Source organism: Uloborus diversus, chromosome 5, assembly GCF_026930045.1.
Source record: "Uloborus diversus isolate 005 chromosome 5, Udiv.v.3.1, whole genome shotgun sequence".
NCBI classification, from domain to species: domain Eukaryota; kingdom Metazoa; phylum Arthropoda; class Arachnida; order Araneae; family Uloboridae; genus Uloborus; species Uloborus diversus.
The window spans coordinates 109360281-109432369 of record NC_072735.1 but is presented as its reverse complement, the minus strand read 5'-3'; the positions used below and the strand labels follow the sequence as shown (position 1 = coordinate 109432369).

The 72089-nt window shown below is 32.9% G+C and overlaps 2 protein-coding genes across 2 annotated transcripts in view; one reads left to right on the top strand and one right to left on the bottom strand.

Moving 5' to 3' along the window:
* The window catches only part of LOC129222876 (cytochrome P450 3A2-like), a 45132-nt gene extending 28330 nt beyond the window's left edge, over positions 1-16802 (bottom strand). Inside the window, exons 1-4 of the mRNA XM_054857435.1 lie at positions 16652-16802; positions 8960-9056; positions 5745-5797; positions 3068-3164 (exon numbers count right to left, since the gene is read on the bottom strand). Of these exons, the coding sequence (XP_054713410.1) occupies positions 3068-3164; positions 5745-5797; positions 8960-9056; positions 16652-16731 (327 nt within the window). The 5' untranslated portion in view covers positions 16732-16802. The remainder of the gene's footprint in view (positions 1-3067; positions 3165-5744; positions 5798-8959; positions 9057-16651) is intronic.
* Positions 16803-35246: 18444 nt separating this feature from the next.
* Positions 35247-63936, top strand: LOC129221951 (probable splicing factor, arginine/serine-rich 5). Its single transcript, XM_054856345.1, has 7 exons — positions 35247-35451; positions 46048-46100; positions 47651-47749; positions 49726-49850; positions 50511-50660; positions 61622-61955; positions 63598-63936. The coding sequence occupies exons 1-7, from the start codon at positions 35334-35336 to the stop codon at positions 63766-63768; spliced, it is 1050 nt and encodes a 349-aa protein (XP_054712320.1). The 5' UTR covers positions 35247-35333; the 3' UTR covers positions 63769-63936.
* Positions 63937-72089: the final 8153 nt, after the last annotated feature.

Here is a 72089-nt window from a genome sequence, read left to right as displayed (position 1 = left end):
CTTTCCATATACTAAGCTATTTTCACCGTAAGTGACAATTACTAGGCATTTTTAGTGGTATCTGCACAGATACGACAAAAGTAGCTTGGAAAAACGTGCTCAATTTATCATAAAATAATACTGAAAACATCTGCTTTCTTTGAACTTAGCTGGTTCGCTTTATTTTGTTAATACAAATCTAACAGATTCTACCTTCTGAACGATACCATTTTCAAAACTCCGGACAGTTAAAACTGTAATCCATAAGAATTTTCTGTTTTTTATATTCAAAGAATGTTCTTTTTACAATGTTTTATTTTCTAGATTCATTTTTACCGAGCATGAAGATAATTTTGGCGGCAGACGATACTTAAATAAAAATATTACGGACCGTAGAATGAAATGCGTTTTTTTGCATGAAAGAATTAGATAGGAATATTTTACATGCATTTCGTTTTTAGTATTTACATTTTAAATAAACATTTAAATGGAAAAAGCTGAATATTTACTTTAACAATTATGCAAAGTTGCATTAGTTTTTATTATCAACCTGTATTCAACGGTAAACTACTTTTAATATTCTGTGTTACAATAAACTGCTACATTATCAAATATGCTGCTTTACTAAGGTATAAAAGTCGTATCTACAAATTACTAAGGAAAAAAGTGGTAACTGCGCAGATACCACTTTAAAGGTTTAGTATTTGTCACTTACGTTCAAATTGCCTTAGCAAACTAAGCAAATTTGCAGTTACGACTTTTTTCTTAGAGCTTTTTTTAATATTTCGCGTTCACAAATTGCCAAAAAACTTGACATTTAGGTAAATTAAATTACTAACGACCACCTGGTGACAATAACTCAATTTTGATAAAATGTGCAGATACCACATCTGTGCTTAGCACGGCAGTGTATGTCACTTGACATAATTTTTATTCCCAAGGTAGACCGGGCAAAGCCGGGCAATACAGCTCTTAATATTGTATAAAGATTTGAAAGCTACTGTTAATGTGCTTTTATACTTTTTGTTTGTTTGGTGAAACATTTATTATTTCCAAAGAAAAAACATTCGCTTCACTCGCAAAAGGGCTTGGTTCCGGTAGCGTGGTCGCTTGGCGCTTCAGGCGCTGAGCAGTTCAGTCTAGGATTATTGTTTTAAAGCAACCGTAAATGTAATTCATTGTTCTGGTGATTTGTTTTGAAAGAAAAGAAACTTTTGGTTTGTTTTTATCCAAGTGAAATATACGGCATTTTCCTCTTTTTTTCTGACGATAAATTTTGAATGTTCCACTGGATTTTTTTTTTTTTTTTCGTTAGAAGGATGGATTATGATAGCATGTTTGCTTGGCGAGTTTGGCGATAAACAATAGAGTTGCTGAACTATTTTTACATTTGAAAGATATTATTTGATGTCTTTGTTTATTTGGCGAAATATTTTAAATTGCAGTAAAAACCGCTTCACTCGCTAAATGAGTTTTAAACAACCGTAAATCTAATTTAATGATTTGACAAAAAGTTTTAAATTAAAAAAAACCTTTAATCGTTTTTTTTTTTTTTTTTGAAAAGGTGTGTATGCATTTTATACAAAGAAAAATTATCATTTCACATAAGAGGGGGAGGGGGCGTCAATTTTTTTATTAGACGGACTTTCATTAAATTTTTAACACGGGCATCGCTGTGCGGATACTGCTAGTATATTATAAACAACGAGATCCCTAAACACCACTCGGAGTGCGGTGGCTATACACACGTATTTCAACAAATGCTCTGTTGATAACCAACTGCTGTACTACTCACTGATCACCACGCCGCCTGAACGAAGTACAGTCCACTCCCGCTACAACGCGATCCGACTTACGCGAAATGACCATAACGCGAGTTTTTCCGGAGCAACGAATTTTAGAGCTAAAGAGAATTTTTCGCTCTTAACACGAAAATATTTGGAAAGGAATTGTGATGTTAAGTTTCGGTTTTGTTATTGACTACTAAACACTAATTCGTGAATGCACTTTCATCCTTTCAGCATCACTGATTGCGCAAGTTCCCATATACCGCACTATAAACATAGCATTCTTAGTGTGTATGTATCACCATTCCTCATTTTACATTTATTTACTCTAAATATGAAAAGTGATGAAATATTGTGGCACCTAGGCACACTGTTTCATGTTAAGTTTGAAGACGGAAACAAAAACCAAAAGTTTGAGAACATTTAAGAAAAGGTAAAGACTCTTGTTAAGCTTGAACAACTAGAAAGTGGGTCGAAGGTAGCACGACAATTAGGTAAATGGGTGAATCTTTCACACGTATAATTAAAAGTCAAAAGAAGGCAATCTGTATAAGTCCAGGGGGTCCCAGAGGGATATTACCATGTATGTAAGTAATATAAAAGCAATTGTGAAGCTACTGTATTTAAAAATATATTGGAATGACGATCAGATTGCGCAGGATAAATCATCATCTTCAATTTTTAAGTTATAAATGTAACTTATTGTATATACTATTGCAGTGCAGTGCTTTTTTATTACTACATACTATACGGATAATTCCGTACTGTTCTATTTTTATGTATCTGTCTCCTATTGATCATTAATTTTGTGCATTGTAAGAGTATTTTATGTTGAATAATGCAACTTTTAAAAAATACGGTAAAAATTCAGCTCTTTATGTAAGAAACGGTAATATATAGTTAACAAATGGTCAAAAACAGTTTAAAACGTGTTTGAATGTCTAAAATGATTGGGTATGTTAATAAAAAAATCATATGACACAACATTTTTCCACAACGCGAAATTTCGATTTACGCGAGGAGTCTTGGAACGCATCCCTCGCGTAAGTCGGGATTCGACTGTACAACGCGCAACCACGGACAACGAAAAAAAAAAAGAAAGTGAGAAGAGCGCATGTGCGACTTTTCATCACACAAAAAGTTTGCGGATTAGAATTTCAAAGCCTTCGCATAAGCAGTTTCATTATTTAGCGTATTCATAGCTTCTAAATGTTTAATTGTATACGATTTTAGTCCTTTTGAGCAATTCCTCTCCAGATGGCATGCAGTTATGTGATCCATTTTACATTACAATTACTTACTCTTCGGGACGAAAAAGAAGGGAAGTCCTTGACCAAAATGTTCTTCAAGAGGGCTGGATCTCCTATTGAGATGACGGGACGAGATCCTTCAAAATGCCTAAACAGAAACAAAAGTCACTTCTTACTATTTTAATGTTTCAAATGTTTTTAAAAAACTTTGAACAATATATCTTTTGCGTTTTCGGGAGAGCTCGTCATAATGTATGGTACTACAATGAATTTATTCAGCTTACTTAATCTATAAAGAGAATGTGTGCGTGTGAGAGAGAGAGAGACTAAAAATTTAAAAAACATACATTTTTCGCATTTTATTTCAATTCGAAAATGAATAAAATATAACAGTTTTTACAGGACGTTGTTGATAATTGTGTTATTTGTAAAGATGAAAACAGTCGGAAAAAACCGGAAAATTTCCGAAAAAAACGGAAAAAAAACCCGTTTTTTTCCGAAGTGGTTTATTTCCACTCCGGAAAAATTGAATTTTTTTCAACTTTTCAGGAAATTTTAATTGAAATTTTCAGCAAAAAGTGATAAAATTAGAAATTTTTCGTACTTAAATTCTGATGCTGTATCCTGCCCCCCCCCCCTTCTTGAATGTTAAAATACTGTCTAGCTTTGGTAATGCAAGTTGTTGTATGACAATACAATTTGCAAATGGATCAAAAAACATTTAATACTTTTTGCATAAAAAATTAAACCGATATCTTTAGTGAAGTATTTGTTTTTCTTCTTCATGAAACAGACAACCATAACTGTAATCACAGAACTATGTTTCTGCTGACTATGTGAATCAAATGTACAGGGTGCGACAAACAAACCCGGACAAGCAATTTTCTATGTAACTTCATTAAAAATAAATAAGGTAACAAAATACTAAAATAATAACCTGAGTAGATCTTTAGCAATCGATAAATTTAATTAGTTTCAAACTGGCAGCCTTTTGCAGTAATACAGAGGTGCAATTACTTACTGAAATTTTTATTCAACGGCCGCAAGTCATTTAGTCTATCCTATTCCCTATAATAGCAATTGGTTTAGAGAGTTCAAACTTATGTGTAGTTCAGGGTAGACCTTTGACTCTAAAATAGGTCTTACCATGTAATAAATGGGATTGAGGTCTAGCTAGTAGATCGTCCACTTAAAGATGATATCTCAAAAACAATGCGCCTTTGCACCACTTGTCTTTTTGGCCATATGAACTGGTGTGGAGTTGAATCGAAAGGTCCGGTCTACATTGTTGCAACAACTTCTAAAATGTCCTTCTGGTACACTTTTTGATTCATTTTATGGCAATTTTTGAAAGCACATGGAAGAATGAGAGAAAGAGTTTTGAGAGGAAAAAAAACTTTTTTGATAAGTCAAAAAACTTTTCTTGAGAGGGGTGATCCCCCCCCCTCCCTCCCCGGGTAAGCGCCCATCTGAAGGATGACACCTCAAATTAATTTCAGAATTTATAAAAATTGAAATAATTTAATTCTGAAAACTTCTCCCTACAATAAATCTTTTATTTCATCTTAAAAAATTTAACAAAAATATTGCACTACATTGCGGAGAGACGTCGGATTGTCGGGTACATGTACGTCTGGAGTAAATTTTACATAAATGCGGTGGTATGCAGCTTTGTACGAATAGCTTTTACTATACCTACATTTCTTGGCTCAATTTTTAATTTTAATTTTATTGGCAGCTTCAAAATTAACTTTAATAGGAAGATTTTAGGATTAATTACAATTAAATGTTGTGACCAATAAATCATGTATTTGTTTTATTTTGTACTTTTCATTGATAACCAAGCGTTCTTGGATAAAGTCTTTAGATTAAAAAAAAAAAAAAAACATTTATATTTTATCGGATCTTTTGGATTTGCGCTTTCATATCAACACTTATTTGAATTTACCAAACACCCTCAGAAATTTCTCGGCTAGTTCAAGCGCAATTTTACTACTTCATAACTGGGATCGAGGAAAAAAATATATTATTATTTTTATTTAAAAGTGATCAGGTGACAAAACTGTTTTCTGATAGTTGCTATCAGTTATAAATAAAGTTAGAAAATAAGCCAACTAGGAGACGGCTTTGGTAGCTGTTACAGAAAGTTCCATAAACAATCAAGCCAGCTGGTTGCCACAATGACAGTTAATTTCTTATTAGTAGGTCTTCGTTTATACATGTAATAAAATTTATTGGTAGTCAATCTTTTTTTATTCAAGGAGAGTCAGTGAAAATTAAGAAAAAAAGAAACCCGGAGTCGGAGTCGGCATGTTTTCGAACGACTCCGACTCCTTTACCCCAAAATCAGTCCGACTCCGACTCCACAGCCCTGGTTCCAACGACGGAAATTGGCAGGATGCTAGCGTGGTTTTGTTCTGAACGGTAGAAACGTCTTTGAGAATTGAAGTCTCAGTGAATGTTTCCGCTAATTATAGTCGTACAATTATGTTGCCTAGCTAAACATCATGCCTAAAAAATTACGAATCTATCGATACCTGATTCGATTGTCAGTTTTTTTTGTCACTCACGAGAAGTTAGGGTGACAAAAATACAGACTTGGGTAGATAAACTCGGAATTAGTATTTAAAATTCCTTTTTTTTTATGCAATCACGTACAATATGTGTACATGTTTGTATGTATAAATAATTTTTTTCAGAACCTACTTTTATACAACAAATAACTTACCCATAAATTTTTCCATACTTATTATATCTTTCAATTTCAACGTCTTGAGCAGGCTGGAAAAAGGAGCAAGTAATTATGCCATGCGACTGATCGACACAATTTTAATATAAATAACAGAATTTTTAGAAAATACTAAGCACTTTTCGTAATGCACTCAAAAGGACTAAATAACTTTTCTGTGTCAGAAAGGAAAATTTAATTCTTCCTGTAGTTTTCAAAAATTCCAAGAAAATGAAACCGCAAACGGAGAGAAGTGCGGCTCAAGTCATGAAGAGAATTTCTTATGATTATCTAGCTTTCAATCACAACTTTGAGTGTTGAAACATGCATATTTTTCTTATTGGGAATGTTTGGTTTGAAAAGACTAGAACCGCACTTTTTTTCGTTTATGGTGTCATTTTCTTGGAGTTTTTTAAAACTACAGGAATACTTAAATTTTCCTTTTTGACCCAGAAAAGTTATTTTGTCCTTTTTGAGTGCATTATGAAAAGTGCTTAGTAATTTTGAAAAATTCTGTTATTTTATTCTTTTTAGTGTAAATGTATTTCAGAAATAGAATAATGTTACTATCACGAAAGCTAGTCAGGTAGAGAATTTCTTATCTTTTCCTTTTTTTAAAAAGTGTGTTTGTATGAGCAAAAAAGGAAAATTCTCCATTTTGTAATGTTAACTAAATTCAATTTACGAATCTTCGAACATATCGAAGCGTGATTTGATTAAAATCAAAGCAGTGGATAAAAATTTCAGCAACATATCAAATACTGGAGATCATAAGGTACCGTTCATTGCGCAAAACTTTACTTCTGTAAAATAAGGCATGATGAAAAGCAATAAATACAATCTCGTATAAGATTTGTAGAGAGAAATTTTTGCTAATTGAAAAAAAATCTAAGGACTCAATCAATTATTAGCTGCTGAAAAATTAGCTTGATAGTTTTTGTTTCACTTAACGTGTTTCATCTCAAACTATTAGTAAATTTTCTAAATATCACACTGTTTGTTCGCAGAAATTAACCCTGTTTCCTTTACTTGATCAGTAAGTTATAAAGCTATATGATCAAGACATAAAATTTTAAAAGCTTGTTTCATTTTTACAAGCCTTTCACAGCAGTTGCAGTGTAACACACGTTTCAAAATAGGGTCAGGTGAGGTAAAATGGGTAGTGGGGTAAAATGGGTAGTCAGAATATATGGTTTTAAAAACAAATTATTGTAAATTAAATTTGCATTTTTTGAGTGGGACATTATACTTATGTTCTAAATTCTGTTTCACAAAATATATTTTTCCAATAGATTATTTTTTAGTGAGAGGTAACACTTTAAATTGAAGTAGATAAATTCAAGCCGCATGTTGTCTACTTAAACTTCTATCTCCAGCTCCTGATTTTTGAGAAATTTTTATTAATGTGTCATAATATCTTTAGTTGGACATTTTTTGTTGCTGCTTCAACTTACAGGGAAGAAAAAAAAAATTCTATTTTTAATCTCATATTTTGAAAATGGGGTAAAATAGGTATATGGTTAGGCTTATCATTCCAGCAATTTGTTTTAAAAGATACAACAGCATATTTTCGTTTAAATGAATATTAATTCATTTGTGGTTAATTTAAAATGATTGAAACATAAAAGTATGCAATGCCATGACTTTATAAAATAAACTTCGCTCCATCATAACAAATAATAAGAAGCTAGTGGTATACTTATTTTAAAGTTTTTGTGCACTTGCGCACAAAATAACAATTTCCTCAGAATATGCTGGGCTCAGCCTGTTGCTGGTCGTCACATTTGTATTTGATTGCAATCAGATGCTACCAATTTCTCTAATGTACCTTTAAATTCTCAGAACACATTCTCATTTCAATCCGAAAATTATACGTCACAAAGCACGATTTAGTCACCTTATAAAGATTTGAAAAGAACAATATTGTCTGCAATTTCAACAAGAGCTTCAGATTTGACAACTACCTGCATGAGTTATTTAAAACAACTTAAATGCATGCTGGCAAATACAGGAAGTATTGACAAAGATGTTTCAGGAAGGCTAAGAGTTGAAAGTGAAAAAAATAATGAATTAAAAAACAAGAGAAAAAAATAGTGGAAAAAGAAAGTTTCCATTCAGAGGAGGTATCTGGAATAGAAACTGCTAAAAATATGCTTATGAAGCAAAGTTTAACCACAGGTGCCTGGGTATAAATATTATACTTAGAGGAAACAAGCAAGAAAGAATTTATTGGCAAATATATGGCTGTTGAGGGAAATATGAGATGAAAAAATCCGATTTAAAAAATCCGAAATGGGGGATTTTTATTTTTCCTCGTGTAGACGACATGGAGTTCATTGAAAAACATCAAATAATAAACAAAATTAATGAGCCACAATTTAACAATAGAGGCCATTACTTTTTTTAAAGAATGACAAGTATGGATATCATGCATTGAAAGAAACCTCATTAATATTTTCTCAAATTTACTGTTTCCACTATTCCACTATTTTTTTTAAATTAAAATGTAAAATTTAGTTAACTGACTCTTAAGTCTATATTATCACACTGTATTGGACAAATAGTATGCTTTTTTATCACTTCTTAGACTTCAATACCCATTTTACCCCACAGGCTACCCATTTTCACCTGCGTGGGGTAAAATGGGTATAGAAAACATATAGTCATAAACACTCCTCTCAACAATAAATTTGTATCAAATTATGTGTGAAAAGTAGGCTATTTTATACCCATTTTACCCCACCTGACCATATCCAATTTTCATTTATCCAAATAAATTTTTTAACTACAAATTTCTGAGGATTTGACGAAAAACTGGTGAGCGTACTCTGTTTATAATTTGAGCTTGATAGCATTATTTCCCCACTAGAAAATCGCCCGTCAAGGTATGATGGGTGAAAATTGCTTCTACATTTGAACGAAGCAATTTCCTGTTTGGTGATATTTTGATAGTTGAAATGACAGTCTTAGCAGTAAAACAGTTGAGTTACCAGAACCACAGTTTAGTCTTTTCAAAATAAAGCATTTCCCTGCATGTCAATCATTGCCAGAAAATATTATCAAATTATCATGCTATGGCGCAAGTTTCATTGTTGGTGACGTCAGCGTTACTCAATCAGTGAATTGGCTATTACATATATAGTATTACATATAGTTTCACCACTGAAGTGTTCGAATGAAATACAAGTATGTATTGAGGTTTTGAAATGCTCTACCTTGGTAAATGCTCGCAGGAGGGATCCAAAGAAAGGCAGGGGCTTATCGTATATGACTCCTCTTTCTTTCCAATAACCATGCCTCCGCGTAGCAAACCTGTAAAACAATCAAAAAAGTTACAATGAGCAGGGCCGATCCTAGCAGGTGTGCAGAGTGTGCTCCGCACAAGGGCGGCCAACGCAAGGGGCGGCCGCAGGCCGCATCATATAATTCTTATAATCAAGCAAAATTCCTCAAGAATTTCTCACAAGATAACTTATAATAAGTAGAATAAATAGGCTGATTTTTAAATGTTCAATTGTCAAAGTATGTGTCGATTTCCCGACAGCATAGCATAGTTTAAGAAAAACAGTAAGAAAGGGGGGGGGAAATGTTAGGGAATATTGTGTTGGTTTATTGTCCATTAATATCTACTCTTAACACACATGCTTCATTTGGTTGCAAAGTTTGTGACAGAACCGGTAATCAGGCATAGATACAGGGGAGGGGAAAGGCCCCCTTCTGAAGCATGAAATGGTGCCGTCTAAAAGGAGCACCGAGGGCGGCCACTAATGTTTACCCCCCCAAGCTTTCATAGACCTAAACAATGAAGACATATTTTATTTATTAAAAAAAAAGCTATACTGGTTAGATACTCTCGCAAGCATTTCAAACAACAAACTATGTAACAAACTCTGTGTTTAACAATCGTGGATGCGTGGAGAGAAAGTGGAAAATTACGACTCCCTTGAGAGTAACATATATGAATGACGAACTAAAATGTTGTACTTTTTCCCTTTTACGACAGTTTTTCTGATTAAAATCTTGAATGAACTGCTCGGTTTCAGATCAGGTAGGAGGGCAGGGCCCTTGCGCTGGGAAGCAAATTTAAATGTAGCTCCAAAACGAAGATCCAAAAGGATGCCATGACCTCCTTGAAGAAAATAAGGAAGGCTTAAAATTGCGTTTCTAGGACTTTACTTTCGGAAAATTTTGCTGGTTGAACCATCGATCTTAAGGACCCAATTAAGTCTCTGATTCACCTCTTCCACCTTAACTTAATCAAACATAGCCTAAAAATGTTGGTTCCGAAATCCAAAACGTGTTTTCAGACGACAGCTCTTCCTATCATCAAACGTCATATAAAATTTCTTTCGCATTTTTTGAAATTTTTGCAGTGGAGGACTCCGAAATCCATTCGCAAACATTACTACCAAAGACAGTCTCAATTAGCATCTTTAGAGAAGCCCCTAATTCCACCCCTTCTCACTTAACGTATTGAAAAACAAACTAAAATTGCGTTTTTCAAACAGCAGTTTCAAGAATTTTTGGGGAAAGACCTCGGATCCCCTTTTCTCCAACGCAATCACTATGCCTGAAAATTTCGTTTTTTTAGACGGTTCCGTGGAGCCACAGCTTCCTACCTAAACTAGCCTGAAATTGACTTCAGTTTCAAAAACAGTTTGTGAGGACACACTGAACCCCCGCCCGCTCTTAGTCCCATCGTTATCAAACAATGCTTAAAATACGATTTTGGGACTTATATTTCTAAAGAATTCCGGAGGAGAACTGCCAGGCTTATGTAACTTTTTACGGCGCTAGGGCATATCCATCAATCGTCGAGGTGAGGTGGGCAAAAGTCTATAGTTATATTTTTCAGATATTAATGTTGAAAAATATCCGAAACATCCGTAGAAGCTTCCCAGTTTTGTTAACGTTACCAAAGATAATATAAAATTGCGATTTTAGAAATATCCGCTCAAGAGCTCCAAAATTCTTCCTTCCCAAAAATAGCCTATAATGGATTTCAGTTCCGAAAAATATTTTGGTTCGGAATACTTTCACGTTTCCCCTATTGTTTTCAAATCTAGCCAAAAACGGGTTTTTGAAAAAATAGTGCCGAGAAATTACCGGATCTCATACCGCCAGATCTCCTACCGTCACCAAAGACGGCCTAAATTTGCGTTTTAAACTTATATTTCGAAAACTTTCGATGGGAGAAGATTGAATCTCCCTCCTTCTTGCAACGTCAACAAAGGTACTCTAAAATTGCGGGTTTAAAATTTCAGTTTTTCGGGAAGAACGCCGATCCTTCCTAAGCTACGGTCTTAAACGAGCTGATGCCTGCATCGCATGACTTCCTTTTACGCCAATTTAATGATAATAGCGCCTTGGAGTAAGCAAGGAAACACTAAATATTTTCACCTCTAGTTTCTTGCGAACTGAGTCAAAGAAACGTTTTACACAGATTTATTTCCTCATTATTTGCAATTTTAAAGTGATTCAGTGGTTAACTCTTAAAGTATCACCAACATTGTCCGAATTAAAACCAGACTTAAAAATTTAAAAAAAAAAATCCAAATTTTTTGCTAACTTGGTGACTAAACTTGGCGGCCCAAAGCTTGGCGATATATAGCCAACTGCTTGACAAATTATAACACCACTTGAGTTAGCATTGCAATTAACAATGATTTCCCCCAAAAAGGTGTAAAAGACCCCATTGAGAAGACCCAAATGCAACCAAAAGGGAAGATGCGCAACTAGGCCCCAGTAGGAATCTATGTACCAAATTTCACCTTTCTAGGACATACCGTTCTTGAGTTATGCGAGATACATACGTACATACACACATACGCACATACATACATACGTACATACGGACGTCACGAGAAAACTCGTTGTAATTAACTCGGGGATCGTCAAAATGGATATTTCGGGTGTCTGTACGTTCCTAGGCATATATCCACGTGTGATCGGGTCGAAAAAAAATCTCAACATTCATTCGGGGGTGAGCAAAATGGAAATTAAGGCCGAATTTTGAGTGAAAATTTTTTCGCGAATACAGTACTTCCTTTTTCGGAAAAAGAAGTAAAAATAGCTTCAAATTGATTTGAATTTTGAAAGAATTTTAGGAAAGAACTGCAACATTACTTTCACCTGAAGTCTCGAAAAAGTTCCTAAAATTGCGATATTTGACGTCATTTTCGAAAATTTCTCCATGCACCTTGAATATACTTGACTCTTTTGTCCTTGCAACCAAACACAACTAAAGATTAACTAAAAATATTTTTCATACGCCAATTTCGATAATTTTCTTGGAGCAATCCTCCTCCCCTGAATCCATGACACCTCCCCCAACGCTTCCCCTTCCTCCGTCCCTTCTCTGATGTCATCGAAGAAAGACTATAAAATGCGTTTTTACGACTAGTAAATGTTAGTATCTATCACTTTCTTCAAAGATATAAATTGTACCTAAGAAGTTTCTTACTATAAAAAATTTCTTCCTTTTTTATAAGATCATTCTTTTGTTCCTCGCCCCCCTTTTTTTAAATTCGAACTTGGCATAGAAATTTAAAGAAAGATTTATATAGACGTTAAAGATTAGTCAAAATATGCAAATTACTCTTGAGGGGCGGCACATTAGGTCTTTGCACACGGGCGGCCCACACCCTAGGATCGGCCCTGACAATGAGAACAAGTAAAGCTTTCAAGTGAAACGGAAGTACACTTTATTTAAGCAGGAACTCAAGTATTTTTTATAAGCAGATTACACAATTTAAAAAACAATTCCGAAACGTTCCTGGAAAATAATGGGCAGCTAATGTGCCTAATTTCTGCCAGAAACATATCGGGGAAAAAAACAGGAGAGTTTCCAGCTAAAAGTCGGCAACTTTTCAAAATGAACCTGGAATCTTTCTGGAGCATTCAGAACTCTTCCCAAAAAAAAAGCCAGCCAAAATTTCTCGAATAAATCAACAACTTTCATGAACCTTCAGATTGCCAAGCGTTCGATCTACACATCGAGTAACTTAGTTGAGTCAACTTGGTTCAGTTTTAACAGCGTTGTGGAGTAGCTGCCCGAATAAATTTGGCTTATTAGAAGAAAAGTTAATTCTAGTAAACGCGTCACTCACCAATTGGAATAAAACTTTTCACATGCAATATATTATTTTATTTTAAAATTAATTACAAAAATACAAGTAATGATTGAAAATTCAAAATAAACTAAAACAAACTAAAGTTGACTTGTTTCAGGATTTTTCTGAAAATACTATTAATAGCGGTAAAGCATACTTCGCAATCTTACCCTGCCGCGGGGCTAGTTGCCAATGAGCAATTTCATGTTAGCTCAATGACCTTCTTGACCTCATCATTTCCGATTTTAATAAAATTGGGCATGAAGGACCAATATGACAAAATAAGTAATTCTGCTAATTACTTCCTTTTACAAAAAAGGAAGTATTGTATTCGCGAAAAAATTTTCACCCAAAAATCGGCCTTAATTTCCATTTTGCTCACCCCCAAATAAATGTTGAGTTTTTTTTTTTTTTTTTTAACCTGACCACACGTGGATATGTGCCTAGGAACGTACAGACACCCGAAATATCCATTTTGACGATCTCCGAGTTAATTACAACGAGCTTTCTCGTGACGTCTGTATGTACGTATGTATGTGCGAATGTGCGTATGTATGTTGCATAACTCAAGAACGGAACATCCTAGAAAGTTGAAATTTGGTACATAGACTCCTAGTGGAGTCTAGTTGTGCACCTTGTCCTTTTGGTTGCATTCGGGTGTTTCTAAAGGGGTCTTTTGTCCCTTTTTGAGGGGAAATCATTGTTAATTTCGATGTAAAACTCAAGTGGTGTTATAATTTGTCGGACACTTGGCGATATATCGCCAGTCTTTTGGTCGCCAAGTTTTGTCGTCAACTTGGCGACAAATTTGGCGATTTTTTTTAGCAATCACGATTGCTTATTGCTTTTATTTGACTGTCCTTGACGTTACGGTTCCTTTTTCAGCTTGGACCAGGGCTGCAGCACCACCGTCCACCAGCGGCGGCGCGGCTGGTCCTGAGCACTGTCCACCGGAATCCACTTTTGCTGGGCGGTGGCATCCATATCCTACACACGCATGCTCATATACACTCCCCTACGTGCGCACGCCTTTACACACATACACACGCCTACGTGCACACACATAAGCCTACACACACAACTATACACACGTAACCACCCAGGAGAAGGGACATGCTTGGGGGGGGAGCCGTTTCACAATAACTCTAATCAGTAGGGTGTTGTCGCAACTCGTGATTGCGAAAAACATAATTTGAATTCAAAGTTTCAGAATTCAAATTAGAATTAATTGGGGGAAGTAGTTCACAGATTTTACTTTTTTTATATTTGGTTTCAAATTGACCACTGTTGGTGATATATAGAGAGTAAACTATTGAATCACATTAAAATTGCCAATAATGGGGAAACATGGAGTAAAAGGAAGTCATGTGATGCACACATCAGCTCGTTTTATTTTAAAATTAATTACAAAAATACAAGTAATGATTAAAAATTCAAAAAAAAACTAAACGAACTAAAGTTGACTTGTTTCAGGATTTTTCTGAAAATATTGTAAATAGCGGTAAACCATCCTTCGCAATCTTACCCTGCCGCGGGGATAGTTGCCAATGAGCAATTCCATGTCAGATCAATGACCTTCTTGACCTCAGCATCTCCAATTTCAATAAAATTGGGCATGACGGACCAATATGACAAAATAAGTAATTCTGCTAATTTTTAGATTTCTATTTTAAAAATTGTTTAATATATAGGCCTGTAAATAAACTCCAAAATGTGCGCAAAATAAAAAGTGTGTTCTTAGAAATGACTGTAACTACTATCCTAATTATAGTAGAATGAAAATTCAAAAACCATTGCAAGGCTAAAAAAATGAGCTGTCTATTTATATATTACAGAACTGTTTTACGATAGATTTTAGTTTGCACTTCATTCACCTTGGCGGGGTAAGATTGCGAAGGATGGTTGACACATATTAAAATTATTTTCAGAAAAATCCTAAAACGCGTCCAATTTACTTTGTTTAGTTCTTTAAATATTCAATCATTATTTGAATTTTTGGTAGTTAAAATTTAAAATGAAAGAATATTGTATCTCCTAAACTAACTCCTAGCCATATTTAGGGGTAAATTTCACCCCGTCAAAAGTGTTTATTGTCAATTGAAAAAAGTTTACATGCTCGGTATTTTTAAGTGTTCTATCGATGAGCAAGTTTTATTCCAAGTAGCGCTGGGTATGTTTACTTGTAAGTTGCCTCTGCGTGAAACGCAACGAAAAATGCCCGTCAACTAGTTGATTGGCAGTTTTTTTCGAAAGGTTGATTCAACTAACCGCCTCGTGTATTGCAGGTCTAAATGTAATCACTTTATACTTTAAAAAAAAGTTGAAAATTTTTAAAATGTTAAAAAACAATGCTTGTGATACAGTTGCCCAATAAAAAAAATAGGTTATAACTGACAGCAATACATTTTGCAGTTAATGTTTTTTTCTCGACTATTTATTTTACTTAGTGAATAGTCGAGAACTGTGACACTTGGGTATGTTTACTTGTAAGTTGCCTCTGCGTGAAACGCAACGAAAAATGCCAGTCAACTAGTTGATCGGAGTTTTTTTCGAAAGGTTGATTCAACTAACCGCCTCGTTTATTGCAGGTCTAAATGTAATCACTTTATACTTTAAAAAAAAGTTGAAAATTTTTAAAATGTTAAAAAACAATGCTTGTGATACAGTTGCCCAATAAAAAAATTAGGTTACAACTGATAGCAATACATTTTGCAGTTAATGTTTTTTTCTCGACTATTTATTTTACCATTGAACTTATGTTGCACATAGATATGCAAATAAAGTTAAATGTTTTAAGGGTTACAATCTTATTTATTGAGCAGTTTATTGTTTAAATTAACTTTATCGACTGAATAAGTTTACCGTTCTTCGTTATCGTGAATTTAACCGTCTCTGTCATAGCCTGATCGAAGTAGTTAAAATCGATCGAAACATTTCAGACACACAATACTAAAACGGAGAAACTAATTAATGAAATTAAAAAAAAATTAATATACCATTATTTTAAAGTGCACTAAAAATTATAAAATAATATGTCTAAGTTTATTGTATATTTAAAGCCCCATACAGTTTCAAAATTTCTTACAGATTGTCTGGAAAATTTATAATTGTGTTTTTAATAGCTATCAAAATACTTGCAAGCTTTAAAAGGAAAAACATTGGGCGCATGTACTATATAACTATAAATGCAAAGGCTAGCTGTCAATAAGAAAACTTACAACTCAGTTGAAAATATTTGTAGAGCGATAAAAATGTTAATTAAATTATAATTGCATGAATTGTCAGCTGCGTGAGTTCCAATTTTTCTTTTTAAAGCTCAGAAGTATTTTGATAGCTATTAAAAACTCACAATCACAAATAATGAAGACAATCTGCAAGAAATTATGAATCTGTATGGGACTTTAAATCTACATGAAGGAGAAATTATTTTATACATTTTAGTTCATTTTAAAAACATGGTGTGCTAAAAAAATTTTATTTCATCAATTATTTTCAAATAGTAACAGATATCCATTAAAATCTCTTTTCTGACATGTGTCATATGCTACAGTTTGAAACGATGTCATGAACTTTTAAAAATTAAACACCGCTCAAGTGTTCATTCACTGATGTGTCTACCCTGTTGAGTATCGAAAGAACATTGACAGAAAAATAAAGCGTCGTTTTCAGGATGATTTTAAAAAGCTTAATCATTACAATTCTTGCAAAATGATAAATAACAACAACGAAACCAAAAGTAAAGTTAAATCCTCGGCAAAGAAACATTAAAATAGAAAAGAAAAAAGAAGGAATTACCAGTACAGTAAAACGATTGTTGTTAGTCCCAAGATGAAGGGGGCGAGGATTGGCCCCAATAGGAGTTGAGTAACTTCCATGGTGCTTAGGGCATGAATTTTGTGAACAAGCAAAAGAGCCAACAAATGTGGAGCTTGTCTACACAGTTACTCCCATTTTAAGAGAATAATGAAAGCGAAAAACTGAGCGTTATCTGTCCCGTGATAAAACAGAAGGTCAAACAAATTACATTGTTAACTGAAATCTATTTCCTGAAGCAGATATAAGCACTGCTAGATTTTTTTTAAAAACTATTCTGTCATTGCTATATATAAATCTGGCAGCTATAAAACAATCACTTAACTGCATTCTTTAAAACCTACTTCAAAATGATTGCCTTTTAATTTTGACGTTAGATCTCAATGAATTATGATAAATCAGATATTAAAAGCTTGATTTAGGAATCCTTTCATTTCCAAACTTAATGAAAGAAACGTCGCACGCAATTCATAAGAAGCTATTTAGCATAAAAAGAAAAATAAACACAGGAAAAATATTCCCTATCGTGTGCCAAAAAAATTTGACCTGTCCTCAAAAAAAAAAGAATCTTACGCATCCAATAATAATTATAATATTTTATCCTGTACGACATTTTTTCGTGAACTTGGGTTAATATTTTCATATTTTTTTTATAATTTTCGCAAATGTTTGTTTATTATGGTGTTTTCATAACAATAATTGTCTTCACATTAAATGTTATTGGATCAACTTTCACGAAGTACAGTTTAATTAATTAATCAGTTAATTAATTTTAGAAAAAATGACTAGTCCGCAAACTTTGTTTACAAATTTTTAACTGTTTGCGAGTCGGATTGTTTTTTTTTTTTTTTTTTTTTTTTTTTTTGATAAAAGAGGTAAGAAAAAGGTAAAACTGCACCCGCGTCCGTGATTTTTTTTTTTTTTTTTTTTTCAAAGTCTTCTGCCGTTCCGTGGGTGAAAAAAGATTGAGAAACGCTCTTATTGTCTAAAAGGAAGACGAAATAAATCATTAGAAAGCACAAAGCAGTTACCCCACTAATCACTGATTTAACCAGGGACGGATACAGACTAGCATTTTAGGGGGATGGTCACTTTGAGAAATATGAAGTTGTGAGTACGAAAAGTTGCATGAAAATTAAACATTGAATTTTTATTTCAAAGTTTAACAAGCAATTTTGTTTCGGTTTGTTTGGCGAAACATTTTGAACCCGCTGCGCAAAGTGTGATGCTCATAAAAAATGCTGTAGTTCTTTTGTAAATTAGTGGAGTTTTATGACTTTTTAGATTTTTTCTCTTATATGTGCATGTGAAAAAACTATCTCGATACCGTGAGTCACTTGGAAGTACGTTACCATTTTGATGAGTAAGTGTTGATACAAAATGACTTTTCAGATTTTAATAATTCCGAAACTAAAAGATGTATGTTCATGAAATTCAGGATTATATTTGCTCTATGGAGCTCTATTAGACGTACAAAATTTCAAGCACGTAATCGAAATTTTTTTTAGAAATGAGGGGATCGAAAATAGCTTAATATAGTATGTGTAAGATACACACTGCCAGATGCGTCGCCCCTTTATTCTTGAATAGCTGTACCTGCACGGCAATGACCATGCTAAGAGTTTATGGAAGTTCCCTTGAATGCGTGAAAATCCCCTCTTCCCGCACACACCATTAAAAAAAGCACAAATTCCATTGCAATTTAAAATACTCCTCCAAAGAAATAAAAAGCATTAAATTACATTAACAGTTGCTTGAAAGTGTCAAATAATACACCAACGCCATTTTTTACCGCCTATCTCACCAAACTACCGAAGCCCAGCCGATTAGCAAGCGCAGCGAACTCCAATCAATTAGCGATCCGATCTTTTTAATTAATTCGTTTTCATAAAAACCCCGCTCTCTCGCCCTTTCGTTCGAAGAAAAAGAACGTAACTAAAACCACATTATATCTAAAGCAAGTGGAAAATACTGCGCCCTTCCTAGAAAAAGAATTTAACACAAATACGCAGCGCAATTAACATAAAAATGATCATTCCGCTTCACCCAGAAAAAAAAATGTTTTAAATTAAAATCCTCATTGCAAATACAAAAAAAAAAAACCTCCTTCTCGGCAGAAAAAAAGAATTTAACTCAATTAAGCAAAGCAATTTATATAAAACCAAAAGCAATAAAAGTATTTATTTTGATGTCAGGATCACTCACGCCTGAAAACGAATGTGGTTCCAAATTGGTACTGAAGTCATACCATTAATTAAAATAAGTTTATTAATGAAGTCTATAGCTAATTAATATCGAAACATATCAAAACAAAAAGGATTAGACGCATGCCTTAACGAATACAGACGATATTCTCACTACCAAAGCAAACATACAACTGAACCCAAAGGGGAGTGGCTTAAAAATGACGAAATACAAAAAATAAAAGGGAAGCGAATCAAATCATTCAAAAAAAAAAAAAAGAAAGAAACCATAAGTTTCGCTTCACACTCCTCACCTGAACTCTTTAACGAGTTCACTAACAAAATTTACTAATTATATCATTTGCTATACAAGACATTACTAAATTGATATACCAATTAAAGTATATCTTTACCAAATATGTACTAATATTTACCACTCATCTTTTACAGTAATAATGCGAAGTTATGACATTTAAAAATTCAATGAAGTCATGTGATCAGTAATTATCATGTTAACACAAGATGTCAAATCAAAAATCTGCATGATGAACTAAATTAAAAATTAAAGGAATCATGAAAAATAAAATACAAAAGTTTAAGAAGTTCTCAGTTAAAAAAGCAATCCTAAAATAATTATTAAAGTTCAAATTTTAAAGTGCAATTTGAATAATCACAGATCAGTTCTTGAAAGATCTGAAAAGAGTTTATAGTTCAAAAAGATACAAAGACTGAACAGCATCTTCACTGTTCCATTGCTATTTTTCAGTTCATAACAAAGTAATTTTGAGCAATCACATTGCTTATTGTTCTCATTTGAATGTTTTGAATTCCTATAATTTTATTTTACCTCTTCTACCTCTACAGCACCACCGTCGACCGGCCTCACGATGCTGCTCCTCTAGCGAAAACAGTCTTCAGGTTGCGTCCATGTCCTACAGACACGCACATACATACACCCACCTACACACACGCGCATACATACACCCACCTACACACACGCGCATACATACACCCACCTACACACACGCGCAAACATACACCCACCTACACACACGCGCATTCATACACCCACCTACACACACGCGCATACATACACCCACCTATACACAAACACACACACACACATACATACACACACTCCTACACATACACACCTACACATAATTTTAAGTGTTAATGTGCTGGCACTCTAGCCGTAACGGTTAAAGCAGCCGGCTATGCGAAATTGTATCAATTTTCAAATAAAAAAATTATTTTCAACCTAATGTATTATTTCTTCAGAATGTTTGTTTAAATCGCTACGCGAGATCTTTCTCATTCCTTAATAAAAATCAATGTTTTGCGAATAATTTTTAAGCGTATCATGCTGGCTAATGACAAAACATAGACACATGGTTTTTTTCTTTTTTTTTTGCGAAAAGCTTTTTTGCTGTTTTTCATTAGACATTGCTTCAATGAATAGCATTCGAAAGGGAAAGCGCAATTGCTCGGTTGGTTGGAGTGTCGTGCTGATAATCATAATGGAGCCAGTTCGAATCCGTACCGTAAAGTGGGGCTACTTGGACCCGAAATGTCATACTTTTTGCGAGTTTTAAACTGAATGCTTTGTTATACCCATAATGTAAACTGATAACCTTGTTTTTACAATTTTCCAGATCATCCACTACCATCTAAAGCCTTTTTTGAACAACAATTTTAACTATTTATATTTTTTTTTCTATTTTTAAAAATTGGGTTCAAGTAGTCCCGCGCTAGGACTACTTGGTCCCACTCAGCAAATCCGTTACAAAAAACTATAAAACAGGTGGTGGTATCAAGAAGGACCAATGATTTTGAAAACAAAACTGAAAACGTTCATTCTAGTGAGCAAACTATTTATATAAATTGCAATTTTTTATGTAAATTAATGTAAAATCAACATATACATAAAACATATTTTTAAACAAACATAATTTCTCAAATAGAAATATAATCTACGTACAGCTGCTAAAAACCAATTGAAATGCTCATTATTTAAACATTAGAAAGAATAAAAACTCCTCAGTTTATTGGCTTGGGTGGATTTTTGCTCTACCTCGCTTCTAAATACTACAGGATACCCATGCTTGTTGTTTTGTTAACGATCTTTTAATTTCCTTTTTAGAGTTGATATACTTTAGTCAAAATGGGCTGATGCCACTCTCTAAGGCATTTTTCCGGAATTAATTGAATGTGGACACAATTGAAATTTTTCCTCTTAATAATCCGCATTATTTCCTACTTCAATAGTTCCTCTTTTACTTTCGGATTCTTTTTATCCCCAGATCTGTGCAAATAAACGAGTATAAATAGTAACTAAACTCCTTACTTAACATAATTTAGTGATGAAATGTGGTTTGGGGGTGTTTGAACGCTGGGTTCAAGTAGCCCCATTTTAAGGCAACCAGTGCACTTTTACTAACTTATATTAGTTACTGTGTCCATTATATAGCTATAACCTTAAAATACGGTTACTTAATTAAGAAATCGAATGCAAACATAAAATGATCTTGACCTTGATAATATCAGCTGTTTCTATGAACTTACAAGTGAAAGTTTGCAGACACTGAAAACAACTGTTCAGACAACTTGCAGTCATAACCTCAATCAGAAAAAGGCGGGAATAGCACGAACTTTGTTTCATGCTCCAGCCTCTACCTAGTACTGCTACCTGTCATGGAGAAAGCTTTTTAAGTCTATACATTGAGTTTTTTAGAATCAAGACAGATTTTAAACACTTTTTTCTCATGGGTTCAAGTAGCCCCTGGAGGCTCAAGTAGCCCCACTTTACGGTACCAATAAATATCTCTTTAATGTCTCTTTTTTTTTTCCGTCAGAGACTCACATAGGCAGAACTGTATTTGCCAGAACCCGTTTTTTCACATGCACAATTACTGCTTTTTCACGAATCATTCAGTCACACTTTTAATGATATCTATGTTTGCATTGAAAATACGTATAACCAAAAAGTTAGCGATGATCACATTATCACAACATTGTATTTAACGAAGTTTTGTTGCTGATGTTTTCAAATTACATGCCTTCTTTTGTGCGTTTATTTTACTTTTTTTTTATTCTTCTTCATAATTTTCTTTCTTTGAAATTTTTAAAGAGTGAAATGCCTTATGAAACAATTAGAAGCACAGTGCGGAGTTCCGCACGGGTCGACTAGTTTGTTTCTATTTCATTATGCAGTTTTCTTGATTTGAAAATGTCATTCAGTTTATACAAAGGAATCAAATTCAACAGTTTGTTAAAATGTCCTTGAATTATAAGATACTTCGATCCAAAACGCTCTTCGAGGAGTTTAAATGCTGCGTCATAATTGTCATCGGTAATCTCAAATCCTTCTATTGCCATAGTGGCTGGTCCCCCTAAATAACTTCGAAAATAATTAAATTTCTGAATTTTTAAAAGACCAGGATTATCATGAATTCAAAAAATTAAAATACTATTTACCGTTTTTTTTTTTTTTTACATTGCTCATTGTTCTCACTTGACCGTCTTTGATGTCCGGTTCCTTTTTCAGCTTGGACCAGGGCCCTCTGCAGCACCACCGCCCACCGTCCTCTGCAGGCGCGGCTCCTCCCGTCCTGAGCACTGTCCCTCGGAACCCGTTTCTCCTGGTCGGTGGCGTCCATGTCCTACACACATGCACGCTCGCAGACTCACACACATCTTCACACACATACACACACACTTACGAGCGTACACACAGGTCTATACGCACACACAACTATACACACGTAACTGTCCAGGAGGAGGGGCAGGCTTGGGGGGACGGAGCCGTTTCTGAAAACAATAACTCCTATGAGTAGGGTCCTGTTGAAACTCGTGATTGCGAAACACATAATATGAATTCAAAATTTCAGAATTCGAATTAATTTTTTTTTTTTTTACCTTGTATAACAATCTGTGCGATTTGTTCCCATCTGTTTAGTTTTAATGGTTGAAATACTTTCCATCCTTATCGTTCTGCCCTCAAAGTTCTATGAAATGTTATATTTGCCTTGTTATTGAATGATCCAACACCAACACAAAAGCACATTTGGTGATTTTCACTTTTCCCGATTTTATTTCATGTTTTATATTTTCGGCTATTTTAGCTCACTTTTCATTGTTTGTCATTAAACCTAAAATTTGGCATAAAATTCGGATGTATGTACCTCACTGCGACTTTTATAAAACTCGATTTTGTTCTTAGATTTCATTTGTAAGCAAAACTTTTGCAGAAATTCCCAATTTTAGGGACGGCGAATCTCTTCACCCTTTACAATTGTACGTTACTTGAAATACAAATTTAAAAGTAAGCGCTATTTTTTCTTAACGAAATAAAAAAGTTTTAATGTACCATGTTTTGAAAATGAACTAAAAAGCATAAAATAATTTCTCTAAGCTTAATATAGATTTAAAGCCCGTTTTTGCTGTTTAGGCAAAAAAGGAGAATTAAATTGGAATAAACTAATAATTAATGGTTAAATAATCAATTTTACTATAGAAATATTGCATTGTCATCGGGTCTGAGGTTACATGCAAAATTTTAAAAGAATTTGATCACAGGAAGTAGGTGAAAATTGAGTTGCAAGATTCCAGCTGAACAGATACCAACGAAACCAAGTTAATAAAAACATGGTAAAAATTGATGACTAATTTTAGCACCGGCTACGGTAGGGGAGACTGGGGATACTTGATCCCTAGGGATACATGATCCCGCAGCCAAAAATGTACCAAAATCATTAAATAGAGATTTGAAACCTGACAATTATATTAAGTTATACTTGTACATAAAAACTGGCAGGAGTTTGCTTTTTTCAGCTATTTTATTTTAGCTCAAGAAATGATTGTCTAAATGTGTCAATGAATTTTTTGAGCAATCACGATTGCTTATTGTTCTCATTTGACAGTCCTTGACGTTGTGGTTCCTTTTTCAGCTTGGACCAGCAGCACCACCGCCCACCGGCGCACAGTGGGGCAGCCTAATGTTAATTTTGGACATTGGGCGGAAAATTAAACCATTTAGTTTTGCATTTTTACTGTTGTATTGATAAACTAAGAACATATTCCCACTAATCGTACTAGTTTTTAACATTATTACCCGAAGATAATACCTTGAATTCGAAGAATTAACTAGCTACTTCGTTAGAAGACAATTTAGTAAACAGTAGATAACTTTTTTAAGAACTGTTCAAATTTAATGTGCTGGCCTTTATGCACTCCTAATAAATAAGAAAAACACCCAAAAACGTTTCTTAGAAAATACGAAAATTTTGGAGATAATTTTCAAAGTATTTTGAATGTATTTTTGAATTACGAAAATCGCCATCTATCGCTAACAAAACTATTATATCCCAAGCATTGTAGAGAGTTTCAGCTTTCATAATCCGGTTTTAGTTTTTGCATAAAAACCTGCCTATTCAAAAGATATTGAAAATTAAAGATAAGTAAATATTTTACTACGAGGACGACGAAACGAATACGAAATGAACGTTGCACGAAACGTATTATTTACGTTGGTTTTTTCACTTTAATCAAGTAAACATGTTTACAGTTTTCAGTTTGTTTACTTTTTATTGCAAATTATTTCAATTAAATACTTTGAGGAATCAGTTTCATTGTGTCATTTGTCGACTGTGGGACAAAATCATATGAGATGCTTAGAAGCATGGTTTCGTTTGCTTATTTCGGGGACTACAAAAATCGGTACTATTTTGAGTTATAAGTGACAGCAGACGAAAAAGACACAATAATCTCCCAAAAATACTTCTCATAAATTGTATGTACACAATAAAAAACAAATCACAAAATGAGTAAAAATGAAAACAAGGAGCAGGCATATTTTGAAAAGATCAAAATATTATACATCAAGAAAAGTGTTTTTCTTCAAAAAGCAAACGTTTGTCCTTAATAAACATCTAATTTCTTTTATTACATTCTATATTAGGAGAACTTACAGCAAGCTATTTACTTTTTAGAGCATTAAAAGCTATTTACTTTTGATTTTAGTCCAGCAAGTTGTCTAACAAAAGTAAACACTTTTTAATTTAAATATCCATTTAATACTTCACCAGATTTATCCAAAATAAATTCTGAAGGAATTATCATGCCTAAAAATTTAATTTTTTTTCTGAAGTATCATCGTCAGAATCCCCGAGTTCAGCTATCCAATATCCGAAAGTATCAGTGACGCTTCGGATTTTTTTTTCGTGTATGCCAAGTTGTAAAAAGTCATTAAAAAATAATTTAAAATATCGTCTGTTAATAAACAGCCATAAACGAAAAAAATAGAACATTGTGATAAAAAATGAATTTAACTTTAATTTTTAATCTATCGTCTGCTCATGCTTCATTTAATGATATTTTCTAAATAGGTCTTGGCATTAGTTAGAGTTGTTGTTTATGTTCTAAAGATTTCGCTTATCAATTATTGCTATTCGGTGATCTATAAATACGTTTTTTTGTGCAGTCTAAAGTTTTGTACTTAACAATGTAATTCTACGATGGCTCTAGTGTATACGAATTCTAGTGTACGCTCGCTTTGGTAAGCAAACTTGAATGATATCGGTGCTTGACCCCATAGACTTGCTGGTGAAAGATGAGTTTCAAAACCAACCGTGACCTTTTTATTTTTTTAAAGACAAATTCTATTCTTTTTACCGATTACGACCTGGCTCTGGAAAAATGGATTGACATTCGTGATTCTGAGATTACAAATACGACAAAGACGAAATTAAGAGATAAATTGAGAAAATGGTGCAATTATTTATCAACGAAGTGGTCTTCGTCAAATAGAACTTTGAAACCGTTTCTCAGGAAAAATGAACAGTGGCTGAATATGGATTTGTCTTTTTTGGAAGAATTCATTTATGAACTTGTGCCTTGTTCATCAACAGTTATTTCTCCTCCATTACGCTCGAAATCGATTGAACATTTGTCCGATCGACAAAAACGCAGAAAAACTGAACATTTAAGAAACTGTTCTGACGAAATGTTTAATTTTGTCTTAAACAAAAAGCTCAAATCTGACGACGAGGCAGTATATATTTTTAATTTTATCCAAAACCATCCCGAGCATATTAAAACAATAAAAGAATTTTGTGAAAATCTCTCTAAACCTAATAATATTCCTGGCTACAATGAAAAAATGTTAGCCATGTATGCAACTGCTAAACTTACGAGGTTTCAATATGACGCTCTCAGAAAAAATGCAAAAGATTTGGGCAGGAACATTTATCCGAGTTATAAAAAAATTCAAATTACTAAAAAAGAGTGCTATCCTGATAATGTAAAAGTTACAGATTCCGGAGTTAACGTAGGTTTACAAAATTTATTAGATGATACTTCTTCCCGATTCATAAAATTGTTATCTGATAAAATTGAAAAAAGCTCCCCTCAGAACCTCACTATGATATTAAAATGGGGATGTGACGGTGCTTCCAACCAGTCGCAGTACAAACAATCTTCTAGCACTGAAATAGATGACTCAACGGTATTTATTATTAGTGTAGTCCCCCTTAAAATTATCAAGAAAGATGAAGATATGGTGGTTTGGATCAATGAAAAGCCTTCTTCTACTAGATTTTGTCGACCAATAAGTTTCGAATTTGCAAAGGAAACGAAAGAAACAGCGACAAATTTCGTAGAAAAAGTGCAATCGCAAATAGATACCCTTCAGCCATACATACTCGTAGATCAAGATCATGCTACTACCATAAATTATGAATTGCATTTAACTATGGTGGATGGCAAAATTTGCAACTACTTAACGGAAACTACTTCCTCGATGCGCTGTTATATTTGCGACGCGTTACCTAAAGAAATGAATAATTTAAGTGTGGTGAACAAAAAAGAAATTAAAGAAGACCATTTTCGTTTTGGTTTATCACCTCTGCATTGTTGGATACGTTGTTTTGAATGCCTCATACACATTGCTTATAGGCTTGACTTCAAGGAGTGGAGTGCGAAGTCACCTGTCCACAAAGAATTGTTACAACAAAGAAAGGCAAGAATACAAAACGACTTTAAATCTAAGCTTGGGTTGATGGTAGATTATGTAAAACAAGGTCATGGAACATCCAACGACGGAAATATGTCACGAAAGTTCTTTGCGAATGCAGAATTATCAGCTTCCATAACCGGAATAAATCTTGACATGATAAAACGATTTTCAACGATTTTACAAGTTATTTCATCTGGATTCACGATTAAATTTAAAAAATTTGAAATATATACGAAAGAGACAGCTCAGATGTATGTCAATTTATATGGTTGGTATTTTATGCCCGTTACAGTGCATAAATTACTTATACACGGACCCGAAATAGCTAAGTATGCTATAGTACCAATCGGTCAACTCTCCGAAGACGCTCAAGAGGCAAACCATAAGTATTTTCGATCGTATAGGGAATTGCATTCAAGGAAAACGTCCAGAATAGATAACAATAGAGACGTTTTTAATAATTTATTAATCAATTCTGATCCTCTTATCTCAAATTTGCGTCCAAAGATTTGCAGTTTGCACCACGAAATGGCACAACAAGTGAAGAATTTGCTTGAAGATGATGGAATGGAAATTGGCTAAAATACTGTTCCATATTTCTTTAAAAATTGTTTTTAAATGTCAATTAAATATTTTATTTTGCATTAATGACTTAGTATTTGATTATCTTTACATTTTAAATAACAAAATATTATCACATTTTTAAGTAGAAATTGATTTTACTGAAATGTCCAAGCTCTCCGTACACTTGCCCCACTGTGCGGCGCACAGTGGTTCAAGGGCGGAAAAAATAGCCATTTTTAAGTTTTCAGATAAAAAATATTTCATGCCGTAATAACTTAGCCCTTGAGTTGTAGTAACTTACTCCATAAGCGTTTCTTGAAAAAAAAAGTTCGTTTTTACAAAAATAAGCCGAGAATGTTGAACAAATATGTTTTTACTTTTTTCGGACGTACGCCTTATACTTCAGTTTTAATTCATTCGTTCAATAAGGAGGACTAAAATTTAATAAAAGTCATTTCTGATTGGTTTTTCACATTTATAGGATGCATATTACATCGTAATTAAAAGTTAAAAATTCATCAAAATTGAAATCTACCTGAAATAAAAAAACATTACTTTCTTAAAAATATAATGAAAAGTATTGTGGAATATACTTTTATCGGCGGCTACCGGTGGACAAAAATTTACATATATCAATAGTTTAATCCTTCCTGTAAATAAACAACAACATTCTAGCTGCGACCACCTGCGACTGCAGTCGTGGCAAATGTTTTTTTTTTTTTTTTTTTTTTTTTTTGATCTTCGCTATTTACGAATACCAATATAGTAAGTTAGAAAATAACTCGTAACGGTATGACGGGGTTAAATTGCTTTTTTATCAAAGAAATTGGTCATCAAATTTGACATGCTCCAGACTAACGTATGTCAGTTTCACTACTTTGCAGGAGAGCCTAAAAACGTTTGTGTACTGTTTCCGAAAGTTGGGGCTTTTGAAACATTCATCAATATATATAGAGGATTTTTAAAAAACAGATTTACGTTGTTATGACTTAATGCGGAGCATTATTCTACATGCAATGCAGTAGTAACCTGAAAATAACATTTTTAAGACCCGTTTTGGCTTTAAAGAAGATACATATGAGAAAGAAATTTTTAAAACTCATACAGAATTCAATATAAAAAGTTAAATAACCATTCTGTTCATAAAACAATGAAATTAGAAAATCATTAAACGTTTGAAATTTCTGATTTCCTTTTCGAAATCATTCTAGTATAAAGCTGTTCTCAGTTTGTCAACATTGCCAGAAAATATTGTTCGAGGGTATCAATTGCAATAAATAAACCTTGCGTGTGGCATACGACCGAGTTAATTTATATTTTTCACTAAAAACAGAAATGAATTTGAACTACAGAGAAATTCCGATTTCATGTTCCTCAGAGGCCTGAATCCAACATAAAATATGGGAAATATGGGATAACGTCAATTCAAATCCAAAAACATAAAATATGGGAAAACGTAAAATACGAGAAATGTATAAAAAGCAAAGATCAGATAAGGAAACAAAAATAGTAATAAAGGTTGCTATGATGACGCTCATAAAATGTAAAAATGCGATATTTTACTAAAAGAACATTATTGTACACACAAGTTTAGATCATTCTAACAGATTAAGTAACGAATTCGGGCGTTTAGGTTGAAAATAGTCAGTAATAATGAGTCTTTGAATCCAAAGTAAATACAGCATTACAGCATCTTCCAGGATTGGAACACTATGCAAAGTTTTTTTCCTGGTCTTTATGATAAAGAAAATAGTTTTTCACTATTATTAAGCTCTTAATTGCAGTATTGAAAGAAGAGACGAGTTGTGTTTCCTCTTCTTCTTGTTCATCTTCATTGGCGGCCGAAAAGTCCATAAGGTCAGCTACGGATGGAGCAGAAGCGTTTCTGTTTTCAAGGATTAACTTTCAACACAGTGGATTATGTTTAAAAATGCATAGAGGGAAACACTTTTCTTAATTTTAAAACATTTTTTCTCTTTTTTTTTAAACTGCCAAGGGAAAACGTAAAATGCGGGAAATTCATAAATAACAAAGTTTTTATCCCGGTTAAATTAATATTGTTAGTGTACGGAAAAACTGGGACCTGATGATAAAAAACGTAAAATGTAGGGAAAACGTAGATTCGAGGGACGTAAAATCGGGGTTTCGCAGTGAATACGATCAGCAAGCATGAAGATAAATATTACCATGCAACAATTTTACCAATTTTCCAAAGCATTTTTTGAGAATATTCAAAGTTATTGAAATTTTTCCTCTTTTTGTCGTTTTGAACCACTGTGCGGCGCGGCGGCGGCACGGCTGCTCTGCTCCTGAGCACTGTCCCCCATCATCCACTTCTGCTGGGCGGTGGCGTCCATGTGCTACACACGCATGCTCATACACCCTCGCCTACACGCGCGCCTTTGCACACATACACAGACCTACGTGCACACACTTAAGCCTACACACACACAACTATACACACATAACCACCCAGGAGGAGGGACATGCTGGGGGGGGGGGAGCCATTTCTAGAAACAATAACTCTAATGAGTAGGGTCTTGTCGCAACTCGTGATTGCGAAAAACATAATTTGAATTCAAAGTTTCAGAATTCAAATTAGAGTTGATTGGAGGAAAGGGGTCACTTTTTTTTTAAGGAAAGCATTCCGAAGTTTACATTATCCGTTAAATTCAACTTAAGAAAAATTCCGAAGTGAAATGTTAAAGTAAAGACAGTCTTTAATAATTGAGACACATTTTTAGTAAATTGCAACTGATTGTTGATAATAGAACAAGTACGTTTGTAAAAAATCGCATATTAGGGATACTTGATCCTTTCGTTTAGAGGGATACATGATCTCAGGGATCAAATATTCATATGACAATATAAACACAAAGAAAACAATATAAATGTTGTTTACTTAGTTGACATTAACTTTAAACATTCAAAACCATGTTAATATAATAAAATTTATCATAGTTTGAGGGATAGATTTAAACAATCACTAAAGTAAATATGTAAACAATTAAAATATCAGTTCGCACTTGTAACCCACATAACACCTCAAGCATCTAAACATAAACTAATTACGCTACTGATAAATTATGTTCTTATCAGCCAAATGAGCTTGAACAAAATGAAATAGATGTCAAATCTTTGTTTAAAAGAAAAAAAATGATTTCGCTATAGTTAGATTTACAACAAAAAAGTGAATTGCCCATTATGTAGACCCATTAGCGGATAGAATGCAAAAGTAGATTTCTGGAGTTTGAAATAAGTTTTCTGAAGCGAAAAGGTAATATGCTTAATCAATCCGTTTTTCCGGAAAATTTGACAAAATGTGTTAAGCTGCACTCATCCAGTTGGGTTGAGCCGAACTTTAAGAACTTCAACAAACGAATTGTTTGCATTTGACTTTTCAGGTTTTGAAAACATATAAGCTAGGCTTTCTTTTTTATAAGTACACTGATACTTACGTTTTTCTTCCCTCTTTTTAGCCTACTTTCCCAGTAAAAGTCAGAAAAAGAAGAAAAAAGCATGAAAGAAGGCTTAATGCATCTTAAAAATATCGTGAAAAACAAAAAAAAGTCAAAAATAAATAAAATAATTAAATAAATATTGAAAAATTAAAAATTGGAAAGTAGGGTATTGAGATGGGGAAAAATGTCTGTCGGTCTGTCTGTCGGTCTGTCTGTCTGTCGGTCTGTCTGTCTGTCCCCCCCTAATAACTTTTGAATGAATAGTCCGATTCGAACAAACTTTTTTTTGTTCGAAAGATCTCGGCGAGGACACCTCATTCCCATATTTCACTTTTTGATTTGAACTATTTTTTGTTCAATTTTGAACAGTTCAAAAAAACTTAACATTAGCGCCTACGGGGAAATTCAAAGCAATTCCGAACTGTGAGGCGAATTTGCTTCAAACAAACTTTGTAGGAAAAAGCTTTTGATAAAAAACTTGTATATAAGATATCTTTTTGATTTGAACATTTTTCCGTTCAATTTTGAACAGTTCAAATCCCTTAACATTAGCGCCTACGGGGAAACTGAAAGTCAATGTAGATTCCGTACTTGAAGGCGGATTTACTTCAAACAAACTTTGTTGGAAATAGCTCTTGACGACCTACTCCCGACTCCGACTCCTGTTCCCGACAATTAATCGGACTCCGACTCCCCGACTTCGACTCTGACTTCGTAGCTTTGGCAAACATTTATACACGGAGGACAAATGACTGACTCCGATTCTTGGATATTCGACTCCGACTCTTTTATCCCAAAATGAGGTTGACTCCGACTCCGACTCCGCTGCTGTGGTTTTAACTGTGAAATAATTATTGTTGATATGATTTGTTTTTATTTTCACGCTAAAGTTTTAATTTAGGTATTTAGTTTTCGGTGAATAAACTCGAAAAATATGCGCAGACGTTTTTTTTTTTTTTTTTTTTTTTTGACAATGAAAATTATTTCTTTAAGTTGACATTTTATTGTTTTTTTTTTATTTTGGTAAGTGCATTAATTCGTTTAAAAAATTATTTTCGGCAACAGGGGAAAAAGAAACGATTTTTTTTTTATATGATGTATTTATTTTAATGAACTTATTATTATTTTTTTCGTTTTGAAAGCTGTTAAAAAAAATTTTTAATGGAAAGAAGTGTATTAGCTGCTTTGTTTAAAAGGTGCTGCTATTTTATTTGTTCGTTTTTTTTTTTTTTTTTGAAGAAAAGTAAGGAATATTTTATTCCTAGAAATCAGCTTAAAATATTAAAAAAAAATATGTTTGAAAAAATTTGCGATTTTAGCTATTTTTGAGAATATTGATCAGGTACTAGAAAGTAGTATGGGTATACGGGAAAGTAGGCTCGTCTAGTTCTAGACGGAACTTCTTGTTAAAACTTAATTCATTTGATGAAACTCCTAATTTTATTACTACAAGACAAGAAGGAAATGAGATGATTTTCATGCTTGTCATATTATTTTTTATATTCGTTGTAATTTTAGCTTCATTACGCTACTTTTAAAAAATTGTTAGTTTTATTTATAAAATATAGTTTTTTTTTTTTTTTTTTTTTTTTTTTGACAACTGTATTGGGTAATAAGTAACTGATTAAAAGCATTATAAGTTCATGAAAGTGGTGTACTTTTTTTTTTTACAAATGTCTAAAATGAAATTTGAAATTATATTATTTTGTGTTCATATTATTGTAATCTAATAAAGAAAATTAGAAATGGTGTTACTTTTTAGAAACATTATGTAGAAAACTAAAATCCATAAATAAATTGCCAATCTAATGAAATGTCTATGTATTTTATCAGTGGGATCAAGTATCCCTTGATGTGGGAATACATGATCCCTTAATGAAATTTTAGAAAAAAAAATTATTTTACCAAAACTATCTGTTTAATTTCAACTAAAATAATACTGTCAGATAAAGGAAAAAATTACCTTTGTTCAAGTACTTTTTTTTTTTAGAAACTGATAATTTGCAGCAGAGGAAAAAATTTAAAACTAAAGTGGAGATTAAGTATCCCCAGTCTCCCCTACTACAGTCAGTGACTAAAACTATAATCATGTAAGGGTTCGCGGTGCGACAGGAGAATGGGAGGGGGCGAATTTAATCTTTGCACTTGCCAAAAGAAAAAAGGAAAAAACAATTCAGAGATTTTCTTTCTTTCTTTTTTTAATGAAGGAAAAATGTTTTTTTTTCCCCCAGAAAGATAACATATCGTAATTTTGATGGAGAAATTTTTAGTTTTTACTTGTGAAAATGCTCGAGGAAGAAACAGTTAAACAACATACATTAACTTGGAAAAATTAAAGCAAACATCGTTTTAATGAACTCTTTCTAATAGTGCATTGACTTTTTTTCTGCACTCAAGAGAGGCTTTAGAAATAAGTGAAAAATCAGAAAAACCTGAAGAAAATTAAAAAATATACATAAAATATTTTTAATTAAGACCTCCAAGGCTTCATCTTCCCACCTTTTAGATTGCAGAATCAGTTGGTCCAATTTTCTGACTGTAAATGCTATGCATTCAACATTCAGACGGACATCGGACTCACTCCGAGATGCAGACACAGACATGCAGTCAAGTGGTTGGAAGCGACGCGCTGCAATTAGCAACGCTGCTGGAGTAGCTTCATTTTTAGGAGTTTGTAGTGTAGCGCACTACTTGAAAAAAAAAAAAGTAGAGAAGCGAGTAGTTCGATATAAAAAAAAAAGTAGTTTGTAGTGATTTCTGAAAACTTTTTACATAAAGTTTCAGAAAAAGAAAAAAATAACAGGTTTCAAACGAATCTGACTGGTGCAAGTCTTACGCGAGTAAAACTTGCATCAATCAGATTGAGAAGACTCTGGAATATCTGTACGATTATTCAGTATATATATACGTTTTTTTATGAATATACCAATTATTTTGGACATTTAATGCAGTGAGAAGCAAAGGAAAGTAAGTGGCGAAATTAAAAATTTGGACATAACCAGTACAAATAGTATGGGAACCTCTCCTCTGGCTTGGGGCAAAAAATAGTACTAGTAGCCCTGGTAGGTACTGCTGTACAGCGGGATTTAGAAAATAATGTCATAAAAGCCTACCTAGGACCTGAACTTTAAGCGTGTGATACTCGAAACTTTAAAAAACTCACATCCCTTTGCTTCGAAAATCTTTTCTTTAGTTGTCAGAAACTTTCGATTTTTCCTTCCATTTTCAAACTTCAGATAAACAGCTGCTTATGTGAAATTATGTTTCATCAACTTCGTATTTATAATGAAAAAGATGCGGGGTGGCGATTTGTAAATTAACAGACGGATACGTAGATCCGGACCCAACGTGAGTTCAGCAAGAACTGATGGTGGAAGTAAACAAAGCAACCTGACATTTAGCGATGCCGTTTGTCTGCAGTCTGTGTGACGCTGGGGTGGCAAAAACAGCCACAATCAAATGTGCAAAATGCTCCTGAGAAGAATCTCGCAAATGATCCCTCTTTGTTTACTTGCTCTCTCAATTCTCCGTATTTCTCGCCTCCAATATTGAATCCGTCATCGCTGGTCATCTGTCCCCTCATGTCCAGGAAATTAAAGACTACTGGTAATGAAAGAAGAGAATTTCTGTTCACAAAATTGAGACTGAGGTTCACGTTACAAGAACGTTCCTAGTTGATTACACTTCAGATTGCCAAAAGTGTTGCAAAATTATTTCTCTAACATTCTTGAAAGAAGTCATTCAAAAATTTTTCCTTGCAAAGTTTTGAAAATACAAATGATAACGTTTTTCTAATGGTTTCAAAATTTTTATTGCTATTGGAAGAGGTATCTTACCATATTTTAACACCTCACTGGAAACCCAAGAAGCAAGTAATTGGCTGAGTGATTAATAATGATGCTAAAATCGTAGTTATTTACTCAGGCATGGATCTATAAATTTTGGACCTCCCTGCAGCAAATTCTGTTGGGCCCCTCCCCAGAGGCCAGCAGTGTATATTTGCAACTGCTCGTTTTTATTGTTTTTTTCCCCTTCAATTTTTTGGACCGCTGGGTCCTTTAAGGACGTAAAGACGTGCCGCCCCCCCCCCCTCCCTGAAGGGTGTGCAAGTACGAAAATCCAGGCCTGTAGTTACTGCTAGAAAATAGCAGTAGTAGACATTTCCTTAAATTTGATTTTTTTCTCAAAAGTAGAGTCCCTATCTCATATAGGGACTCTACCCAGAAGTAAAGAATTTTCACTTTATGCTTAAAAAAATAAAACAATTTTGTGACCGTGACGGAAAGTGGACCGTGATATTAAAGAGAAGTGAAATGATAATCAAGAGTTAACGATTGTGATTGGACAGTTCCATCTGGGGAAGATAGAAAGTAAGCGTCATCGAAAATTGATATTGGTTATGGACGCCATTTTCTTGTAAAAATCCGAAAAGCTAAGTAGCAATGTCTTCTCGGCGTTCTCAGCTTTTTGTTGGACGATTACCTTTAGATTCTAGAGAAAGGGATATTGAAGCATTATTTGAACGCTATGGGAGTCTGGTGAGATGCGATTTAAAATATGGTAAGCAGATTATTACATTTCAAATAAACCGTATATCTTCAACATTTGTTTTTCTGTAAATCAATCGCATATTACCTTTACATATGAGCAGTGCTTATGTTTCGATTTACGGTTGCTCAATACCAAGAGTACGTTGACTTAATACTTGACTGAATCCCAAAACTATAATTGTGATCAAATTTACCATAAAGAGTCTACGGCTTAATTGCATAATTCAGTTGATTTCGTTGTATTGAAGGATTCCTGTGAAGTATCATCGATCAGCCATAATCCAATTTTTAAGCACTGTTTACTACTGTTGTAGTGTTATTAATAAAGGCTTTTATTTAATATTTTTGTGTGACTAGTAAACTATAAGCAAATTATGGACTCCTATCTTAAATTTAAATTTTTTTTCACCAAAAGAAATATTTTCCTGCAATACCACTGATAGTATTTTTCAGTGTCTCACGAAAATTAATTCATGATGTAGTTTTAATAATCGGCATGTAGTTCAATCAATTGATCATATTTTATCAAATCTAATTTGCTGTTGAATAAGTCCAAGCCTAGGTAAAGTATAGCTTTTGCACATATCAAGAAAGTTGGAATACAAATTTATTCCTGTAGAACTCTAATTATTGTAATCAATTGAGGCTGGACCATATTCGGATAGTTGGATTTTCTCTGCCAAAGAGTTAAATTAACTGTTCTACTTATGTTTGAGATTGAAGAAGAAAAAAATCGCTGTTCTTTTAAACAAAAAAGCAGTAACTGTACAGCTTAAGCACTTATAAATGCCTGCACATTTGAATCCATTAATAGAATTGTCCTATGGGACGGTCACTCACTCATCATCCCAAAAGTGTTTGAACAGTGCCTGCCAGGGTTGGTAAAAACCCGGGTTTTTTTAAAAAAGCCCATGGACCCAGGGTTTTTTTTTAAATAAAACCCAACTAAAGCTGGGTTTTTTTAAAGAAATGTGTTTTTTTAGGGAAAATGCGGATACTTGTAACATATTGTAGCATAAGTATAAGGGCAATTCCACCGTTACGGACGTAACAATCACAGACTTTAAACACACATAATTTCAATTTGGTTTCATAAAGAGCTACAAATTTTTTTTCTGTTGTATAGTTTGGTGTTATTAATGCTGTCAAAAATTTGGGTGCAGATTGCTTTATTAGAAAAAGTGACAAAAATTAAAAACTGCCTGTTACGGACGTAACTCAGAAAACAGCAAAATGTATACATTGTCATACAATTGCCAATATTCCTGTGAATTATTCATAGATTTCTAAAATTTTCTTTGAAATACTTGTTCTTGAGATTTCAAGCTTTCTAAAACCATAAAGTTTTCATGGATATTGTTTGGAAAATTTATGATAGAAATTTATATATTTGTTACGGACGTAACAAAAAAGTGTTACGGACGTAACATGTCTGATATGGTAATTGCCAAAGCAAATAAAAGCTTGTGTATACTAATAAGTTTTGTTAAGAGAGTGCAATGGTCTAGATTAACACATTATTATGCCCGTTTAAGTTACACTTTAATAGTTTTTAAAGATTTGCGGAGGTAGGGAGCATCTCCCATGCATATACTAACCACCATGTAAATAAATATAAAATATAAATTGGTGCGTCATAAAAAGTGCAATTATCCAAGGGGAAATTAAGCAAAACAAAAGTGGAATTATTCAGTTACAAATAAATTTTTCAAATTTTTAACATGAACATGGAAGGAGAGGGGGCGGGGGGCTTCTACAAGAGAGTACTTTTACAGTTTAAGAATTTTCGATGATTTTCTCTATCTCTCAACAAACATATTAACTGCCAAATTTCTTTTAAAGTTTAATGGTTACCTTTGATTTCGATCGCTTTTTAACAGAATTGGCACGTTTTTGCCAATGGTGGAAAAAAATTGTCGAAACTGACATAGGAAAAATGCATTTTGGCCAACATTTGCCTAAGTAATCTAAATCTTGCTTCAAAACTAAATGTGTTTTATCTGAGGATCAGATGTAGCTAGTTTAATAATATTTAGTACTTTTAATTCAAATCTAATCATTCTTTTTAATTTAAGTTTTAAAACTATAAAATATTCAACGCATCAATGAAACAGTAATCTAAATATTATTTTTTTGTGGAGAGTAAATAACAATAAAAAGTAACTCAGTAACTTTGGTTTAAACTATTCAAACAGGACAAAATTCTTATTTCTAAGTTATTAAATAAGAAGTAATATCAATTTGGCTATGCTTTCAGAATGATAGAAGTTTGAAGAGAAAAACTATACTTAATATCTGTAATATAAATTTAAAAAAAAAGTTATTAATGAAAATTACGCACAATATGCTTTGGATTTCATCGTGTTAAATGATCAAGTAATTTTCACAAAAATCTACTTGGAGAACACTATTCTTTTGTGTCATAGTGCATTGATGAAGCAAAGTTTAAGAATTTAAGGAACCCTCTAGAATATTTTTATGCACGTTATTAAGCATTAATTGCTAATCTAGAATTATTAACAGCAATTGAATTTATTGCATGATTTGGAGGACAAAAAAATCATACCTTGAGATTAACACCTCAGAGCAACAGTAGGATATCTTGGTGTTATTCCTAGGATTAGATGTCAATGTTGCTCTAAGGCGACGATGTGTATTTCAATAATTTAAAAAAATGAAATTAAATATCCACTAATATTTATAAAATTTTGAAATTCACAGTGTTAGAAGTTTTGTTATATCATATTACATGTCATACCCTATATTTTCATTGCCCATCCTGTGCTTTTTTTCTTTTTAATTGGAAATATACATGTGTTACGGACGTAACGTACTGCTTTTTGTTACGTCCGTAACAAAAAATGTTACGTCTGTAACGCCATTTTTTTAAAAACTAAAGAAATTGTAATGTTTTAAACTATGGTAAACAATTACTCTAATGAATTGCTAAGAGGACAAAAAAGGATTTCTTTTAATTTTGATTTTTTAGGAAGTAACGACAACTTTTGCTAAATTTTTGTTACGGACGTAACATTGAACTTCATTTTTTTAAATTTAAATTGAATGATTTTATTTTGTAAAAAAATAAAAATAAATGCATGTTATTATAGTATTATGTTAATAGTTTCAGCTGTATTGCAATTAATTTTGGTTATTTTTATTTTGCTATTAGAAATAAGCGTTTGAAAAAGGGGTATTTTTTTCTGATTGTTTTGAAGATCCGACTATCATACTTCCAACTAGGAAAAAAATTTATTATTTAATTTTTATTCAAAAAGCAATGCAATATTCTGAAAATACACATTTCAAGCTTTACAATGATGTATAATATAGCAAAATAACTGCAATATGAAATTTTGACCTACTGGTTTAGCTTTTCATGGAATTGCCCATAAGGACAAAGCACAAAAATTGTCTTTGGGTAAAAAAAGCTGGAAAATTCAGCGTTTTCTGAAGAAAAGTATAAAAGACGACAAAACCTGAATGGGCAAATTTCAAATTTTTTAGTTTCCATGATCATCAACAGTTAAGGCAAAGTTATTTCTTGAGTGATAAAATCTACTGTGCGTTTGTTCGTTTTTAATTACCCCCCTTTTTTTTTAAATTTTACTTTATTGTATTTCATTTTGTTATGCAAAACTACTGTAGAACCTCAAGTAGTTTAAATCTTTTTCACTGAATTCCAGCTTAGTCAAGACATTTCTTTGAATTTTATGTTGCCTGTTTTTCTATTTCTGTGTACAGAGTAAGAAATATTAAACTTTTTCGTAAGATAATGAAAATACTGTACGTCCTATTCTGCTTTCTGCCCGACCGTTTGTAACACCTGTTAATTTTTAAAAAATAAACCTTGTTAATTCGAGATTTGTGACGTGTTGGTTTGCAGAAAATAATTCAAATGAAAGCCTTTTAGCTGGAGTAGTTTCCTCTGTTCCACAAATATTGAGAAAATCAGACGTGACAGGATTTAGTCCAAATAATTTGAGTTACTTATTGACCAGTTAAAGAAAAAAGTTAAATATATTTATTTAAAATCTTTGGAGTATATTTTTAATGCGTTAAGAATTAATAAATACTATTAAAGTTCAAAATTCATTTTTATGTCCATTGTCTGTGGTAAAGAACAAATAAAAAAGAAGTTTAAATTTTGAAAGTATTTCAATTAGTTAATTTTTTTTAAAACTTCTCAGAAAATTTAAAAAAAACCAAAAGTGGGCTAAATAATGGGTTTTTTCAAAAACAAAACCCCATTGGGTCCAATCCATAGAGTTGAGATTACGTAGAGGAACCGAGACAAACCTTTTCCCCTACTGGAGAAACACGCCAGAGTTCCCCACAAAACACGTGGTTGAAAGCTGCAACATTTGGCGTTAATAGTGTATTTTGGCGCACGCGAATGTTTCATATCCATCGCAACTTTTCGGTTCGATAAAGGACTGTTGCTTTTTGTATAGCGGTTTCATGTCATGTTAATTATTTCTCAACCTCGTTTACCCTAAAAAGATATTATTAAAGATAAAAATCGATGCTTGTAATTAACAACACATTTTCAATAATTTATCGAAGGACTAAGCAAAACATTGCATGGTTTTTGAATAATTAAATATTAATTAAAGATGCACCGAATATTCGGGTGGTACTGAATTTCATTTCTCAATGTGGTTGTTCCCGAAATTTGAAAAGTATTTTTTTTCTGAAAGAGCATGCTGAAACACATTCGATTCAACTTTTTAAAAAATAATTTGACAAAGTTTAATATTTTTTAACGATTATTATAAACGGCACGCAGATTGAAATTCTTTTTTTCTTTTCGCTTCTGCGCATGACATCACAAGTGATGAAATACCATTCACTGATGCCATTAGCACACAACGCACATTTGGATTAAAAATCTCAAAATTCAAACTAGTTTCATTTTATTTTAAGTTAATAATTATATTTTATGTAGATAAGTTTACGATGTTAAATGGAATTACATTTTACAAAGTAGATCAACATTTTCTATAGCTATAAAACTCCAAAATTACAGTTAAAACTTTTCTTTTGTTGCAAATATCTGGTATAACGGCCGAATATTTGGTTCGAATTTTATCGAATGTTCGGTACTCGGTAAAAATATGGTATTCAGTGCTTGCCTAATTTTAATCGATAAACATTACAGAAGTGGGGCGTGCATAAGTTATTAGTGAATGAGATATACTGCATTATACAACTCGTTAATTTTTCATAAACACTCATGAAATCCTTTAATTCAGGGCTTTTTTGTAAAAACAAAAAAAATTATTTATTTGTGTGAATCATTTTTCCTACAAATTTATTAAAAACATTTAAAAGTCAATATTAAAATAACAAGGAATGTTAATGATCATTAAAAAAATTATAATGTGAAACGACACTGTTTTGTTTTCAATAGCCCTGGCAATAAAATTGCTCGCCAAGAGCCTAAAGTTTATTCGCCGTGAAAAATAACAATTATCAGTAGATGAATTAATCTCCAATGGTTTTTGATGAGTAAAACAATCAAAATCAATATTGAAACAAAAATAATTGCTAATTAAACAAGAACATTTAATTATATAACCAAGCAGAGAATAATATATCATCATGTCAGCGAGTGTTGGTACATTTAAAAATCATTTTTAAACAAATAAAGCAAGTAAATTTATTGTCGCCCGTAACTGCGAAATAGCTCAGCAATGTCTTCCGAACATTTATCTTAACATTCAAAAGTACAACAGGGATTGTACAATCTTAAAAGCTCTTTAAATAAGAGAACAGTTAAAATTTCTAAGCAAGCTCAACCATCACAATGCAAATCCTATGCGGTTGTCGGAAACGGTTACGGCTAGGCAGAATTTCGTCCACAGGTCACGTGATTTTATCTTGGGCACGGCTTTTGGGTTGCTCTGCGCTCTCTACCCAAGTATTTCCCCTCTACGGTCCAATCCGGCCTACACAAGCTTTGCAGGGGGGAAATTCAATAGTGTGCTAACGCATAATCATTATTTTGTAAATTGCAGAACGTTAACTTCTGCATTGATTTTTCCAAAATTCTGAAAGTGATTTGTGTTTGATTTTACTGCAAGTGGCTATATTAAAATTTACGCAATTGTCACCTTTTCTCCAAACTAGGTGACTAAGTTTTTAATGGTACAAAATGTGTTAGCTAGAAAAAGAATGGGTGGAATGTTTAACGTGACTCAGATTTTCCTTGTGTGTTTGCAAGAAAAGGACGCGAAATATATAACCCAATTTTTAAGGCAAGGGCCGATCCAGAAATGTTTCTAAGGATGGTGCAGTTGGGTTTTTAAACTTGTTTGTAACTACCAAAATTTAAGTTAAATATTAGAAAGAGAAGATCAAAAACTCATTTTTAGCTCCCTTTGGAACAAAAAAGCACCCCTTCCCCGGGATTCAAAATCAGGGGTCGATCCAGCGCCAAATTGGGGCCGCTTTGCGGCCCATTCACAAAATTCCGCATATCAAAACGGCCCCATTCACAAAATTCTGCGTCGCAGAAGCGGCCCCATTCACAAAATTCCCCATCGCAAAAGCGGCCCCATTCACAAAATTCCGCGTCGTAAAAGCAGCCCCTTCACAAAAATTTATAAAAAGGCAGCCTTTTCACAATATTTTTTAACCGCAAATGTGTACGCATCTACGCGGGAGCCTCTTCCACCTTCCCCCATCTTATCTTTTTGCTTGCTGCGTGAGGTGTTTTTGCTTGAGCGTCAGAGGGGGGACGGGAGAGGGACACTTGTGATTGGTAGCTTGTTTTCAGGAAAATCTTAAATTTTACTTTGATTACGCAATATATATTTAGTATTAATTTATGCTGAGTTTCAAAATCCAATTCTAAAATAACTTTAAGAAAATTATTTTACATGCTGTTTTTATATTTTTATTTGTTTTGAAGATCTTGATTTCCTTACATCGGCCATGGTAAACGAATTTTTCGCATTTTTGATGTTTACTGTACCTTGTTAAGAGGCAAACAAATAAAATTTCTTAAATATTTATTAACATCATTAAATTGCAAAGTTTTAAACGAAATACCTACTCTGTAAGAATGTCAAAAGTCAAAAAAATAAACGCTGAATGCTGGTGCAGTATTATTTTGGGTTTTTATTACTTTTAAGTTTTTCAAACACATACATGGAATCTTTAATGAGTATTTCACTTCTGTGTTAAGAAATATGTGATATCTTTGAGTCTGTTCATATTGTATTTATTAGGAGTCATCATTACATTCAGCAGCATGTGCAATTTTCATTGCTCTTAAAGTATTTGAGAGGGGCAAACAGGAAATCTGTTGTGAGACTTTCACCTTATGAAAGTGTGCCTTGCACATGTATATTTGTGAAAAGCAATAAATGTAATGTATGTGTCAAATTACGAATAAAATGTTAGGGGTCTTTCTTCCCCCTTCCCCCAGCGCATTTCCTCTTGACAGCTTTCAGGTATTCTTCAAGAACTTGCAATCACCCCTGAAACCTGTCTAAGGCTTTTCTATAACGATACGACAGCTAAAAATGCTTTAATATAATCTTTTCCAAGAAAAAAATCACGAGAAGGTCTTTTTTACAAAAATAAAGAAAATTCACAAAAATATTTTGCTTTTTCACAAAAATATTTTTCATTTTCACAAAATGGGGACCCAAAAAATAAAACCTGGATCGACCCCTGAAAATAACTTGTACCGGCTTGAAGAGCCAGCCGTAAGGTCTAAGGGCCTTCTGAGCATTGCAAAAGTGCAGTTGAAAAGTTGCTTTCATGTTCATGGTCTCTAGTAATATATTTTGCTCTTAAGCTCGGGGCTTGAATTGAGTTGAGCCTAAGATTTTCTGTTAAACTCAAAACTCTTAAAGGTTAAATAAGGGAAAGAAGAAACATGCGAATCGAAAAGACTTGATATGGCAACACCAAATAAAACATCAAAGATTTTAATAGAGATAAAATTATTATATTAGATAATTTTTAATTTAACCAGTAACTTTTTTTCCTTTAGGGATAGAAGCTTAGTTTTTTCGACCATAGATCAAGTTAGATCTGGTGTAAAAAAGCCGCTTTTTTCCAGTGGTGTCAAAAACTGGGACAATTCTTTCGCTTTTTACCGATAGATTATGAAGAAATTAGTATGTAGGTCATTTTACGGTAATTTAGACATTTATATCGAGTTCGTAACGTGACCTTCTTTTGCCATAACTTTTTAATTTATTGCTTGTTAAGCCTATTATTTTATTTTGAGCTTTTCCTACCAACAAATTTACTCAAATTAAAATAATTTGCAAATCAGACACTAAATTAAAAAATTATGGCAAAAAAAGGTCACATTATGGACTCTCCATAAGTGTCAAAAATACTGTAAAATGACCCATGTACAAGTGATTTTTCACCCTTTTAATAGGCTATTTACACAAAATATGAGCTTAACAAACTAATTCAAATTTTAAAAATTAAAACCCAGGTGCACACCATCGGGGCTCAAAGTGATTTTTTACAAAATTTCAAGGTTGTAGGTGCTATGGAGTCTTCTAGACGCAAGTCCACCAGTCTTCCTTCCAGAGGTATCTGATTCAATGTGCTCGAGAGACGGGAATTCCATTCCTTTGCTTAATGTCATCAAAAATTCTCTAAATTTGTGTTTTAGATCTTTAATTCAGAAAAATTGTCCGTGTAGGATTTTTCAAGAGAGGTTGGTCGTATCTCCCTTGCATCCGTCCTTGTTTTAGGGTGACCAAGAGCTGTATTATACACGCATAATAAAACTACTTTCTTTTAGGTACTTATTAAAGGAAGGATTGTCAGGGTGTCTACCAACCCTGTCCGGGAAATTTCAAAAGATTTTTTTTCATACTTTACAGTTTAGTAAAATCAATTTTTTTAAATTCATGCAATTTGAAATTACATAAAGAAAATTTCTTTCCTTAAACCAGTTCAGATTGTAACCAAATGACAGCCACCACTGCTGATTAAATAAAATCAGAATTTTTTAAATGTATACCTGAGAGATAAGATATACCTCTGCCTTGATTATGGACAACACAAATAACCAATTTTTATATATTAATCCAGATTGATTTTTTGTATATCAATGTGAATTTATTTCATTAAGAAACCGGATTTATTTTACTACAGATTTGTAATCAGATTTACTTTGCTGTTCAATTTTTTACTGAATTAAAATTATTGCAAGCAGGCCCAGATCTGTCAATTTTGGGCTCCTTTGCTACAGAATCTAGGGCCTCTCCCTAGAGGCCAGCAGTGTGTGTTTGCATTGGTAGAATAATCTTGTGCTAGGGTTCCCCCCCCCCCCCCAATTTTTTAGGCCATTAAGACCTTAATGGACGTGGACCACCCGCACTGCGGGTCTGCAGATCTGGGTCTGATTGCAAATAATTTTTGTTTTCAAGTAAATTTTTAAAAGATCCATTTTTGTTTGATGTACAGTTAACTTCTGATTATCAGCTGTCTGATTATCCATGGGTCTCTTCACAATTTTTTTTCTTAACGTTCATTAAATGTTTTTTTAAACTAGTGATTGTGTTATTCGCTTTTAGCTTTTATATATATTTTTTACATTCAATGTTAGATGCAATGATTTTAGCTATAATTTAAATGTATGTGTGAGTATTATTCATCTTCTTTAGCTATTGTACACACTAGTGTATAGTTTTTTACCTTCAGATTATCCACGGTTTTCGCTTTTCCGTGGTTACTGTGCTACCCTATTCCACAGATAATGGAGGTTTAGTGTATTTTGTATTTTTTAACTCTAAAACTGTTTTTTAACTAATAGGTTTCATTATATGCTATAATGTTAGAATTTTTGTTTTAGCAGTGTAAAAGAAAAATAATTTTACCCTGGTGCTCTTTTATCTTTAAAAAAAAATATTTTTCCCAAAAGGCAGTCTGTTTTCATGATGGATAGATGTAATAGTTTGAAAATGTGTATAAAATGCCACATAGAGCACATCCTGCCATTTAAACTTGCGAAAGTAGCTAAGCTGGCCTTTAAAAAAGCAAAGTCAGGTGAATTGAAAAAAAATTTTTGAGTAAACACCCTGGCTTGTGCTTGCAAAGATTTTTTTATTCAAATTTTGGTCTTAAGTTTTATTTTCATTCCCTCCTGAATGAATGTTAACTGTTTCTTTTTTTTTTTTTCTTAATATCCTAACTGCCAAAATTTATATATTTGCAGAGCCCTGGCATAATTTTTACAACTTTTCTCATGGCGTCTAAAAACTCATTTCTTTTTATGCAACCTTTTTTTTTACCTTGCTTTTGGAAAAAATGAATGATTGTTAGTAAAAAATAACATATAATTGTACAAAAGTTGCAGATTACTGCATGCACCTGTTTCAGGGGTACAAGGAACTGCATTTTCAGTGCAAAATAAGTGAGTTTGAAATGACATCAAAAGGTTTTTTGTCGAATGTCTGTTGAAAAAAGTTTTTTGTAACCCTGAAACAAGTGTATGGAGTAATCTTCTATTTTGTGCAATTATAAGTTATTTCTTATTTAATTTAGTTAAATGATAATGTTTTCATTTTGTGTTGTAATTTTCTTGATACTGTTCTAATGATTTACCATACTTGTAAAACAGGAACTGGAATGGCATATGCATTTGTTGATTATGAAGATAAAAGAGATGCTGAGGTAAGAAACAAACTTGTTATGTTCTATATTCAGCATTTTTATCTTGTAATTAGGATTAAAATTATTTGTATTAATATAAAATTATTACTTATGATCCTGCATGTAAGTATATTTTTCTGTCAAGTGTTCTTATTCCATTCGTTATTTCTCTATCAATGTTTTAAAGTTCTTTACATACTTATTGTAGATAAATATTGGTTAAATTAGATTTATTTTTTGCTTCTGTATTTGTTTCCAAGTTACTCATCTTAATTGTTTTGACACGGTTCAAATTAGAGGAATGATTGGAGCTGGCTGACTTCTACTGCTAGAGTGGACAGATTGACATGACTGAACAGTTGACGTCTAAGCTAAGCAGTCAGATCACTACTGAATTTTGGTTTTTCTGCTACTGAACCTAGGGAGTAGACATCGAAAAAGACTAGAATGTTTGTCCCGACTTAGAACCAACTGTCCCGACTTAGAACCGACTCTGTGCCTTACAAGACGTGCTGACCATGTGTATGTGCAGAGTAATTTTTTTCATGAATTTTGGGCACTTTCATTTTGGGCATGAGCTTTCTAATGTCATGGACTCCAGGTAATATCAACTCTTTAGGATAAACCTGGTAACATAGTTTTCTTTAACTGGCAGCAGTCTTAAGATTTAGGGTTCTTATTTAATAAAATCGGTATTTTATCAAAATGCTTTAAATGCCAGTAAAATAGATGTTTTATCTGAGTTAAAATTATGAAGCATATTATTTACTATTTGGATGTTTTTCAATAAGGAATAATGCTTAAATTCAATTTTAACCTCTAATAAATTTCATTTTCTTCCCTTAATTCTTTATTAGTTCAATCTTTCTGTATAATTTATCTATTACTACTCTTCTGAAATCAAGACTAAGAATGTATGCATTATTTTCTTCAAAGATTTAAAATAAATCTTTATGTATCCAAAATTAAACAAAATACTGTATATATAAATAATTTTAAAATCAGATTCAATTATTTTTGCATGAAACATCTTTAAAGATAATTAAATCATACTGAGCAGAGCTGATACTTATGGATGTTATGCTTTGGAGCAGAGGAAAAGAGATTGAAATGTACCTTGCACTGGATCTTAGAAGAAGATGGGTGAAATGTTGTGCATTGATACCTAAAAGATCGGAATTCCTTTTTCTGTAATACTGTGAAGAATTTGATGTGTCTAGCAAGAAGATGAAATTGAGCATCCAGTCAGTGTGAACAGCTGAAACCGAGATGTCTTCCATGATGAAGTCTCAAAAGCAATGTCTGAAGAAATAGGAATACGGAAGGAACAATGTGGAGTTGACTTTCTGGGCTCAGCTGCATTAAACTATTTTAATCTGGTTCCAGAGAGATTCATTAGAAGCTTGAAGAAAAATTGCTTAAGCACTTTTCTGTTCTTCACAGTTTTAGTATGATCAAAAGAAATAAGTTTGCTTTTTTTAAAATGAGAAAAAACGAAAATGTTTTGAAATATGCTTTTACTTGACAAATTCCTTTGGTTTAATTATTCTTAGTGATTATCTCTAACATAGGATGCTATAAAATATGAAAATGGACGTGATCTTCGTGGCCAAACTATTGTGGTGGAATGGGCACGAGGCCCATCTAGCCGCCCTCCAATGCGTAGCAGGGTAAGATTGTTTTCTTTTATGTATTTTTTAGTGTGCTGTAATCAATTTTTTGCTTATTAGGAACAATCAAATTTACTTCTCTGTTAAAGGTCAAGATTCAGAAAATTTTAACTGGCCAGTTGCCACTAGACCCAAAAAACTTGGTGGCCACCACTGTGAGAGGAGTTTTTACTGCTTTCGTGAAAAAACAAATAAGTAGAACTTTACAGAATTATATTTTATAAGCTATAAATATTCCTTTTTTGTTTCAAAGTAAATAAATGAATAAATAAATCAATTAAAGGTCGGCAAAAAACTGCATTTTAGATGAAATGTGCAAAAAATAAGATTTTGCTGATAAAATTTCACTTTTTCAGAAAATAACTGATTTAAAAAAAATTAAAAAAAAAAAAACTTTCTGGTTCTTTTATGTTTTTAGTAGTTTGCAATGAGATAGGCATCCAATTCTGTTTTCTGGAAACTTGGGCAATTAAATAGTCTTGTCTGCTTCCATCTTGCAAATGACACCAAATATGGCGACTATGCGAAAAATTTAAGATATGAAAGTAATTTTAATAATTAAAAACCCTCAAAAAACAATTTCAGTGAAAGAGTCGGTTTTTAGCACATTAGCATCTGAAGCAATACGGATAAAATAATATTCTGGAGATAAAATTTGTAAGAAAATTTTTTCAAGAAAATAATTCATTTTCCAGGGAGAAAAAATACGGCACATTTTGCAGAATGTTCAATAGTTTGCATTGTATTGCAATGGACATCCAATTCTATTTTTGGAAACTTAGGCACTTAAAGAATCTTGTCTACTTCCATCTTGGAAGTGACCAAATATAGCGACTGAGCTAAAAATTAAGATTTAGGTTTCTGAATTCTAGCATAAAAATAATTATAAAATGTAAAATCCTCATAAAACATCAATTTAATTGAACTGTTATAGCTTTTAGTACATTAAAGTCCAATGTAATAAGGATAAGATGAATTTTTAAAAATAAAATGCTTTGCAGCACATTTTCTGTGATTTTCATTAGTTTGCATTTGAATAAACATCAAATTATACTTTGTTTTTGCCTTTTTGCAAACTTAAGCACTTAAGTATTTTACCTACTTACAACTTGTGAGTGACCCAATATGGCCTCTATGTTTCACAGGTTACTGAAAAGTATTGTAGTTCTGGTCAAAAAACGATCTTCCTTGATGTGTCTTGCCTCAGGTGTATGCTTTCAAAGTGATTTATTTTCCTCCCGCAATTCCTGTTCCTCCCAAGATTTTTTTTTCTTGAACAATAGGGGGGAAAATGGCGACTGAGGACTTTTTTTACCTTGCCACTTTTTCAAACGAGGTCGGCGAGTGGCGACCGTGAATCTTGACCTTTATTCTGGGTAGGCATGGGTCATTACTAAAGGTGCACTAAATACTAAATATTCATAATGCAGAATTTCATCTATCACAGTGAAGAACCTTTTCTACATTTCTTCTTTATACGTTTTTAAAATTGGTCTCTGCAAAGTCTTAATACACATTAACCTATACCTATTATTCGTTTTTTCGTTTGTACGCGTTTTTCATACAGTCCCTTCAAAAACGCATAAACGGTGCTTCACTGTATTTTCAAAAGATTGGTTTTATTGTTGCTAGTTGAATTTCTCAATATTGATTGCAAATGTTTGTTAATTTGTTCCTTAAGTTTCTAGTTAATGTTCATTAGATTCATGAATGCATGTTTTATGAAACATTGACGCACATGGGGGCTTACGTTGTTTTAAATATTGGTAAATTCTTGTAAGGATTTCTAGAATTCCAGAACCCCCAATTTCTGCCAGATGAACAAAGCCTATTGCCTATCAACATGGCATAGCTTGATAAATTGCCATGTATTTTGACCACATTTTCTTGTTTTGTTTTATATTTTTTAATCAGCAATATTTCTTAATAAATGGTTTCATTTCTTGTGCCTTTCTAATCAAAATACAATTTTTTAGACCAGTGCAGAATGTTATCGATGCCATCGACATGGTCATTGGGCCCGAGATTGTCCAGAACTAGAGAGAGATAGATACAAAGCTCGACGTTACTCTCGCTCACGTTCTCGTTCCAGGAGGAACAGGTAAGTTGTATATTTCAATTGCATTTTCTCTTGTATATTTCTAATGATTCGTGTCTATCTAGAGATACAACTTTTTCATTAAGAATATTGTCTTTTTGTGTGCTTTAAAAGGCATTTATAAAGTATGCCTTCTGCCTAGCTGGAGTTTACTCCTTAATATTTGAACATGCGCGATTATATCTGCAAATGCTCAAAACTTGTGCAGTATTTTTAAGCTCAATGTTATGTTAAATATATTGTTTTTGTTGGAAGGCTAATCAAAAAGCTAGTTTGAATTTTGATTTTAAATTCTTGATAATGCAAAAGCAAATGATGAGAAAAGTGCTCTTATATGATTGCTGAAGTATGCAAATGTTGAATAGATGCACAGGGGCCATCTGATGCTTAATTTTTAAAATTGGCAACTATTTTTGTAAGCACCATTACTATGTTCTCTTGGTCATAGTCTTCATGAAACTGATTGAAAATGTAAAAAAAAAAACAGAATGCACTATGTTTCGACTGTTCTACATGCTGTCATCAAGTCTGTAGACTTGGATGTTTACCTGATACGACAAGTTTTTCTCACGTCTTGTTATTTGACAGAATAATTTAAAAGATTGATGGTATTTAAGCTGAGAAGTTTTCCAGTGTACTTTTAATTTTTTTTTATTTGCCTAGGTACAGTTATAGCAGAAGCCGTAGCCCTTCTAGAGGCCGTTGGGGGCGTCGACGTCGAACTCCTAGCCAAGTTCGTTCTCCTAGTTACAATAGATCAAGACGTCCAAAGAAGAGGACCCCAACTCCAGCTAGTTCACGATCACGTTCCAGGTAATTAAATAAGGCAAATCTAGTTGATATCAATCTTTGAAAAAGAACTGAAGAGAATTTTTCAGTCAAATACGCAATTAAGCTAAGCAGTATTTCGGGGACCTTTTCCTCTTTGTCCTGCACATGGTAGGGGAATGTGTGGCAAAGTGAAATAGTTGAGATGAGAGAGCTTTTTCGAGATGTACAAATTGGAAATTTTGTTTTGGGAGTTACAGTACATGAAGAATGAACATTGTATTTTACAATAAAACTTAAAAAAAAAAAACACTTGCATTAAAAAAGTAATTTTTTATTTTTGGCTGTAAAGTTTCTCCTTCAAAAAAAAGCGAAAAAGTTTCACTATTTTTTTACATGGGGCAAAATGAAAAATAAAATGTTCCTAATGTTTTCTGCTTGATTATGGAAAATATTTTTTGACCAAATGAATCGCATAAGATTTTGAATGAAGAAATGGAAAGGATGAAGCAAAAAAATACTTATTAAATAAATAAATTAATATATAAAGAAAAATAAAGGAATTACGTATTCATTTACATCCCTTTATTTAGTAAGTGGTTTAGTAAACGATTGAGTGAGTAAAAAAATAAACTATTTCACTTTGCCCCACATGTAATTGACTAATTGTACAAAATATTGAAAATACAACTTAGCTTTATATGAACTAAATAACTACTGCACCTAGTATTAGAAAGTCTCAATCAATAATTTTGGGCTTGCAACAAAATATTACAATATGAGTATCAATTTATGAAAAATTCCCTGTATTATCATATGCTTTTAACTTTCAGGCTATTTTTTTCCTGACTGGAATAGACTACATGTGCTATTCCATAGTTAAAATATTATTAGACAGGTGGCTAAAAGCAGAGAAAATATTTCACTTTGCCCCACATTCCCCTACTTATGTGCTCTTATATTTAAGGTTTTGAGCCGTGATTCTCAACCTGTGGTCTGTGATCAGCTATTAAAAATTAATCTGTCTGCAATTTATATTTATTAAAGAACTTTTGGATTCGCCTCATTTCACCTAATATAATTTGTTGTGAATATATTATTTAAAATATCATTTGAGAACCGTTGCAGTGGAGCTCTCAATACCCATTAACTTCAAGAAATCTTTACTTTTTTCTTTGTATTTTAAGACTTAGTAAATGCATTTTATATTTGACAAAATATGCTATAAGCCAAGAAAAGGATACCAATCACTAGTGAATGAAATCTAAGTCATGTCCATTGTGTAATGTTTTTATGTTTGCTACATGTATCAGTTTCACTGGTGGAGAACATAAAATGCAATGCCCACATATTTTTGTGCTAGATCCAAGTATATTTAGGTATTTCCTTTTTTACTGTGAATATTTTTCTGTTAATTATGAGTCAAGCTAAGCAATGTCAGGGGTCTGGTCAGAGGATATTTGGGTCCGTTAACGGACCCTTCACAAAAATCCGATCAATCAAAACGGACCTTTCACAAAATCCCGATCAAACAAAACGGACCTTTCACAAAATCCGGATCAACCAAAACGGACCCTTCACAAAATTCTGATAGACAAGAACTGATCTTTCACAAATTGTTTATTGAAAGAGCAAATCTGAAAGCAAAATAAGGCATGTTAAACCGATAATTTTTCAAACCTTTTTGAAGTCAAATTAGAGGGATCAGCTATACAAAATCTGCTAATTTTGCAAAGAAAAAAAAATCCGCAGTCTTGCAAGCGATAAATTGCTACTGCCAAACAAATACGAGCTGATGTGTGCATCACATGACTTCCTTTTACTCCAATTTAATGTCATTTTCTCATTATTGGCAGTTTTAATATGATTCAATAGTTTACTCTCTAAATATCACCAACAGTGGCCAAATTGAAACCAGATTAAAATAAAAAAAAAATCGTCGCCAAGTTGGCGAAAAAACTTGGCGACCAAAAGCTTGGCGATACGTCACCAAGTGTTTACCAAATTATAACACCACTTAAGTTTGCATTGATATTAACAATGATTTCCCCCCAAAAAGGTGCAAAAGACCCCCTTAGGAACATCCGAAAGCAACCAAAAAGGGAGGTGCACAACTAGACCCAACTACGAGTCTATGTACCAAATTTCAACTTTCTAGGACATACCATTTTTGAGTTATGCGAGATACATACGCACATACACACAGACGTCACGAGAAAAGTCGTTGTAATTACCTCGGTGATGGTCAAAATGGATATTTCGCGTGTCTATACATTCTTAGGCACTTTTCCGCATGTGGTCGAATCGAAAAAAAACTCAACATTCATTTGGGGGTGAGCAAAATGGAAATTAAGGGCGATTTTTGAGTGAAAATTTTTTCGCGAATACGATACTTCCTTTTTACTTTCTTCTATATCTAATATATAGAAAAAAGTATTGGATTCGTGCAAATTTTCGAATTTCGAATTTTGACGGATTCGAACGTTTTGAGGTGTGCTGAGTCCATTTCGACCATTTTTGGAAAATGTCTGTCTGTCTGTATGTGTGTGTGTATGTGTGTCACGTCTGTGTGTGACCAGTTTTTTGTGGCCGCTCTACAACAAAAACTACCGCATGAAATCGAACGAAATTTGGTACACATATGTGCCCCTATGTGAACTTGTGCCCATTAGTTTTTGGCGCGAATTCCTCCAAGGGGGGTGGAGCAATGGGACGTTTTTCGAGTTACGCGTGCTTGCTATTACTCAGGAAGTAACTGACGGAATCAAACAAAATTTGGTCCATATGTTAGTATTAACAGGAACAGGTGCTGATTCAATTTTGGTGTCAATAACGCAAACGGGGGTTGAGCTATAGAACGTTTTTTGTCGTCAATTGTGACTGCTGTATCTCAAGAAATAATGAACGGAATGAAAGAAAAATTTATCGGCAAGTAGCCCTTAGTGGGTATAAGAACTGATTTTATTTTTGTGTCAACAGCTAAAAAGGGGGTAGCGCAATCACCCGTTCTTTTTTTCCATTTTGAGTGTCCTATCTCAAGAAGTAATGCTACGTTCTGGTTGAAATTTGGAATATATGTGAATCCATGTGTAAACAGGCTTTTGTTCAATTTTGACGCCGATCGCTCCAAGAGGTGTTGATTTTTTTTTTTTTTTTTTGCGAATAAAAATATTTTTATTAATGCAACAATAAGAAATATAAATCGTAATAGATTGTCGTCTGCGTATTTCTCGTGATTTTAATTGTATGGAAATGATAGGAAATATTATCTCAATGATTTAAAATTTTTAACTGTTGCCATCTTATGTTTGTTAACAAATAAAATATTTGTAATTAATTCAAGCAAGGCTTTTAAAAAAACTTTCAATTTTCGCTCTTTGCTTTGCTTTTGCAATAATTCAGACATTGGGATAGTCGTCAAGTTTTTGCATGTGTAATTTTGTTTTTGTTGGGAATATTGCTTCCTCGTCAAGCATGGGGAGGGATCAGAAAAAAAAAAAAGAAATATAGAAGAAAGTTTCGTGATGGCCACAACATACTAGTTTGTAAAAGGAAGTAATAATGCTTGTTGTTTGTTTCTTGGAAAGAAATTAACAGCTGAAAATAAGTTTGGTTTTAAATAATTTTGTTTGTTTTATCACAGCTAAGTAGCAGTGGTGTTGTTGTAAACTTTTCTGAAAAGGCGTTGGTAAGCACTTTTCTCCCTGCTGATGATTTAATAAACTATAATAATATATATCAACGAAATGAACTTAGAACTGCAAAGAGATAGTAAGGGTGGGGAAAAAATATGATCGCTTCAGATAGGGTTACCAACTTCAAAATTAATCGCCATTTAGCATCTGGCGTTAATCCTTTATAATGACTTGATTAGAAATTATTCTCATCATTTTACCAGCTAGTCAATATTTGCGTTTTTATGGTGCTGTACAATGTTTAACTGTTATTTTGGGAGAAAATTATATGGGTTTGATTTTTCAATGCTAACAAGGATGATTAACTTAAATAAACTGTTTTACTTGCTGTTTTTTTTTTCGTTAGATGTCTACATTTTGAAAAATACAATCTTTTAACATCCGATATAAGAATCATATTTTGTTCTTTTTTCAAGCTAACTTCGCTTTATTAGGGTGCAAATAAATGAAAAGTCTATTTTTCTTAGAACATGCATTTCAAGTTTTTAAAGCAAAATTCCATTTTCTTTATGAATCAAAAATTAAAATGCTGAATCGATGGCTTAATTTTATTTTTGCTTCAGCTGTGTCCACAGATATTAATGATATGTTTATCATAGGACTCTAAAATGCAATTTAAAAATAATTTAATCAAAAATATTTCTTTTACAAGCCGTTTTTATACCTTTGATGCCTTCACTTTGAGAATTGCGATCTCTTTGCATCCGCTATGGGAATCCGATTTTTTGATGTTTAATACACATTGTTAAGAAGTAAACAAAAAAAAATATCTTTTTATTTTTGTTAAAATGACGGAATTTATAAGTTTTAAAGGAAATTCTGTGCTTTTTAAGAGTGTCTTGGGTCAAAAAGTTAAATGCTGCTGAACCCTCGTCTGAATTTTATTTATTTATTTTTTTTTTTTTTTGTTACAATTATTTTAAATGCTGTACCGAAATATTTCTAGTATAATTTAACATAATGTAGAATGGAGATAAATATTGCTACTTGAGGGAGCGATGCCTCCCCCCTGCCAAATACTAGAAAAACACACCAGAATGATATTCTCAACATAGAAGAGGAAAACACTTTACTTTAAGTTTAAATGATGCAGATTGTACCCGCTCTAAATTCTAAAATTTCGATTAACATTTTTTTTTTGCGAAATTATTTGATTTTTCACAAAATTAATTCACTTTTCACAAAATTATTTTATTTTTCACAAAAAACGGACCCTGCGAAAAATCCTGGACAGACCCCTGAATGTTTATGGAACCTTAATTTAATGTCTATTGCATAACACTTATGTGCTCCTGCGCATTGGTTTTTGTTGATGGACTAGAAAAACTCGCAATACCCATTGGCTTCATGTACTATACTTGTTATAGCCAAGTATATTGTGTACATTTTTCTTGTTAAAACCAAATATACTTTGTTTTTTTTTAAGTCTGAATGAATATCTTGCATGCTTTTCATCTTACCAAAGAATGATATCAATCACTACTGGATAATACCAAAGTGGTGTCCATTATATAATGCTGATATAGTAGCTGAAAATATCGGTTTCGCTGATGGACAATATGAAATGCAATAAACAATGATCTGCATATTATTGTGCTAGACCCAAGCATATTGTGTACAATATTTCCTAAATAGAGTGATGTTTTTCCTTTTATTTTTTTAAGTAAAGTTGAACAGTTTTATTATTACTGTCCATTGCATGATACTTATGTGCTCTTGTGCATTGGTTTTTGCTGATGGACTAGAATAACTCTCAATATGTTTTCATGTATTATACTTGTTAAAGCCAAGTATATTGTGTACATTTTTCTTACTAAAACCTAGTCTTAAGTTTTTTATGTATTTTTTTTCTCTTGTGTGATCACTAGTGGACAGGCTGCCAAATTGACACCAGCAAAATTGGTTAAAATGAAATATTAGATATACATAGTGAACGAAACCTTAATTTTAAATCTATATATTGTAATAACAATATAAGAGAATAAAGGATGGTTTGAGGATGCAGGGGTCTGTCCAAGGTTTTTCACAGGGTCTGTTTTTTATAAAAAAAATCTTTTTTTTTTCTTGTGAAAAATAAAATTTTGTAAAATAAAAATTTAAAAATTTGCAAACATTACATGCATTAGGTTGGGGGGTATGACGCAAACTATGGCACTGAAATAATTTGCTGGGAGTTTCATGGTATTTTTCTCTTTTTGGGGAGATTATGAAGGCATCAAAAGTATGAAAAAGGCATATAAAAAAATTTTTAGTTCAGTAAAATTCTTTTTAAATTGCATGTTAACGTTAATGATAAACATATTATTGTCTATTGACATAGTTGAAGCAAAAATAAAATGAAACCATTGATTCAACATTTAACTTCTTGACACTCATAAAAGAACACGGAATTCCGTTTATTTTTACTGAAACCATAAGTTTAAAAAGAATTTTCATTTATTTGCCTCCTAACAAAGCTTAGTTATGAAAAATGAGTAAGGTTTGATTCTCACACTGAATGCAAAGATGCAAAAAGATCACGTTTTTCAAAATGAGCAATTAAAATTGGCAAATGAAAGAGTTGAATTAAAACAATTTGGAATTGCATTTTAAAAGGTTTGCATTATAAATATTATTAATAACCACTGACATATTCGCCTACAATTCAAAGTAAGAAAAGAAAAAAAAAGTGGGGAGCTGTAGCATAACAATACCAAGATCCTAATATTATCCCAGGGCAAGATACAGGAATTCCAGTTTTTAACCAGTGTACAAGCACTCCTGTTAGCATCAAAAGTTCAAAATTACTATGGTTACTTCTTAAGATAATGTTATTACATCATACTATAAAGGCGCAAAAATTGCCAGGCTGGTGAAATGTTAGGAATATAGCAAAGAGAAAAGTGCTGAGGCAGCAACATCAAGCTTCAGGTCATAACATTTTCAGAGAAATCTATAACGACAACATTGCTGGCTATTTTGATTCTGCTGTGATAAAAGAAACAAGCTATATTTGGTAGTATTAGTGATTTATTGCTTGAGCAGCAATGCGTAAGCATCACTAAAGTAAGCATCACTAAAGTACGGTGACGTTTTCTGAAAAGTTAGCCATTATTTTTTATTTCAGATTTGCTTTTACAATAAATAGTTTGTGAAAGATTAGAATTTTATGAAGGGTTTGTTGAGGGACCCAAATTTCCTCTGGCTAGGCCCCTGGGATGCATTTACTATTTTAAAAACTTAAACTAGTGCTGATTGAAAATATCAGGTATATATATATTAAAATGTCCGATATACAGTGGACACTGGTTAATTGAATCAACTGCTTTGTGGAATCAAAACTGTTTAGAGCAAACGTGATTCATATAAGAAGCGGCCACTGTATATCAAATATTGGATATTTTCAAACCCTGCTAGTGGGCAATATCCAAGTCCATTATATAATGCTGATATATCTGCTGTATATATCAGTTTCGCTGATGGATAATATAAAATGCAGTAAACAATGATCTGCATATTATTGTGCTAGGTCCAAGCATATTGTAAACAATTATTTCTAGTTATGGTGATTGCTTAAAAATTCAATGATGTTTTAAAAACTTTTTTTTACTTGTCCATTGCATGATACTTGTGTGCTCTTGCACATTGGTTTTTGCTGATGGACTAGAATAACTCCCAATACCCATTGGCTTCATGTACTATACTTGTCATAGCCAAGAATATTGTGTACATTTTTCTTGCTAAAACCTAGTTCATTTTTTTTATAAATTTTAACGCCTGAATAAATGATAGGGATATCAATCACTGGTGGATAATATCCGAGTCATGTCCATTATATAATGCTGATATACCTGCTGTATATATCAGTTTCGCTGATGGACTAAATAAAATGCAGTACACAATGATCTGCATATTATTGTGCTAGATCCAAGCATATTGTAAACAATATTTTATAAATGGAAAAAATGACTTTTTTACTCCATGAAATGTACTATAAATCTTAACTGTAAGAAAAGGATGTCCATCAAATTCACATATTAACAGAGTTCTCTAAAATACAAGACCAATTGTTCTGTAGTTTTTGTCATATAGAACATATTTTTCAGCTGTCATTTTCTGATTAAAATTAATCGCCCATGCATTTAAGAGATCAGCAATAAATTGAAGAAAGCAAAAACTTTTATTTCTCATTGCAAATAGTTAAAAATACACTAAATTTCAGAAAACAATTAATTTTTTTTTTTTTTTGCATACTTTAGAGAAAGTCACTGATATTCAGAAGTATTTCTTTCAAAACTACGATTTTTTTTAAATAAAAAGCAAAGTTTTCCATCAAACCTTTACAAACTCCGAAAACTTGACAGCATACAAGAGAAGTATGACATTTAACCCTAGCATCAATGACCAAATTTTTCCCTTACTCTCAATAACCGGGTACCCATTTTGAATTTCGATGATTTAGAGCAGGAAAATATTTCTGACACCTCTTTTATTTAATTGAAATGTTTTCTTCCACCCTCATCTTGGGGAAATGTATGTAGCTTGTTTTACCAAAAAACTAAATGGCTTATTTTTCCAACATTTTATGTTTACGTGACATGCTAAATGGTCCGTTAGAAAAAAAGTGTTTCTCTTTTTTTTTTTTTGTAATACTATGTGTATTAGGTCTTACGCTTTGGTATTTCATTGTGAATTCTCAGTATTTCATTTATACCAGTGATGTTCAACTTACGGCCCGCAGACTACGCCAGGGCCCACGAAGCTCATACGTGTGGCCCGTTGCATCAAAAAATATTTCTGTAATTTTGATCTTCAGTCATTTGCTCAACCTTTGCTGTCATGTCGTCTGATATTCGTAGGTATACTCAAAAGAAAAAATGCTGACAACTATTTTGTTTTATTACTGAAAATCTGATGTTGAAACTATTGATCAAAAGTTTCGATACTTTCGAAGCATTTGATCGAATGGTGATGAACAATAGGTGTAATACCCTCTGGAATATAAAAATACATTAATCTATATAATGAGTATACTTAATTTCATTTAAAATCTTAATTATATCTGTAAATCTAATTGGAATAAACGTTTGCCTCTAAGATCTGCAGTGTAACTGGTATGTTATGCAATGTTTTCAATTGTTTTTTTTTTTTACAGTGAAATTTTTCGGGCATGGGAAGTGAGTCCAATAATTTGGTTTTACACCAAGAAAATAAATGAAAAACTAACCTTTATCAAAAAAAATTAAATAGTTTGAGGATTTTTTCTAGAGACGTACCGAGTAGCACTTTGGCCGAGTACTGAGTTATTGAGTACTCGGCCGAGTTATCAAGTACCAATTATGTTTTAAAAAGAACCACCTACACATATGTGATGAATTTTGAACTTATTGGAATAGTAGTATAGACCTCCTTGTCCATACAATAGTTTTTAAAACTAAATTCCTGCTGAAATTTAAGTACGCATTATTTAAAAAATTTTGTATGTATATATATATATATATATATATATATATATATATATATTAATATAATGTCAAAAATTTGACAAAAAAATTATTTTTTAAATTAAAAATAAATAAATAAAAGGTATGATTAATCAAGTTGGAATTAAAACAAATTATACCAATCTATTATAATTCTAGTCCGCCAAACATAAATAATTTTTAAAAGCAAATAAAACAAATGTGCAGGAACACTGCAGACATGTGTTTCAGCATTACAATGAACGCCTTTTTCACTGCATAAAATGTGAGCTAAAGAATGTAAAGACATTCGTCAAAAAAATCTGACTTTTGTTGGATGCCTTTAAATCAACAAGCTCACATTTTGTGCATTGTAATTTCCTTGTAATGCCAAAACACATGTCTGCACTATGCTTTTCACGCTGTTTTATTTCCTTTTATTTTTAAGCAAAGGTATTTTTATATTTCTTATAACTATTTTTTTTTTTTTTGTAGCAAAAATCCATTTTTAATATAAAAATTCTATATTTTCTATACACTTAACCTTTTTTTGCACAATTTTTAATAAATAAGTTTTATTAACTTTGGGCGGCATTAAAATAAAGATTTATTCCGTTGAAGCATTACAAATTTCGTTATTCTCAAAATTCACATTTGACTTGTAAATTTGAATTGTAAATGATTACAGAATATTATATATGCTTGCGCTATTTTTATAAATTTTGATATCTGTCTTTGACAATATTCAATTTTTTGCAACTACTCGGTACTGGCAGAGTATCTGATCAAAATTTGACCGAGTACCGAGTAGTTACCGAGTACTCGGTACGTCTCTAGTTTTTTCGATTTTGGGGGGGGGGGGTATTCACGTGAGTTTCTCTAACCCTTTAGAAGAATAATAATGGTGAATAAAATGATGTTTTTCCTATCATATATAAATAATTGCTATGCAACTGCTGAAAACAGAATAAAATTAGGGGGCACAATATCAAAGGGGGAGTGATGAGGGGAAAACGCCGGTCATATTTTGATTCAAGGGCTCATTTTACATGAAAGTCATCAAAAAATGGTGTCCCAAGCATTTTGAGGAGGTATTTTTTGATGTGCAGTGTAATGGGTACCGGGATACCTGATTATTGAATATAGGTGTAAAATTTTTAAATGTTAAGCTCCCCCCCCCCCAAAAAAAAAAAACTGAAATCTCTGTTACTTTCTTTAGTGCTGATTCATATGAATAACAGGGATTAAAAGCAATTTCCCAAGACTTAATTAGAAAGGTGAAAAATTACGATTAAAGTCACGAAAAGGTACCCGGGTATCCAGTCGTTCACGCTAGGGTTAAAGCTCATTTTCATTGTGCATGTGGAGACAATAATTACTTTCTTAATTAAAAACCCTTGTAACTCTCCTAACTGATAATGAAATTCCAGTACAATATCTTAAATTCTAATGAGCCAAATTTAAAAATTCTTGGATAGGTGATGAACCTTGAGGTGTCCTTTACAAATTTGCAACATTTGCCTGAAATTGCTCCGGCGAATTTCCCGATAAAAACAATATTTGCAAGCAATCCCTCATGACTTGTACTCTGTTCAAAAATTATTCGAATTTGGCTCATTGAATTGCTGGTATCTTTCTGAATTTTTCTAGCTGCTCAATCGCAAACATGGTCAGACTAACCAATGCAAAAAGTTTAGAAGGTTTTACAGTAATACCCCGTTAAATCAAGGAATGTAGACATTCAATGCAGTTAAATCCGGACCATTGAAATGTATGGCTAAATCGAAGTTATACTGTATATTTTTGGTGTATTTTTTAACTTGGTTCACGCTAGTATGCTTTGAATTGATAATCTTATGTTTGTAATTAGGTCTGGAAGCATTGATAAGTCTAAATCCAAATCTGATAAGAAATCAAGGCGAAGCTCAAGTAAATCTGTCAGTCGTAGTCCAAGCAAGCCACGAAGCAGAAGTGTCAGTAAAACACGAGATCGGAGTATGAGTCCTCGCAAGTCTCGAAGTTCAAGTCTGCGAAAAGATCAAAGTCCTCCTCCCAAAGAACGAAGTAGGAGTCCCAGTAAAGACCATACTCCAGAGCGCAGGGAATCTCACAGTCGAAGTCGCAGCAAAGTTAGCAGATCCCGCAGCAGAAGTAGAAGCTTGGAGCAAAAGAAAAGGTCTAAAAGTCGAAGCTCTTCTCCTGGTGTAAGTGTTTCAGTACTTGTAAATTTTGATTTGTCTGATTAAATGTTCCTGGAAAAAAAGTAGTCGCTTGCTTATCCTACTAGTTCTCTGTCCTATGTTAAGTAGTTCGCAGACAAGCCAACATAAAACCCTAAGAATTCTGTTCAGAACCTGATTATGGAACCTCCAGTGTTTAATGACTTTTTCAAAAATGCCCTAAAATATCCACTTAATTTTGCTAGTAATATCTTCATATATAGCGTAAACAAATATGGCATTGAATTCAAATATTGGAAAAAAATATCTAAATGCAAACCTTGCATTTGGCAACTGGTTACTAAATTGTAAAAATTCTAATCATGGAGTTTATCTGACCACCTATGGAAATGGAAAGGCAAATAGGCGGAAATGGACGGGTATAATGGTTTTTGGGAATGATTCGAAAATTTTTAAATGTATGTTGTTGGCCTCTGATTTAAGCAGAGTCACATTGACATGAACGGTATATATCGTTAGAGGCCAGACTGTTGTACAGCAGACAATGAAATTGTTAAAACGTCAGTCATGACAGTGACATTGGTCTTAATTTCATTATCATGTTTAACATTTCTTTCAGAACCCGAAATAGATTAAAAGTTTTAGTTCTTAGTGGATTTTAAAAAATGGCATAGCATTGTTACACAAATTTGTTGCAAAATATATATGCATTCATTAAACAAAATCACTTGAAGTTTACAGGGCCAGCGACGCTCCAAAAGTGTGGGGGGGGGGCGCCAAATATGTAGCTAAAGTTTTTAAGTTAGAATGACTTCATCTTACACTATAATAACAAAATGTAACTTTTGCATATAGAAGGATAAACAATCTTAATGTTTACCATCTTCGCACATCCTGAAATTACTTCTAGCTTTATACTATACAAGAGGTACCCACACGGCTTTGCCTGTAGTAGAAAATTAAAATTGCATTTGGTTTGCCTGTTTATTTACAAATAATGGATGATTAGTTTCTCGTCCATGTTATGATAATTTGCTCAGCAAAATGTTCTTAAAAGTGAAATAGAGAAAGAACAAAATCGAATTTTCAAAAAATCGCTTCGAGGTGCTCACTCCTATGCCAAGAACTAGTTTTGTGCCAAACTTCATGAAAATCGGCTGAACGGTCTAGGCCCTATGCGTGTAACAGACATACAGAGTTTCAGCTTAATTATTAGTAAAGGTTTACACTAATGTTACATTTTTGGCTTGGTTGCTGTGATTAGTGACATTTAGAAGGGAAGGCTCCCATCTGAAACAATGTTTGCATCTGAAATGCTTTATCAAGGTGCTTCAAATTTTAATCCATGCTCCAGCAACAACTTCAGGAGGCGACAAATTTAATTGGCGCCTAAACCTGGATCAAAGAAGGGGTCATGAAAAAAGCCGCTCAAACTGCAAATTGTATTTTTGGCCTTTCATTTCGGGAGAAGCTCCCAACCTTTCCAAATGTCGCCAAACATAACTTATAAGTAAGTTTCTAAAACGCTAGTTTGAAAACTTTGAGCTACTCCTCAGCTTGTAGCTTATTGTTCAATTTGAGATGTACTGCGAGATGTTTCGAGTATTTACATTATTTTCCCATGTAATTGGCATACATCTCTGATGTAAGTTGCTTTGTTTTTCAGGACTTGAGGGACAGTGTTGCCAATGGAGAAAGAGGTAGGAAGAGAGAGCGTCACGCAAGTGGATCCGTTTCTCCGAGAAGTAAAAGTCGCAGCCGCTCCCGTAGTCCCAGTTATGAAAAAGAATCTGGCCGTGGCGCCAAGGGTAGAGAAAAGTGGAGCCAGTCTCCATAGTCATATCATGCGGTAGTTAACATGTTACTCCAAGCTTTCCATTTTTGAAAGAGAAATAGCAAAATTCTGCGAAAGAACATGAACTTTTTTTCTCCCTCCTTTGTCTGAGATTCTATTTCTTTCTATACAATATTTCATTACTGTCTCCAATAAAGACAATGTTTTTAAGAATGCTTTAGAAAGTTTTATTATTTGATATTCTCTTCATAACACTATCTAGAAATGCATGTATGCATAGTACATGATTCGTCTAACGTTTTAAAAACTTCGAAACCTGCTTGAAAAAGTCTTCCAGTTTTATTTCGAAAAAAGTTTTACTGCTGTTTTGTGCAGAGTTCCCACCAATTTTTAAACGACAAAATTCCAATCTTTGTCGAAAAAAAACCAGAGTATATTGGTGAAAACTTTTCTTCCCTTTTGAAAAACAGGTGTTTAATTTAGTGCACTAAAAACTTCAATTTTTTTTTAAAAAATGAGTTAATAATAACAAAAATTGAGATAAATAGAACTTTACCAATTGACAACTTTATGCTCTGTAGAAAATTGTATGTAGTGTATGAGATTTCAATTCTGCATCGTGTAAATTTTTCAGTTATTTTAAAAGTACTTAAACATATGCTACCTTAAAACTATTTTATCAGGTTGTTTAAAGAGTGTGGCCATTCTTACCAAGGAAAGGGCGGAACTTTTTCACACTTTTGATGTGAAAAAATTTAACGTGTTTACCCAATAAGGAAATCGTGCTTTGATACATCCCCTTTTTCCCCATACCTGTCCAAACATAGCCTAAAACAGCGCTTTGGGGGGGGGGGATTTTAACTCGCCAAAGGCTGCTTTAAATATGTGTTGTTAAACCCTCAATAAATCACATTTTTCGGGAAAAGCAACTACCTTCCTATCCCCAAATAGCCTAAAAGTGCAGTTTTAGGCGTTGAGTCGCGAAGCATTTCTAAGGGATAACGCCAACCCCATCCCTTCACATCTCATATTTTAACCTAATATTGAGTTTTTAAAACTTCAATACCAACAAATTTCTGAGGGCAATAAAGCCCTAACCCGTCCTGTAACGTGATTAAAGCAAGTCTAAAGTGTGTATTTAGGACATTAAAATTCTCGTCCAATTTCTCCATTAATAAGCTTGCAGTTACAGTTCAGAAAAATTTTAAGGTAGTGACCCCAAATGTGCACGAAATCGCCTAATATCATCACAGATGGCGATGGCTCAAAATTTCGTTTTTAGAAATTTTTGAAGACGGCAAAGCCTTTTTTTCTCAGTGATGAAGAGCTTAAAATGAGCAACAGGTTTCGAAAAAGATTTTTAGGACATCATTTTCAAGAAGTTTAAACGGGAGACGGGAAAACCAGCTGACTTCCCAACATTTTTGGAAACATATGCCGTCAAAGACAGCCTACAAATGCGTCTTTGAAAGTTCGGCATCAAAATTTCAAGAGCTCTCGAACATTCACTCTTTAACGGCATCAAAGATAAACTAAAGTTTATTTCAATTTTAAAAATATTTCGGGAGGAGAATCCAATCTTTGTTGGGCTTGTAAAGCTTCCCCAATATCTTCACTTGTCCAAAGATAGCCTAAAATTTCTTTTTAACACTTCAATTTCAGAAAATTTCATTGAGAAGTCCCGACCGCCTAACGTCACCAAAGAAAGTAAGAAACTGAAAAAAATCGGGAGGGAGCTCCAAGCCTCTTATTTAAAAGCATTAATAAAATTGCTTAATATTCCGAATTAACTTGTGGAATTTTTCCGTGGAGCTCTGATTTTTTTTTTTTTTTTTTTTCCTGAAAAAAAAGTAAGAAGGGGGAAAAATTAGGTTTTTTTCCTTCTTGATTAAAGTCTTAATACATTATAGAATCAAAAGAATTTTAATAACTTTCTCATAAAAAGCGACAAATTGAGAAACCGCCCTTGGCGGCAGAAAGTATAGCTACGCCACTGGTGCTCAGCTCACATTTCCTTAATTAAATGCCCATATTCTTTTACTGTCATTATTTCGAAAAATCAGATGTCTTTTTTTTTAATCTTAAAAGTCAAAATCGTCCTTGGGGAAAAAAAATCTCAAGCAAGGCAATCATGATCTCCGTTTTTAAAAATAACCAACTTTCTCTATTTTCAGAGTTCTTTGCAGCAAATTTTCTAGTTTTTTAATGAAAGATGAGTGAAACATAGTGTTTTTATAAAGAAATTAAAAAGTCGTTATTATTCACGTTTTATTGTTTTCTTGGTTCTCTTCTAAAATGAAGCAAAACTTGTAACAATTATTCCAAAGCTGTTAAATCTTTATATATTAACTAGAGGACCCGACAGACGTTGTTCTGTTCAGACTTTGTAAATTCAAAAGTTAAAAAATTTCAATAAACTCAAGTGTTTGAACCGTTTTGTTGAAAAAAATAAGTAAAAAGAAAATTTTTTAAGCTGCTTGGTGTCAGGATGCGTATAGTATTTATTACAACTTGATTTATCTAATGCCAACTGAGCAGTTGCTTTATTAACTATTTTTTCTCCCATACTTGATGGTTTGTTCCTTCAGCCATACTCGAAGAATAAAAAGCGTCCTCATGTAAAAACGAACTACCCATCTAGAACAAACGGAAAATTCCGCTGCAACATCCCGCATATGAAAAAAAAAATAAAACAATCGAAAGGATATCGTTTAAAAAAGTGAAAAGTAAAAACAGTTCTCTGAATAAGCGAAAATCACTCATCCCTCCCCCCTCCCGGTGTAAAATAAACACGTTCTTCAATAAATTGACTAAAAACTCTTTAAAAACGAAAAACAATTCTTTGCAATTTGAAATATTTCGCCAAATAAACAAAAAATACAATGAATTACATTAACACTAGCTCGTTGGCTCGGCTTTGTCCGGTCCACCTTGAAAATAAAAATTGTGTCAAGCGACGTATCAGGCGTAAAAAATAAATTAAAAAAACATGATTTCCTTTCCAAACAATGACGACAATATTAAAATACTTTTAAGAAATTAAATCCAGCAAGATGGATTTAAAATACGTAACCATGGAAACACAAAATGAAATAATAAGGAATTAAATGCGAAGGAAAATGGTTCACAATTTGAATGGAATCGAGATTTCTTAAATTTGATTTAAAAAGGCTTGTAACTTTTTTTCCTTTCGAGATAGAAGCTTATTTTTTCGACCATAGGTCGAGTTAGATCTGGAGTTAAAGAGGTCGCTTTTTCCAATGGCGTCAAAAAGAAAGCTGTGGGACAATTCCTTCACTTTTTATTGATTTATTTAATGAAGAAAGAAGTGCTTAAATTTCAGCTAAGCCTAAAAAAATTCGAGCTAAAAACGCAAATAACTCCCACCATAATAAAGTTAGATCATTGAAACAAATTGCGTAGAACGCGGAAAATTCTACCCTTTCTAACGATATATAATATTACTATTTGCGAGTAATTTTTCACCCCCATATTCGGGAATTTATGTGAAAATTGGAGTAAAAAAAGAATTATTCATAGAGTTGTTTTCGAACTGTTCTGCAAACCTTCTCAGGACTCAAAGGAACAAACTGTGAAAATTTCAGCGCAATCGGCCGGGTAGTTCTCGAGTTTTGCGAGTTCAAACACATCCAAAGATAAAGATCATCCATTGCACTGATCTTTTGTGTACAGAAATACCCTGTTGTAATTTATCTGAACGAAAATAAAATTTGTTTCGTCTTTAAATTCCATTATCTTTAACTTTAATAATGTACTGATTAGTTTGATAATCCTTAAAGTGCTCTTGACATTGGTGCCAAAACTCAGATGGATTTGAGCCGAGAAAGAAATGTTGAAGGGTACGGTACTTTCCTATCATTTAGTTAGGACCAGGGCGGTCATTTCAAGCTCGTCAGCTTTCGAGATCGAGATTTTCGCTCACGTGATCTGGTGTGACGTAGAAATGTCGCAAAGTAGTATTCTAATCTACTCGAACTTAGCTTGCGGCTAGGTTCGAGTAGATTAGAATACTACTTTGCAAAATTTCTACGTCACAACCGATCACGTGAGCGAAAATCTCGATCTCGCAAGCTGACGAGCTTGGAATGACCGCCCAGGGAGGTAGAAGGGAGGAGATAAATCTTTCCTATTTAAAAGTGGCAACGATTGTTCACTTTCTTAGAGGGCGCTGTCGGCGAACCGCTCCCGTCAATCGCAGCAGATCAATGTAAATGATGCTAAGTTTCTCATTTTTTTAGAGGCAGCTATTAAAGCAAAAAAAGAAAAATACTACTGGAAATTGGCTGTAATAAGGGGCTAATATAGTGGACGATGTACGGCTTTTGTCCACAGGAAGTTTGCACAGCATTTTGATGGAAAAATTAATTTTATTTTTCATCACCAACTTGCCGAATTCGTCTGCTATTAATATTGCGCTGTGCGATGTTCTTTTTTTTACGAGTTGGGGAATGTTTCTATTCCTGTAAATAATTGACGAAATGAGAATATAGTAGGATTAATTACGTAAATACTTTTTTTTAATTAGTTGAAAATTTCGTGACATGTTTCGAGAACTATTTAAAGCGAAATAACTTTTACTTTCACGACCTTTAACAGATAAAAATAAATATTAATGCTCTATTTACTTAACTTCTACCTGATATTGATTATAATAATTTTATTCATGTATTTACTCACTGCTTAAACAGAATTGTTATCATTATTTGTTTTTATTATTGCATTTATTTCGACATCCAAATGGGAAAAAAAATCGAGAAACCTTATTCATTAAAAAAATTATACCTTGGAACTTTTTTTTGAGATATTTGTGGGATTTTCTGTTGAAATTAATCAAGTTTTCAAAAATTAAAATTTACTCTTATTGTACATGTATTTTTTAAATGAAAAAAGTTTTCCGATTTTTTTTCGATTTGGTTGTAGAAAAAAATTCAATAATAATAAAAAGCAATGATAATGATTATGTCTAAGCAGTGAGTGAATATATGAATAAAATTTTTATAATCAATGTCAGCTTGAAGTTAAGTAAATAGAACATTAACATTTATTTTTATCTGTTAAAGGTCGTGAAAGCAAGAAAATATTTCGCTTTAATTAGTTCTCGAAACATGTCACGAAATTTACAACTAATTAAAAAATATATATATTTACGTAAATAATTGTACTGCATTCTCATTTTGTCAATTACTTACAGGAATAGAAAAATTCCTGTAAGTAAAAATTCCTGAATTCCTAAATTCGTTGCTTTTAAGAAAGATATGTGAAGGCTTCACTCTCTCTCTCTCTACGTTTTATTTATTCTCAACTGACATATCACAGTAAGAAATTTCATTACAAAAACCAGAGCTGGCTTTCTTATTGTCCTTTGGCAAAGGGTTAAATATTTATATCAGTTCTCGCTCAACAATAGTTTAAAATAAATATTAATCATTTGGGAGATTTAACTATCCAATGTTTAAATTAATTAATTAATTAACAAAAATGTTTCCGATTCGATCCATCGCGCTTCGAAACCATGCTTGCCACAACTTAATTATACACAAAAAATTTGATCGAAATCGGTCCATCCGTTTAAAAGCCTTATGATGACAAACGTCCGCACAGAAGATTTTTATATATTAAGATAGGCAAGCTGTTTTCTTTCGGTACCGATTCCTCCTCTGTTTGTGAACCGATTTCCTTCATTCTTGTTTTGTTCGGTAGCTATTGCCGAGTTTTAGTGTCATCAATAAAACTTTTTGAAATCGAACGCTAATTAACGGAGATATTAACAAAAAAACTCATTTTTGTCCTAAATGGCTCTTTCTACGCGAACGGATGGTCCAATTTTTTTGAATTTGATATGGTTGGAAAGGTCTTTAAAAAATACTCCAAACGAAGAAATTGTCAAGGCGCCCAAGGTCCAATAACCAAAATCCACTAGGAAAAAAGTTATAAGCGTTTTTTAGTTAGCGAAACTCAAAAATTTCAATTTTATCTCTTTTCCATTGTTGAAATTCATTGTTGGAAGCGTGAAACATTAAGTTTTAATTGGTTTTTTAAACAGCTCTTTGTACGTGAAAAATGCATTTTAGCGCTTCGAGCATGGTATGGTTAGAAAGCTCGTGCAAAATACTATAAAACACGTTCTACCCGGTTTACCGTTCGAAAATGCTAATCCGCTAAAATGGCTAGAAAACGCGCTAGAAGCAATTAAAAGTTCGTGAAAATTCATTTTTATTTGCTTTTTCACGCGACATATACTTAGCGTGAAGAAATTGCTGGATAATATTGTGGTGTTGCCAATTCTCGCTTGAGCATAGAGAAATGAAATACTTGCATTTGTTTTTATTATTGAGGTTTTTTGGGTAACTATGGGCATTTAAAATATTTTCATTTTAATCATTTTTCGGCGATTTTAATTCGCAACTCCAACGAACTATAGGGGGCACTGCAGTCACTGTCTAATGGCCGACTTAAAAACTAAAACAAACGCATGTGGTAACGAAGAAAATGCTAAAAGTGTTGTGATTTTTGTTCGTATGTATGATATTTTTCGCTTTATTCTTTTTAAATTAATTTTCAAAGTCTTGTGGATATTCTGGCCCACGTAGAAAGAAATGAGAATTCAAGAAGCATTACTAAACGTCAAAGATTAATGCAAACTACGTAGTTCGTAGTTCTAAGCAGCTATTTCCACGATGTTGTATTCGGTATTTATCAATTCTTGATAAAACTAAATAATAATTGTGGCCTGACAAGAACAACAATTAATGCTAGAAAATTCAATATGACATTACAAATTATTATCGAAAGAAGATGATACTTCTTTGCCTTGCTTGGCTAGCGCTTTGCATTTGTTGCTGAGTTATTTTTCTTGAATTCCCGAATCGGTTAATTTAAAATTTTTCTGTTTCGATTTTTCTAATTTCTGAGTTACGATTTAATTATGTCAAGTTGTGCAAATCATCTACAGAATTCTTACGGATATATGGTGGTAGTTTTCTTTTCAGTTGATTGACCATTATTTCTTTTTACTTATCGAATTCTGTAATCTTACAACCATTTTATTCCACTCATGATAAAAATTAAAAATGGTTTAACTAAAAACGCGATATCTCGCCAAGGCTACTTTGCTCGCACAATACTAAAACTATAACCCTAAACAAATTTGGCGAAACCTTTCAGCTGAGAATAAAAGGAATAAAGTAAATTCTTTCTCGGTGAAACATTTTTCATTTTGTTCTACGATAATATATTCAAGATAAATATTTTGCATACCGTCCATTCCAACTAAATGCTGCTGTAAAAGATGGTTAGTTAAATTAATTTAAGATTTAAAAAAACTCATATTCTTACAAATTCATACAAAACAATAAAATTTTTTACCTTGTATAACGTTATCCAAGATTGTTAATCCAGTTTTCGTTTTCACCATTTTCAATCAACTCATATTTTAGAAGGAAATAAGGAAAACTAACATTATTTTGAGAAGCTCGAGAATACTACTAAGGGACGAATTAATTTCTGTAGCTGAAAGCAAACTAAGACACATCGATTGCGTTAATAAATGCTCAGAACAAACTGCCTGTGTTTACGTCAACAGACACACGTGGAACGCAACGTGGCAATGTTTTAGTTCCATCGGCAGTTTTGTAAATCACCGCAAGGTAGCGTATTCGAGCGCTGGAGTTCCGAATATTTAAATGAGTTATTTTACGGAGTGAGGGACGAATTTCAGTTCCAGCTCCCAATAATACCTGCATTTGCTATCACCAGAAACACATCTCAAGGTGAAACTTTTGATAAAATTGGCGTATTATTACGACGTCCAGTGCTTTCGCATGAACAAATTATATGTTGTCGTGAGTAGAGTTCGTTCATTTGGCTGTTGGAAATTTTATATTTAACGGCAAAATCTTGCCTACTTTTACAAAAAATATTGTTTGTACGAAGTTTTACGTATTAAGGGAGTTTTGCAGCATGATTTCATTCAGAACGACTTCCATAATTGTGAAATTGGCGAACTTTATCCATTTTGGCACCAATGGCAGGACGAGAAATATTTTCATTTTGCATTCGTAGAAAACGAGTACAGAAATGTCGATTTGCAAGGAACTGACTACGAATAAAGTCCCTCTTTAAGGTGGGGTTCAATAAATTGTAACCGTTCGTGACAAAGCGGAGGAAATAAATGACGAGGAACACACAATGAGGAGAATGGGACATCAAGCTTTTTTTTTTTTTTTTTGATAAGAACGTTTATGAAAAACACTGTGATATGTGGTAAATGGAAGAGGGGTTATGGTGAAATATGAAACTTTGCGACAGAGGGGAGAGAGATCAAAAATTTTGAAAAGTGCATT

Coding starts and splice junctions, on each gene's coding strand:
- LOC129221951 (XM_054856345.1), top strand. CDS start 35,334: ATGTCTTCTCGGCGTTCTCAGCTTTTTGTTGGACGATTACCTTTAGAT. Junction 49,851..50,510: donor TCTCGTTCCAGGAGGAACAG/GTAAGTTGTATA, acceptor TTATTTGCCTAG/GTACAGTTATAGCAGAAGCC. Junction 61,956..63,597: donor GTCGAAGCTCTTCTCCTGGT/GTAAGTGTTTCA, acceptor TTTGTTTTTCAG/GACTTGAGGGACAGTGTTGC.